Consider the following 57,238-nt stretch of genomic DNA (forward strand, 5'->3'; position numbering starts at 1 on the left):
GTCCACCGACGACAGCGAGGACCTGGCTTTGGGCTGTGCCTCCAACACCCAACCAAACACAACTTGCATTCCCATTAAATCTAGCACTGTGTCTAAAGCAAGCTCAGATTCATTTTCCATGCAAGGTTTGAAGCACAGTGTAGACAAGGTGTGAGGGCCAAATCCTGCTCTAATGCAGGTAAAATTCGCCATTATCTTTGGCCTGAGCACTTACCCTTGCATTATACTTTAAGGTAGGTAGCATGGGAGTTCTCCTGCTTCAAAGAGTTAATATAGGGGAGTTGACCGCCTACAGAGGAAAGTTTCTCGCTGAGCTTTCTGTTCATCTGCTCCATGTGCCTGGTGTTTTTCCTGGCTTGCCGGAGAGACCTCTTGACTTTCTTCACCCGATCTCGCAGCTGCTTGTTGCGCTTCTCCAGCGTTGCCACTTTCTGCTGAAGCTTCTTCACTCTGTCCTCCTCCTCAAAAAGTGCTTTCTGGACCGAGGAGCACATGAGCTGAGGGGACAATAGAAATGAAATAGCTCCAGGTGAGCTTTACACAAAAACTTGTTAAAAGAAGGGTTAATTCAGATGTTCTTTGAAACACCTCACCGCTCTTCCAAAATAGAATGCCACTTTGAAGTTCTTTTTTTATACCATTTTGAGTAAAATCCTCTTTTCCACTTTTGTTTTGACATGAGACCCAACACTATAGATCTTAATGGTACTACTAATTTGCAATTTTTTTAATGAACTGTTTTGACAGACCTGCCCAGCTCACTGAGGCTGCATTGAATTTATGGAGGAAGGCTGTCCTATTTCTGGCATGAAACTGGAGTTTGGACCAAGCAGTATTACTTTTGGAATACTCTAGATTGTATTTCCCATAGCAGCCCTTCAGAAACCCCAGATTTTGACATGAGCCTGCCTTCTGGTCTTTATGTTGACATGTGAAATAAGGACAGCACCTGCAAAACACAGAACCGGTTCGTTTTGCCTTTTCAATAACTGATTTGTCTTAAATATCTCATTATAAAGGCTTATTTCAGATGAAACCCTAAAGAGTAAAATCTCAGCAGTCTCTAGGAGCATTCAAGATCCCATAACTTCAACAGAACTGATTTGGGCATGGGGTCGCTGGATGAAAACTGCCCCTCCACTTATATGCACCACCAATTTAATGCAATATTGCCCCCAGTAAGGACATCAAGCTCTTGATGTTCACTTGTGCCTGCGGCCCTTAGTGTGGAGGGGTTTTGATAGATAAAGATCTGTTGCTGAATTAGTCAGGCTCAAAGGAATCTCAAGGCCGCTTCGAGAAGCTGAGAACAGAATCCGCTGTGAGAAAGAGGGGCATTCCACAATCACCAGGGTCCTGGCGTGGTGTGAATCATCGGACATATCATCAATGAGGCTCCAGCACATGGACAGCCCATGATACTCATTTAGCGAATCCATGCTTGGAGCGTGGACGCGTGTTTAGAATATAGTTGCATATATAAGGAGGCTTGTTTCTGTAATAAATGGCTTTAGCGTGATTTACATTGAATCGCATTGTTTGCTGAGCCCTTTATCGCTCCAACATCTTAGGAAAAAAAGCTTCAAAGGTGCTGCACCCAAGGCACCACTGGAAGAGCAGATCACTGGGAATTTTCAAATCCACTGGGTTGGGTGATGGTCCAAATGCAAAACATCTTTTGGACAATTGTTTTTCTTCTACTACCTCATCTAGGATGACCCAGAGGTTTATCTCATCTCAGCTCTAAGTGATTGCCATGTTTACAGTCTCTTATTCCTGTTTGCAGGTGCAGCAATAGGAATGGGATGAGAAACACCAGCTACCATGCGTACTGAGTATTTTCAATGCAAAGGAGTTGTATTCCTGACTCACAGTGTCACTTGAGATGTGATTCAGCTGCCTTCTCTTAAGCAGCTAAAAGTGAGACTCAGGTCTGGGCTCCCCTCATTCTTTTTTCTGTGTAATGTCTGCAGGAAGAGACACCATTCAGAGGATGGTCTCCACCTCCTAGGGCAGTGGGAGGAATCAACGTCTCAACACAAATCACTCGTTTCACTGACCTACAAAGGCATAAAGTTACATGTTTTCTACCTAAATAACATTTTCCAATCAGAAAAAGAGGTGCCTGGGGCTCAAGGGCAGCCCCACCATAAAGTTACTCATCTAGAGGAACCAGCATCAAAGGTCTTTCTGCCCTGAATGATGTGCCTCCTTCCTTTACCTCCTACGAAAAGCATCATGAGATATTTTATTGTGCAAGTGGGACTTTCAGCTGATTGCTGTGCTGGTGCAGGAAAGGCAGTGTCTTCTGCTGGATTTATCTCCTTTATACATCTAGATACTTTTTCATGTGTGTCAAGCACTCCTGGGGCCTAGACTGGCTTTCTCTGGCAGAACATTTGGAACAGACAGGGAATCTAAATAAACAAGTAAATCCTCACTGTGATGATGAAGGATTACATGTTTCTTTCCGTCTTTCTTTGTAGTATTTTCAACAACTGAAAGTAAGGGAAGGAGCCCGTTTTGATGAATAACAGTTAATTTGCTTTGGAAATCCTCAGCAGCCAAAAACCATGACCAGTCAACACAAACACAGCAACTGCTTCCAGGACCCATAAACTCTTGTTTCTTGTGCAAAAGCAATGAAGGGCTTTGCTAAAAGGCAAGTGCTTGCCACGGCCATCCTCTCACTAGGGCTCTTTTATAAATGCATACTGGGGAGACTGGGAGCTAACAGACAGAGGGCCAGAAATTGCACTGGAGAGGAGGGAATTTGGTTTTGACCACAGCTCATTCCAAGCACTATTTGGAAACAGCTAGCACATCTTGGCTTTTGTGTTTGCCAGAGCCTTGAAAAACTTCAAGCAGAACATTTCTTGAATTTAAGTCCCTGCAAAGGAGAGCACTGAGTTTGGAAAAAAAAACATTTGTTGAGAAGACAGGAGGTGGAAACTCTATTTCACAAGGGATTTCTTGCATTTTCCATTGATGCAGTGATAGGGATGGCATATGACAGAGCCCAATGCAGATAAACAAACAATGAATGCAGCTGAAGTGTGAGGCTGTGTGAACCCAATAGTGTCTCATCCATCTGGACTGGCTGGTGGGGGAATGGTAATGTCTGATGGCAGACATCAGGGATGGCATTAACCTCATCCCAGAGGCAATCCCAAACTTTCTGAGGTTGGTCCAGCTCTACAGAGCCACTCTGAAACTTCTCAAACACCAGCAAAAGGCTAGCCAGCTCATTTGCTTACGCTGTTCCTCTTCCAGGTCCTCACCCTCTACTCTGAAAACCATGGTTTAGTGCTTAAATCATCTGGAGATACCCAGAGAGATCACTGGAACAACATGGTTATAATAAACTGACTGAGGTACTGTCAGACATGCACAGCTTTGTTTACCAATGGGGTAGGTGATAGGAAGAGCCCAGCTTGATAACTGGCTGCCTGCCTGCAATTGCAAGACTACCAGCTGAAAAATAAACTCTTTGCTCCTTCTACGTGGGATAAAATAACAAGGTGGAGTCCTCACATTCTCACGGGCTGGTTACAAACAGCATTTTTCACCAGGCTCTGCAGTGGGGTTGATGTTTAAATGTGAGTTTAAATGTGATGTTTAAATGCTCTGCTACCCCTGTTACTGCTGGGGCTGTGGTTCACATGGGTGCAAATCAGTTATTTTTAAACTTGTGCTGAGAACTGTGTTAACTGCTACAACTCAGAGCTCAGCACAGCCTGCATAACTAACCCAGCTGATGAACAAATAGCTTAAGCAGCTCTCAGTCCATGTTGCTACTTGAATACTTATTTACAGCCAGGTGAGATATCTCTGCATTGTGCAGTTCTTCCTATGGAGAATATCTACAGACAAGAATTTCAGACCTCATTTCATCTGTGGACTCATGCATCCATAAATGTGCACAGTTTGTGCTGATGACCATCAAGATCAGACCTTAGTCCAAAGGCATTGCTAAAAGCTACAGAGAACTGGATTTTGTTTCTGTGAGTGGCCTGTGCTTCCATCCCCCATCACAGCTTGCCATGTCAGGTACACTATACAAGGTAGGGGCAATTAAATCTCCATCCAGCACAGTAATTCTTTGAGGAGCCAGTTCCACTTGGTGCCACTGAAGGAAAGGACAGGAAAGCATGGATAGCTGACAGTTATTCCCACAAGGTATGAACAGCACACAGTTAAGCACCAGCTCTGAAATGTGGCACTGAGCATGGTGTACATACCCATACACCTGGGACCAGGAAATGGCTCCTTAGAAAAACTTAGGTGTTATTTTTCTGCATTTCCCTCAAAAGTTACATTCTCTAGTGACCCACGGTTGAGAAGAGTTGTTTGTTCTGGACATCTCTGCCTGCATGTCTGCTTGTTCCACAGTTCTGTTAGCAAGACATCTTCAGCAGTGCTTAGACTTGAGTCTGGGGTAGTACCAGGAGATGTAACAAGAAAAGTAGCACACCAAAAGCCATATGGCTCCTTAGGACTTATCCCAGACAGCCTACAGCTATGAAGCTACAAATTACATATATTTCAGTATTTGTCTGAAACATTCTGTGACAAGTACACCCAGTTTTAAGTTTCACTGCATCTATATGGTTTACAAAATCTGTCCATCTGCCAAACAAATCAGCACTGTAACAAATCAAACTGATTTTCAGAGCGTCACATTACAGGCATATAAGCCCTTTACCCAATACCCTGAATTGACGTATGTATACATTTACTTGACTGGCAGACACACACATCTGCCTTCTATAGTCTTCATTTGAATGGGACAGTAGCTAGGAAATGCCCCATGGATAAAGGTGCATGATGGTGGTGTTCATCCACCACAAGTTGTCCATTAATGGCTGAAGTTAGCGTTACAGAGCTTAAGTCACTCAAAGCCCAGAGGTGGCAGCCAAGTCTTGCCCTTCATGTACCAAAGAGAAGTTGAGTTCTAGCTAGATCCTCATGCATGCTCCCAATGGGCAGCACCGCTAAAAAGCACAGGAGCCCCACTACATAAAAGTCTTTCATTTCAGGTCTCCTAAAAATACCTTTCACATCAGACAGAATTTTTTGACATTTAGATACAGGGTGTCATCAGGCAAGATGACTGTAGGAATGTTGTTAAATGTGTGGTAGTAAGACTTGATCTCTGCATGGTTTTAGAAGAACTGGGCATGGGTCACTTTGGTTTCTTGCCCTCAAATCTTCCTCCTGACCCACACTCCTAACTGGAGCCAGGATGCTCTCTCAGCATCGCAGACCCAGCATCACCACAGGACGACCTATCGGGAGTGTGTGGTGGAAGCAATGAGTCTAGAAACACAGCCCAAGTGTTGCAAGCTGGGCAGCTCATCTCCTCCACGCCGCATCGCAGTGAGCTCACCACATCTTCGCACCACTCTCCCCCTGCTAGAAATCCACCCCACAGAATATAATAACAACTCTCTGAATTTCCTTCACATTGACTTGCTGCTCTGTGCTTCACCGCTATTCAAGTTATACAAAACGTCTTAAACCAAAACCTTACGCAGCATGAAGTATTTACCTCCAGCTCTGTTTGTCTCAGCACAGCAATAATTCATGAAGTCGCTCTCAAGGGGCTCAGGAGCCAAACATAGCTCTTTATTTTTTTTTAACTCCACCAGGATTTATTTCTCCAACTGCTTCTGTGCTCTTAGCAAGTTGAAGAGCTCTGTGTCTTGGGGAAGCTGATAAGGACACAATACAGCTCATGCAGACAGTCCTCACCTCTCCCGGCCAGGGAGGTTCCCTTTGAGTCCTGCCTTGCCATAGCCACATTTCAGACTCTGAGCATCACTTTCTCCTGTTGTTCAGCCCTTTTTGGGCAGTCTGCGTGGGAGCGAGCGTGTTGGATGGAAAGATGGACGGTGCGGCAAAGGATAGCAGGAGGGGCCTGGCAGCAGAGAGTATTGGGTTTGGGATGGAGTCACTTAACCTCCAGTTACTCGGACCTTTCAGCCAAGACTAACACTCCTGCTGAAGTGTGGAAAAGCCCCTGTCAGCATTGTTAAGCCATCGTGGTGGGGCCATGACAGTGCTGGGTTAAACCACCTCTGCTTCAAGAGAACCACCAAATCTTGAAGAGATACTGAATTGGGGTCCTGAGGGAAGATCCAGCATCGCTGCCATTAAAAGAGACGAGCTGGGATTTCACCCTAGCATTTCATATGAATCACCAAGATACATAAGACCTGGATGGAGAAAGAAATTCTTGTGGCTGTTCTTATCTTACTTATCTTACCGAATGCTGGGTCAGGATTTTCCATGTGAGGTGTAAAGCTCGTGGCACAGTCTCAAGTTCATTAGAAATTAAATTAGAGATGGGGACTCCACTGGGGTGTGAAGTGCTGTCTGCAGGGAACCTGTGCCAGGCTACACCCACCCCGAGGTGTCTCGGCACTGTGAACGGTGCTTTTCTTCCCCATTTCAACCTGATCTGGGTGAAGATGTCCCTGCTCATTGCAGGGAGGTTGGACTAGATGAGCTTTGAAAGTCCCTTCCAACCCAAACTATTCTATGATTCTATGATACACTGCTCACTAAAAGCAGATTTTTCACTTTAAAATCCTATGACACAGCCAGTCAAGGCAATTGATCTCACCTTTCCCAATCGTCCTTGGAGAGGAATGGATACACCCAAGGGGAGACTTCTTATCTACCTTAGACACCTACCTCAGGTGGACCACTTCTGGGGACCCATCTCCATTGCCTAGATTGAGGTGGATCCCACTGCAAGTCCAATGAAGCTGTCATTACTGAATACTCGGGGCAGGCTGCTAGGGCAGCATACAGATAATTTTCTTAGAGTTTGGAGAAGCTTGCCCTGGAAATTGATCCAAATCCATGTCCATGGGCCATCAGGAGTCTTTAAAACCAGCCTTGTTAGTTCCAATAGGCATCAAACTGCTGCTTGGTGGAACACCACCCAAAGAACTGTTGGATGGCCTGTAAGGGCAGCTCTTGGACAGCATCTTGGCAGGTCTCTTGGGTGATACTTGGCCCTGAAGTCCCCCTGAGCAGCTGAAAAGGTCCATGTGCCTGGAAAATGTGAGCCCTGTTTACAAGCTGTGACGTAGGACCTGAGTGCCAGCAGCTCCACCAGCACACCGACTCGGCGGAGAGGATGGTTTATCCTCAGGGAAGAGTGTTTCTTCACAAGGAAAAATACTTGCAACCTATTTTTGTTTCCCCTGAACTTTTAAAAATAATGATCTTAAGATGAACAACAGATTATTTTTTTTCTTTTAAAGATACTTCCCTATGATTAAGTACTTTGAAAAAACAGACCTTCCTCTTTGGCAAGGTGTCTGAATTGCTGGTGGCTCTCATCTGCAGTGGGTGTTGCAGGCGCCCATTTCAAACCCCTGCCCTTTGCCTTCAAACTCACAGCCCTTACACCCCTGCTCCCACACTGGGGGTGGTTTTAGAGGACACAGGAGAATTAGGAGCCATTTGAGGGCTGGTGAAAAAACTCTACACACTGGTGGTACTTGGAGAGAGGTCCCTGTCCCCAAAACCATGCGTACAGCATGTGCTGGAGGCATTGCTTTCCCCAGGAACTTTGACACTTATGCCTGAGATGCTGCTAAGGGGAGGATGCAAAGATACCAGGTGACAGGCACACCCAGTCCCCTCTGCCAAGGTTGGGGATGGAGGTGGAAATGTGTCTCCACAGTATTTGGATTGGTCACTGCCAATACCCAGGAAGGGATCAACACCTTATTCCCTAAACTTGCACAGGGTAAAAAGGCAATGGTTTAATGAGAATAGAAACCACACTAATCAAGAAAGACAGGAAAGAGGGAAAAAATGGTGTAGGGTAAGAGCTAGGCTGCCTAACACAGGCACCTCGCTTCTGCCAAGTGAGCAGATAAGTCAGTCCTGACAGTAAATCCCTAAATTCTCTGCCCAGGCAGTGGGAGACAGAAGGTCTCCAGGAAGAGAAAAATAAATCAAGAGGGCAAGACCTCACCCTGGGGCATCTCCAAGTCCCTTTCCCCTCCTCTCTGACCACGCAGGCAGTGAGGGAAGCACACCAAGAGCTGCTTTCCCCGTCGCTCCGAGGCGGAGGAGTTCTGCTCTCCTCTTGTTTCCTTTGAAAACGTTCCTCCGAGTGGTTCGCCCAAGATGCCACAGGAATGTGGTGGTGGATCTGGGAGGGGAGTGGCAGCGAAGTCTCACGTCTAAGTGCTTTAGCAGGAGCAGCCGTCCTGTCCTCCTCCTCGCCCGGCTGCAGCCTTGGGCTCGCTGCTCAGCCCCAGACCTTGTGCTTTCTGCATTTCCAGGAGCTCCCCAGCCTTCAGCACTGCTCCTGGCTGGAGTTTGGGCTAAGCACACCCACCGAGATAGGTCAGGGCTGTAGGCAAGTGGAGGGTTTAGCCCCAAGGAACAGGCGGTGCCACCTCGACAGCCTCTTTTCTGAGACCCACGTCACCCACGTCACGTTCCATCTCCCTCCACCAAAAATACTCATAGAATTGTAGGATCACAGAATGTCAGGGATTAAAATGGACCTCAAAAGCTCATCCAGTCCAATCCCCCTGCCGGAGCAGGAACACCCAGATGAGGTTACACAGGAAGGTGTCCAGGCGGGTTTTGAATGTCTGCAGAGAAGGAGACTCCACAACCCCCCTGGGCAGCCTGTTCCAGGCTCTGTCGCTCTCACTGTGAAGAAGTTTCTTCTCATAATTAAGTGGAATGTCCTGTGTTCCAGTTTGTATCCATTGCCCCTTGTCCTATCATTGGTGGTCACCAAGAAGAGCCTGGCTCCATCCTCATGACACTCACCCTTTATATATTTATAAACATTAATGAGGTCACCCCTCATTCTTCTCCAAGCTCAAGAGCCCCAGCTCCCTCAGCCTTTCTTCACATGGGAGATGCTCCACTCCCTTCATCATGTGTAGGCAGTGAAATAAAGAACAAGGGCAGCACAGGTCTCCAGAGCAAAAACAGAGACAGGAGCCAGGACATAACTCCTGGCTCTCCACCCTTGTTATGGGGAACGTACAGAGCTCATAGACTTTGCAACACAGCTACTTGCAAGATAGAAAGTGCAAACACAACCCAAGGCAATGCAGAATCTGCTCTGGCTCCATGCCATGCATGGGTGGTGGATATTCCTGATAACAACTCTGTCGTGTTCCTGGGGAATACATGGTGCACGTATAGAAGCTGCTTACTTATAGGTAAGCGCCACTGAATGTTAAAGTGCATTACCGAGCTTAAAGGAAAATGTTTTGAGTAAGGAAAAATAAAATCTTTTCTCTGTTGCTAGAATCAATTTTAAGTGCTGAGAACAAATGTGGTTTTAATTCTACCTTACAAGACAGGCTGCTTCATAGATTTCTGCGTTTTTCTCTGCCTGAGTGCTGAAAATGACTGAGTTACTGCTTTCTCTATTTTCTTTTCGTTTCTGTCTCAGAGCTAGGGTTGCAGTTCAGCTGGGCTTCAAAAGTTTCTGTAAGTGGCTTTTTTTTTCCTATAACTTATACAGAAACTTTCCATTTCCACAGCTACCAAGCTTTCCAAAACTTGCTATCCAATTTGATTTTCAGCTCAGCTTTTTCCCCACCTAGTATTACTACTATCACAATAAAATTAATTAGAGCTGATATGCCTAAAACTACTTTGCCAATATACCTTAACTCAAGTGTATTGTTCTCTGACTGAAAGTTGCTGTGTGACCGCGTCTCCGTATGAACTTGTTTTACTTGGCTTGTATTTCAATAGGATTAGGTCACCATTCCCCGCACACAAACACACAGCAAATTAATTAAATACCAAGGAAGGGATAAAAACCAGCAAGACCCAGAAACAGAGTGTATTGTGTCCTTCCCTCTCATGATGGGAACACAGGGAAATAAGAAACTGCTGATCAGAGCAGCACAACATCTTACAATTTACTCCGATTTATTTAAATGTTGGTATTGATTTTTCAATGAGTCAACCTCTCCCCCATGTAGAGGTAGCTCCTAGAAACTTCATTTAATTTAATGATCCTGTTAAATAGGCAGGATACACCCTCTATCAGGGCAGCAGTGAGGGAAGCACAATATATTCAAATACACCATCCCCAGAAGCTGAGAACCAGCGTCAGCTTGTGAGGAAACATATTTATATTTACCAATATTAATTTGCGTTAGAACAAAATTAGTTTAAACCAGGGTTATACCTGGTTCAGATAAGTGTGGTTTACTTCAGTCTAATGTATTAAAACTCATAGGAGTTCCCTGGGGGTTCTAACATGGGCAATTGATGCTCTGGTGTGGCAGGGGTTGTACAGATGTCCACAAGCCGAGGTTTAGTTTAAACACACCTATTATGGGTACAAAGTAACAGGTAAGAGGTGTATGCTGTGGGAGGACGAGGGGCATGAAGTAACAGTGAAACAAGGTTGATTAAGAGCTTAATGAATTCAAAGCCTCCTGTGGTTACAGCAAAGCCAGACCTCTGTGTGCCCCTTGGCAGGTTCAGAGCACAAATGCTCAGTGCCTGTGGCCTCTCTGCTGAGAAGAGCAGGGAAGGACTTCAATCACCAAGCACATAAAATTACCTTTTATATTTTATATATTTTATATCTATATATATAATACATATAATATGAAAAAAACTTTGCTTCTCTGTCACGTCTAAGTAAAAATGGGGAAGGAGAGAAGCATTGTGGATGGGTATTTGCAAATGGCATTAAATGCTGCCTCTCAAGAAAGCACATTTAGGGACATTTAGGATAAGAGGAGTCCACATCTCCTCCCCAGCAGATATATCATACCTAGGGCAAGTTTTATGCACAGGAGGAGAACCTGTGCTGAGAAAGGCAAATGTTTAAAGTTAATGCAACATCTAGAGAAATCACGTTGCACTATAAATCCTTCTACTCTAGACGTCTTGACTTCATACTTCCCGTAAGCTGCTGCAGCCCAGCTGCCTTTACAAACAGATAGGATTTCCTTGGCTGCAGGCTCAGTTGGAAGCCCTGAGCGTGCTTTGCTGCTGGGCAAACTTCTGGATTGTGAAGAGCAAATGCAGGTGCCCTGGGGCAACTTGCCCTCCTCCAGTGCCGCTGGGAAGCCGAGGTGTCCACATCGGTCCTGAGCAACCATAGGAACTGTCAGAGCTGTTTTACTTTATTTATCAAGTTCACTTGGGTGGAAGAAAGCAGGAGGAGTAAAAAGGCCCATATTGAACCGGGATGGATGGGTCCCTTGGCATAGTCTTTGCACCACCTTGCTTGTGTATCTAACATTGGTTTTCTGGGCTCTTTCTACAGTCAATGGAGAGAAAGAAATTTCTCAGGAAGATGAATCAGATAAACTAATTTAGAGCAGGGAAGCAAGCACTAAACCGGAGCTGAGTAGTAAGGAAACAACTCTGACATGGTGCTTACGCACACAGCCAGAGATGCCCCTGCCATGGCAGGAGCAGGACAAGAGGCTCTAATGAAGCTGTTCCCTGTAAACAATGAGGGATCTGTGAAACTTGGAGAGAAATGACGGCAGTGGTATTGAAATCAGACAGGGGCTTGACAAAGGGCATCTGAATCTGCGCCCGAGTTGCTCTGGAAGCCTGGAGCAAACGGAAGACCTCAGCAAGAAGCTTGTTTGTTGTGCCCCATGCAAGAGGTAACCAAGCAAGTGGTGACAAAAGGGCACATGCAGAGCAGAGGAGCAGGCTCAACCCTCACCCACATGTGGAAATGCCACGGGTTGCCACAGCGGTGAAGTGGAAAAGCCTCGACGAGGTTGAAGAAGCGAAGACAAAGGGGACGGAAAAACAAACATCTGCGATCCGCAGGCGCTCTCTGGCTAACGTCAGCACGCCGAGAAGGGAACCGAGGAGGCAAAATGCCTGAGAGACTAATCAGCAGCTCTGAACAACAAGCTCCAAGCACTAACATCTGGCTGACGGGAGCTCACAGCTACTCACAGATATTCCCGTCCCACCGGGCAGCTCGGAGCAGCCTGTCCACAACTCCGGCCGCAGCGTGGGCTGTAAATCTCAAAAGAGCCTGGGACCACCCTGAGTGCGATACACAGGCAACAGGCTACTCTGAGCATGGCAAGGTTTGGCAAATAACCAGCCTTCAATGTGCAGAGACGTGGTATTTAAGGGACCACCCTCCTGCTTGCCTGTGCTTGAGTGGCCCTAAGCATTTGGGGCATTAATATATGTTTCCATAGGAGCCAAAAGCTGCTGTTTCATTCTAGTACAATCCATCAGATAGGGTCCTGTTTCTGAGACAGTATTTCAATTCTTAGTAGAAATTTCGGGTCAGGGAAATGCAGGCTCTTATTTGAAATCCATCATCATATGTAACAGGCAAGGCCTCTCCCTGCTGCTTTACTGCACTTTATATAGACAAAAAGCATCAGAAACTCCTATCACACGCTGCGCAACTTATTGTCTTATACAGGGAAAAGCTTTTCACACATGACTGGTTAAAATGCCCATGGAAAATAAGGTTTTAAGTTAAGCATGAGTCAGGTGTCCCCACACACACAAGCCTGGAGCCTTTTTTCCAGCCTGATTTCAGGAGCAGGAAGATCGTGGCCACAGCTGTGAATGTCCAGGGGCTGACAGATGCCCTGAGTTGAACCCTTCCCTGAAACCATCTAAATTACAGGGCACACACTCTGCTGCTGGTTAATGTTACGATGGTGGCTCTCGACTGTTTAATCCTAAGTTAATAACTGTGTTAGAGTGAGATAATTACACAGCAAGTGCCACATCACCACACACAAACACGCAGCGACACCTGGGAGCTGCAGTTCTATCACACACTCCTTTGTTTTCCAGCTCTTTTGTGAATAACTGCCCTGCGGTCTGTAAAATCTTGTAAAATCCTGCTGTCACGTGCACTTACTTGTAAAACCTGCCATTATTCCTGGCCAAATACTTACGGGCAGGTAGCAAATGTGTCCCTGTAAGTCTGTGTTATCATTTGTGTGTACGTGTGTGTATAAGGGCTTTAAATCTGATTGTGAAAGTAATTTCCTCTAACAGTCCAAAATTCTTCTGTGGATATTAATTTTGCTTCTCTCACATTCCTCGGACACAGACGTTATCTATACTTTCACCAGCTGTGTATTACATCACTTCAGCAACAGCAAGAGTCAGGATCGGGACAGTCCCACAGAGAAGATGATGTGAATTACCCCCAACCCCACTTGCGGTAATAGACACAGCACCCACACTAGGCACCATCCATACAACACCACAAGAATTGCCTAATACCACAGTAAAACCAAAAAAAACCAAAACCACCAAACAAACAAACCAACCCATTGTGAGGAAGCCAGGACCCGGGCTCCAGTCTAGTCCCTTAACTAAGACACTTTCCTTGTCTTTTGGCAATGGTAATTTTGGAAAGCAAATTCGCAATTATTTGGAGCTGCGTTATCTGAACAGCTTGTTCCCATTAAGCAACACGCACACTTCACACCTAATCCAAGAGGGCAGATAAAATGCATGTCCTAATCAGAGAAAATGAACTGGATGTCTCAACTACAGAGAGGGCAGCAATCAGTGAGGGGAAGAGCAGTCCCAGTGAGAACTGGTTTCTCTGCACTTCAATCCCCCACCTCCAAAAATGGGGATTACAGGACGTCTGTGATTTATGAAGTTTTCTGATTCGTTGTATTCCAAACCAGAAAGGTCTGTATTCAAAGCCCGGATAGTGTGGGGACAGAAGGAATAGGGGGGCCAGTACTTGTGGTGAGATACATCATGTACATGCAGAATGGCTTTTGTGCTTCTATGTGCAAATTCAGAGTATGAGCCCAGAAACCACATTTTTCCATGAATGGTACTGCTAGGCATTGCCTACCATTGTAGGCACTGTAGACCTTGTCTCCAGTGATCTGGAAATCCATTTTCCACTAAGGATCCTGGACAAATTGCTTGGCACTGGAGCCCATGACTGGTTGAGCTTTCAGTAATTAGAGGTTTAGTCAATAAAATATTGTAATATGAAAGCTGCATCTCTGAGTGTCAGAGAGCAAGAAGTATTTAAGTCCACATATCCAAGAAGGGGAAAATCCTGACTATGCGAACTCTTGGCTTAGGCAACTGAGCAATGTCCATGGGATTTGGATGTGTTCTGCCTCCTATTCAAGACAGGAGGAATTCTCAAAGCTGGGAGGATCACTCAAAATCATTAGACACTTTCGGAAATCTCCTCATGTATCTAAATGATTTACAAAGAGTTTAAGTTTTCTGTGAAGAGAAGGGTAATGTGGTTAAACGTGCTGCAATCCTGAACCCTTATTCCCTCAGATACTGAAGACAGGAGAATGAGGTCATGTAGTCAAAGCTTCAGTCTCAAAAGGCTTCAAGGCTTCAGTCTCAGAAGCTTATAACATTGGGAAAAGAGGAATGTCTGTGGCATTAAATAATGATTAGTTTCACTATATTTTTAATGCTTATTTCCAAATCCTGTTTGCCTTCAGGACAAGAACAGACCTGTTGGGCTCAATGAAAGTGGTGTGGCATTGCACAAGTGTCTGGTAGGTTGAAAAGGACTAAGAAATGGTGGACTGTTGTTTCGCCACCCACAAAAAACATCTTATTCTGGGAGCTGAAGGGTGTCTCAGCAGATAAAACATGGGCCATTTATTAGCTGGTTAAACAGAGTCATGTCATCATCTGTCATCAAGATGGGACAATGGTCATCTCTGCTCGGTGCACAATCTCTGACTTGGCAATGAGCATTGGAGAGGGCATTCATACCTGTGCTCAGCTCCAGATGTACTCAGTGGAAGATGCAGATAAGCAGGTGTTGTAGCCTTAAGACCAAAGGTTTCAAGCGTGACTGAAGGGACAACTTCCAGCAACCGCCCTCACTGGGTCACAGATTACAAATCCAACCATTCTTTAGGCACTGTCCACTAACAGGGACAAAATGGGTGTGAGCATTTGGGCAACAACATGCCAATGGTCACATCTCTTATTCTTGTGGACCTAAGGGTCAATAAACCAGTAGAAAAGCCAGCAGAAGAATGCACAAGGGAAGGAAATCTTTAGTCTCACTCTTCAGCTAGAACAGGAATTAATGGGAGTTTGAGCAAGTGTGGAAGAGCACAGCAAGAACAGGGCACTAAGCTCCTGGAGAGATTGGTAGAGACCCTTTCCTGCACGTATTTGAGGCATCTGTCCATCAACTAGATGTGATTTAGGGTTAATACACGTAAATTGCAACACAAGTTTATCTGGAAAGACTAGATGACCAATTGCTTTAATCTCATTCCCATTCAGACAGATCTCTCAGTTCTGCCTTGGTCTGTTTAATCCTGTTAATAAGTACATCCCTGTACTGGCAAACAGCATTTACGCTGCTCATAGCAGCTGGTGCTACTGAATGATAATCAAACTGGTGATCTGCACTGTTCCCTTGATATATTTGTGAGGCATTTCAAGTGAAGAAGCACAAAAAAAATCTTTAAAAAATGCATCATTTCAAGTGTTTTTCCTAGTATACACTCCCCACCCTAGAGATCCTGCCATTTGCTAACATTTCTGTATTTAATTCCTTCCTAAAATAACCTTTTTCCATTGAGAAATTTGCAAGTGTTTGGGAAGGGGAGGAGTTGTTTGCTGTTTTAGTGAAAGGAGAGAAACTAAATTATTTCCTGGCTGAAATTCATGTGTCAAGTTTTAGCTTGCAGCCAGATTTTTTTAGCAAAGTTATAAAATCTGAAAATAATTCCAACTTTCCTCCTCAGTGGAGTGATTTGTGAAGTAATTCTTGATATTTTCCAAAATAAAAGGAGACCCCACACCATGGAGCTTTTCAATGGAAGTTAGACCCATTCGTGTACAGAAGGAAAGGGCAGGAACATACATCACTCTAGGCAGAGCTGCCAGAAAGCAGGAACTTAACCCCAGCTTACTAAAAACTGGTGAACATGTTGATAGACCTATGTCTTTTAAATTATTCAGATGCAAACTGAGAGCAAGGCAAAGGTTGCACTTGAGAGTGAATAAAATGAAGTTGAGTTTTTCTTGAGGCATCAGGCTCTTTGGAAACTTGAGAACAAATGTCTTGATGTGATACCTTAAAGATGCTCCTGATCTGCTGAGGCTATTTAGTTTGGTGCTGGTCAGCTGGAAGGTGTTATGGTCATGTCTTCCAGCAAAAGGACACAGAAATCACTCACTGAGCCACGGGTAATGTTGTACTCCTCCATCCTTTCTGTTGCATTTGTTACATCAGAAAAATGCAGCAGTGATTGCCCAACCTGTACCTGGACAATAAAGTGGCTGGAACATCTTCCTGGGGACCAACTTGGAGGGAAAAGAGGCAGTGGAGATGAATAACCATGTGTTAGAAACCCACAGGGAGACTTGGGCACCCAAATCCCAAGGTCTTAAGGTGAGACTCACTGTGAAAAGGCTGAGCTATTGCCTACGTCCACATTAGCAAGTCAGTTGGAACAATAGGAACATTTCTGCACACTGAAGTTCTAGATGTGTTCAGGAGGGGTAAATATATTGGGAAAGGGGATCAGGTGTATGAAGGACCAGCCATGGATCCCTTGTGTTCCCACCAAGAGCTGGTGCACACATGGGTTCCTGGAGCAGCCTGGCTGCGTTTTTCCCCAGGAAGAATTTACTGGGTGTGCACCAAAAACTCTCTGTGAACCAAATCAACTAAGCTAAAGTATGTCTCTTACTCATCAGGCTTGTTCCCTATCATGAAGGAGATTGCACTGCTTTGACATGACTTCTTCACAAACCTAGGACGGCTGCTATTCCCACAGGTGTTTTCCCTGAGCACCATGGCTTGGGAATACTTCAGAAAACAGTCGCCGTCACAACCACCACACAGCCTGCAACACAACCAGTTTCACACTTGCCTCCCATCCCTCCTGATGGGCCAGCTCCATCTTCTCAAGGTCTCAGCACCGGGTTGACCAGGGGCCCTGGCAGCTCGGCTGTGGACAGGAGGTGGTGATGAATGTGTGATGAGTCGTCAGGATTGTGTAATCCAAATTGTGTAATCCAATTGTGTATCAACAAAATTGTAGCTCAGAAATAGCAGCTGGCGGTTCCCCAAAGAGCCATCTACCACTGGAACTCACTACATTCCACTCCCTGAAGTTTCACTTGGAAGTTTGAGCAAAGAGGAGGGCTGGCTTGGCTCTAAAATAACCCTCCTGTTTCCCTCTTCTTAACACACTGCAAATCCTTACTGGTGCTGACATCCACACTCTCTCAAACTCCCACATTTTTTAAGAACAGTTGGACCAACAAGTGCTGGGACAACGCGAGGCCTGTGAAGCCACCTTGGCTGTGTTTTAATGCCTTCTGGAAAGATCCTAATGCAAGACAAACATTTATGATATGTTTGCATTTGTAACTAAACGCTGGCTACACTTGAGCTTGGCTCTAATGAGCTCTTCCCAAAATACCACACATGAAATGCAGGCAAAGAGACAGTGAAAGTGGTTTCAGAGTTATGTGTGAAGGCAGGCAGATATCTAGAAGTAAGAAGAAGTGAGTAGATATGAGGATCCCCATATTGCCTCCCAGTTCTGCTAACGACTGTCCACACCTTAAAGCCAGCTAAAAATCATTTTAATACACCAGTTGCGAAGTGAGTCCCTCAGACACAACCAGAACATGATTTTCAGGTATACCACGAGGTTAGAGCTGGACTGAGTTCAGTAAAAGCCGCAAGTGTTCAGATCTACTAAAAAAATGCCAAGAAATTGAGTTTGCCCAAATCTTTTGCTATGTGTGAGGGGATGGGGACTGACATATCAGAGGAGATGCTCTACTGTAAACTCAAGGTAATGAGTCTAAGACTTGCTTACATGACCAGGTAGCAATTTGGAAAAATGAAAAGTAATGCAGTAGCAGCTAAAGAAACTGCCATTTGTCCAACAGCCACATGTCAGCTTACACGTGCCTTTTGAAGTCAGTGGTGTCATTGTTGGGTAGGTGTAAACTCATGTCTTAGGTCACTAATTTGAATACTTAAATTTAGCGAAGACTATTGAAAATGCATGCCACATCCTTCACTACACCTTTGATCTGAAGGTTTAATTATTCAAAAGCCTTTTCAGACAATTAGAATAAAGCTGATGCATATATAACAAGAAACAAGAAAATTATAGGGAAAATCTAACATAAACACCAGTTGATTCAATTGCTGGCCTGAGCCCTAAAGTTCAGGCTCCTCCTTGAGTCTGCAGAGAGCCTTTTGCCTCTTTGGCCAACCCCAAACCCAAGTCTACTCCAGACAGAGGTGAAAGAAGAGTTCACAAAGCAATGTTTCACCTCTACCACTTGTCAAAGCAGACCAATGCCCTAAACTAATAAAGCCACTTTCATCCAAAAAATTCTGAAAGTGGCTTCAGATTTCAAACCTGTTTATGACTTTAATTTTGCACATATGGCTCATAGTTCATGAAGTGTACAGAAAACTACATAGAAGGGAGGGATCCTGTAATAAACACATCACCTGAAAAGATAGTCAAGTATCTTCTAGTATCAAGTGCCCTCTATGTTGCATCGCAAAGGTTATATGCAGTTATATCTAATCAGTTCTGAGTTGAGTTTTGAATCTTGGATGGTGACACAGCAGATGCAGATGTGTCTTGCCTGGGCTTTAAAAATCATGGTTAAGAAATAATAAAGTTACAGTAATGACCATGGCAAAGAATGTCCATAGCAACTGCACAGGGCCACTCCTCAGTCTTCATCCTGCATGTGTGTTATGCACTAAACCACTATAGGCATTACAGCCCATAGATAATTCACACACAGCATCTGTAGAAATTCGAAGGAAGATGACACAGTTTTCCCAGTTCTGACGAGATATTATCAATTCACTGTTACAGATTTTCCTTGTCTTCGAAGGCAATGAGTTGTTGCAGAGCACTTTTGCTCCTTGTAGTCAGCAGAGTCAGAAGCTTCCTGAAGGCTACCTCAAAAATCACTCTCCCTGTTTTCATCAAGACCAAAAAAAACCCTGTAGCAGCCATGAGAAGACGTTATTCCCTTTCAACAGCAGCCAGACACCTCCGAGCGCAGAGTTGAATGGACAGGACCAGCGTGAAGCGTCCCCGCGTCCCCGTGCTGCTGGCCCCAGTCTCCTTCCTGCTGCTTTTTTAAACCTCACCGTGTCAGCTGAGTTGAACCAGTTTTCTGGACCTCTTCCCATTTCCTTAATACTTCAGCAAACAGCACTAGGAGTGCGAAAGGGCTCAGTGCACATTTTTAAAGGAATCCAGGCCTGACGAGCACTGCTTGGCTGTCACTGCCATGACGGGGACATATCAGCCCTTGCATTCCCCCTGTTTTTAAAGCTATTCTACAGTGTGTTTTCTTGCATTTGATGGGGAACTTTAAAAGGCTCCTTTTCTGAAGCGATTTTAGAAGGCAGCCTCCATACAGCAATGTGTTTTCTCACCCTGACTCTTGAGCTATAGTCGAGCTTGGTAAAATGGTGCCCTGGACAACTTCTGACCTTGATTTCAGGGCTGCTTCTTGTTCACTCCCGTGGCTGAGATTTCCTTGTAATCATGGCTGTACAATGTGTCCTATAGCCCATGGGAGAAAATTCCCTGAGGATGGGCTTTGGGGCAAGGACACTGAATTCTCTGTTGCATCACATATATCCCCAAAAAACACATTTTCTGTTAGCCAAACTAGAAAATAACATGCAGAAGGTGCAGGCCTAGTATAGGGCAACAAGGGTAACAAAAATCAGTTCTGTCTAAAACAGATTAGATCTGACTTACTGTAGAAAATGTACACTGATCAAATGACCTCAGCAGGTGCATATCTTTCTAGAAAAAAGATCCAACCCATTTTTCAGTGATGGAGAGTCCATAATGACCACTGGCAAACAGAAGATGAACGATATGAAATGAATACTTCAATTTAAAAAAAACACTGTATTTAGTTTGGGTCGTATGGATGTATTTTGCTACCAGTTTCCAGTTGCAGGTCACAAAAAGAAAAGATTTAAGGCAGAACAGTTCTGGTTTGATTTCCGAGCCAGGAAATCCTCGCTGTAATTGCAGTCTCACAGGTAAACCACGCTTTTCTCAGCCCTCCCACCCATACCACATCCAGGTGTTTAAGGAGGTGCGACTTTCCTCTCCAGAGAAACACAGTGGCCTCTAGCAATTGCTAATTAGCACTTTGCTGATCAACAAAGTGCCAAAGAGCCTTTGCTTCTGTATGCCCGCTAACTCTGTAACCCATAATTACATTTTTGTCAGGCTGCCAAAGGTCCTCACACACACCTGCGTGCTGCCCACAAGGTTGTTACGAAGAGATTTATAATAATTAATTGTAACATTCCTATCACAAATCTCCCCACCCACTTCCAGCAGCAGCATGTAAGTCCAACCATGGGCATGTCTGATTTCCCCTCCTTATTAACCAGGTTCACAGCATTAGAATAAAGTCAGTTAAGACCGTCTTCTGTTTACATCCTTTGAAGCTCTGATTCATCTTTTTTCCTGACATCTTAATTTAATTCAAGGTGAGCAATCATGCTTTCTTTTCTTCTTCTTCTATTTTCCCCTGGTTATTTGTTCACGCCTTCCTGACTAGTCTAGACAGCCCTACCACTTATGATTTTCCTGAGGTGGATGCTTTCCAAACTGCACGGCTCTACTCCCGTATAACGTGGGCCAAGCTTCACAAAACCAAACCTTTTCCCACGGATCACCATTTCCCTGGCTAGTAACTGACTTCCAGAACTGAAGAGGTGGGAACTGAAGGCTGTGCAAGACATGCGTAATCTCCAGGACCCTTCCCAATTTCCAAAGGCATCTACTGTCCAAGCAGTATCCCACCAAACTGCTTCCCTCACGCTGATATTCTGACCCCCTCCTTACTTTGTGCTCGCCCTGGGTGCCTCCCAAGCTACAAACACGGATGAGCCCTTGCTGGTCTTCATGCTGGACATCTTTGATAAAGAAAAAAGCGCCACTGAAATTTTCCTTCTCCCTAATTTGCTTCTAATCTGTTTTGCTTCCCCCCCCTCCCACCCCGTGTTCTGTTTTCACATCCTTCTCAGTTTTCTCTTTCTCTTGCAGGTTGCTGGCACCACTGACATCCATCTGCACTTAATCTTTTTGGGGTTAAGTCTTACACACAAATATTTGCTTTCCCTGTTGGCACTTCCAGCAGTCTAGGCAAAGCTTCGGAATTTCCCTGTGGCAATAGCAGTGGGAGGTCCCAGACAGTCAGGGAAGGGGCTTTACTCCCTCTTTTCTCATGGACTTGCATTGCGGAGCATTTGTGGTAGCTGATTCCCATCCAGGACAAGACAGAAACAACCTCCTTTGAGGCTCAGACATCAAGCACAGTCTGTAACTTTGAGTTCTGTGCTATGAGAGGATATAGAATAGAGGTCTACACAATCACAGGTGCTGTGGAGGGAGTAAATAGAGACCTACAGCATCTTCAAGCAGAAGAACAGGGAGTATTAGATTATATAGTATCAGATTATATAGTAGGAACCCGGTTCAAGACACTCAAAAATTGGTGATTCTAAAGAGGAGGCTGGACAGCTGGACAGCTTCATGTAAGATAAATCACGGAAAGTCACCAGATATATAGAAAGAACTAAATAAACAGAAATTACTTCACCACAGAGAGTCCTTCACTTGAAAATAAGAGGCTGGGAGAGCATCAGCAGGAGCCACCATATATCATTACCCTCTTCTTACACTGCACTCTGGATACCTGATTTAGATATTTGTTGGTATACTGTGAGTCTTAGGGGGGCAAGGGGGAACATGGCAGTGTTTTATTGTGTGTGAAAAACAAAACAAAACAAAACATAATAAAACCAAAATGAAACAAAACAAACTAGTGCAACTGGTTCATTTCAGCTCTTTCTCAGCCAAGCAGGTGGCAAGGACCATTTCAGCTCTGAAATTCACCTTTTCCTGGTTCTCCCCTGGGTCACCACTGACCAGGTACAGACAGCAGATGTAGGCAACTTGATTTTCACGTCTTGCTTGTTCTTCTCGATTCACAGACTTCGTGTCCTTACTCCTTGCCATCAATGGGAAAGAGTTTATTGCCGGTTTTAGAAGGTAAGGATGGGACAGGTGCTGGAAGGGAGCTCGCACTTCTTGGGAGATGCAGTGGGGACAACCACTTGCACAACACAACAGGGCCTGTGAAAATCCCTTACAGGTCACTAAAGTCACTTGGTTAACACTAGAGCAGAATTCATCCCTCTGCCTTCCTAACAAACTCACTTTGTCAACTGCTTGGAAACTGGCTTTGCTTGGCTCAAGGATATTAAATGAAGTCTCACACATCTCACCTTGATGGAAGCTTTTGAGAATGATTTTAAGAAAATTGGTTTCTTACTCTAACCTTCTGTTGTATTTCCACTTCTAAATATTTGTGTGTGGAACGCCAGAAACCATGAATCATCTTGATTTACTAACAGCGCACCAGTTCACTGCTTGCAACTATGTCTGAACATGTCATCCCAGAAAATCAAAACAGCCATAAATGAGGGCTTGAATGGACACTTTCATCTCTGGAAGGTCCTACTTGGCTCCCCCTTGAAATTAGGCAGATGAAGGGGGAGTGGCCATGACAAAACAGTTATCAAAAGCCTCCCCAGCTCACCTACAGCAGCATTTTTTTGTTATCAGTAAACTATATCGCTGTTCCCATGACAGATGAGAGCATAGCCTGCCAAGTGGATAACTTGGTTTCCAACACAGGAGAGGAGAAATTCCAGGAACAGAGGTGGGGTAACAGACACTGGAACAGGCTGCCCAGGGAGGTTGTGGAGTCTCCTTCTCTGCAGACATTCAAACCCGCCTGGACACCTTCCTGTGTAACCTCATCTGGGTGTTCCTGCTCCGCAGGGGGATTGGTCTGGATGAGCTTTCGAGGTCCCTTCCAATCCCTGACATTCTGTGATTCTGTGGTGAACCGCTGCTGATTTCCCAGCTCTGAAATCTCAGCCACCAAACTGCTCATCAGGTTTTTCTGGCATCTCTTGGGAAAGGACACTTCACCTCTCCATGTCCCTCTGCCCAGGTTAACAGTGGTTAAATATTTACCTGAACTCCTGGGAATTTCTGAAGGCCTGTACTGTGCTGGGGAGGGGTACTGATAAAATCTGACCTTTGGTGGATGAGGCTGGTCTCCTCTGGATCCCATTATCCTTGGCAAGAGCAGGAGCCCCTCCAAAAAAAAAGCACTGAGAAGAGATGCCTGTTTGAGGGTATGGGGGAACCTACTCCACTGCTAAACATGGAGATCCAAGAGCAAGCGCCTGTGCAGGACTCCAGCCCATGAATTTGGTATCACAGCTTTCCTTTGTGGCCCTCAGCAGAGGAAAAGTGATGCTGAAGCACCCTATAAATTCTTGGCACTGTCTTGGTGGTTTCTCAGTAAGTTCTCTTATGCAATGCTTCCAATTCACTTTGGATTTCACTTGGTGAAGTTCCTGAAGGTTAAGGTCATCACCTAACAGGTATGATACCACACCAGGTAAAAATGTGCTTTCTCTACCTCACTGGCATTCCAGGCCCAAGTTCCTCTTCACTAGAACAGCACTTAAATCCATAAAAAACCAAAACTCTCCATAAATACTGTGATTTTTTTTTTTTTTTTGCGTGATTACTCTGATTCTTCAAGCCAAGTCCATTCAAAACCTTTTTGAAATGAGCAGAAAATCATACTTTTTATAGAACTTTGTTCCACTTCATATACTCTGTGTCTGGATCAAACCTAGGCTAGATACACAACTCTAAGGAGATGATCCAGTTGCCCAAGTGAAGGTGTCTACCCTTATTCCAGGTGGTTCCCTGTAGATGATTTAGAGTTTTCCACAAGTCCTGTGATGTATCTCCCAGCCCTGAACAGAGGTCTTGACCAGCCTAGGGCATTTCAAATGGCATAAGGATCCTATGGTTAGGTAACCAAATCCTCTAAGTAGGCAACACAAAGCACAATATATTTAAACGTTCAATGGATTTCTTCACTTGAATATAGTTTCATTTCCATTTCAAACTTTAAAAATCAAACCAGAACGTATCTCACACTTCTTTTGTAGCCCCAACTTGTATTCTCCACTTTTTCATCAGAAGACCACTATTTTTGCATCAATTAAGGGCTTCTGATATTGAAGCACCTATCAAAAGAACTCCTGTACTCCACTGTGTTGTTGGCTGCAGCACTTCAGAGCCTTGTGTGCAATGAAATTCAGTCTGTCCTCACATTTTGGGAACAATGCTGAAGTAGAAAAGCTCCCTTACTTCTTTCAACTACCACTTAAAAAAACCCAACCAAGAAGCCAATCCCAAACCAGAATATTTATACTGAAAATGCGTGGAAAAATATGCTCAGAGTGTATACTTAGAGATCAAATAGGAAAAGCCCTAAAATCAATATTGAAGTAATTCGAAGAGCCCCGTGTAAAAAGGTTGTCTTACATGATGGTTCCAACAATGTTGCCTGAATTAGAAAGCTTATTCCAGTTGTTACTGCAAGCTTTGGAGTCTAAGGCTTTCTACAGTCAGAGATATTGTTCCCTTTTCATAGACTATTGATAACATATGTGTCCTTCCTTTTTTCTTTTATTTTCTTAACATCATTTCAAAAAATACTTTTAGTTTAATTTACACATTTTGCACCATTTCCTAAATCAGTCTGTAATTGACCACAAGCATTTAAAAAAAAGGGTGGCCAGCAGTTTTGGAATTTCAAAACACAAGGAATTACTTTAAAGTAATTTAGAATATTGGATTTAAATCCACAAAATAAAAATCTATGTCTTACGTGCATTCAGCAAATCTTATCCAAAAGGCTTTATAAGCTAGAAGATAAAGACTCCAAAATGCATCATAAACTCCAGCCAAATCCAAGCCACCTGCTCCACACAGCAATAGATATGGAAGGAGGACCCCATGCAGGATGTGGTCCTTGTTCCAAGCTCTGGACTTTTCCAGAATTCACAAAATCTAAGCCCAGAATTGCTACATCCAGGAAAAGCAGACAGTGAGACAGACCCATGGTCATGGTCAAGGTGTTGTAGCATATATGGTCCAACACCATGTCAGTCCCTTTTAGGCACTAATAAGTCCATAAGGGGCCAAGGCCGGGCCACAATGTGAGCTCGAATGAGCTCTGTTTCTACAACATTAATATATTGACTTCACCCAGAAGGCAAGCAGAATCTGAAACTAGTTATTTGCATGACTACCCTCATCACTGGGTGCAACACAGGAGCTCTTTCAGCTCATATATTGTGTTGGGAATGGATTTCCAAATCATTGTGCTCCTCTAGAAAAGTGAGGAATAACCTAATGTCACTGACACTGCAAGCACAACTCAGGTCATGGGAAGAACCCATCTCGATATTTGAACTGACCCTTCATCATGTTTTATGTATCACAAGATGCACATTCACTAACCTGTCATTTCAGCAGCAATTGATGCCTGGAGAAAGCATCAGAGCTGCAAAGTAGAGGACACAATGCTGGTATCACGTAGCTCTGTTTTCTCAGGCATTTCTGTAAGCAGCGTTTCTGTTGGCAGTCCTCATATTTAAAAGGCAATTCTTGCAATTAGATAAAATGAAGGGTGGTTCAGCTGCCCGCCCTGTGACACCTAGTGCCACCTGAAATGCTCATGTGGGCTCCAGCTGCCATTGGAGAAGGTGATGTTTCAGTGATGAACAGCAGGTTTTCTGCTGTTCCTGGTCTTGTGCTATATCTCTCAGATGCCCCATGGCATCTCAAATGGCAACAGGCAGTTGAATTGAGTCCAGAAGCCTCCTAGAATCCATTCAGGATAGCTTATTAAGCCAGGTAATAGACAGCCCTACCAGAGGGGATGCGATACTGGACCTGTTGGTCACCAACTCAAGTGAGCTCATTGATGATGTCAAGAATGGAGGCAGGCTGGGCTGCAGTGATCATACACTCATAGAGTTCACAGTCCTGATGGCTATGGGTCAGCCAAAGAATCTCCATTTCAAAACATAGGAAATGCTGTAAATACCATAGCGAATGCAATTACCAAAGTGTGATAAACACGCTTCTCCCTTTTCAGACATTTCTGACAATAAGCAGGAACCAGAGGTCAATCCTGAAGTCCAGACATAGAACAGGCAGGGATGCCTCCAGTCTGGGATTTTGGTTTTAGCCCTTCTCTGTCCTGATGCTGTGATGGAAGAAGCCTGTTCCTTCACATCAACATCTGTAATGTGTTTCTGGAGCAACGACTGTCCGTAAGGAGTGAGATGAGTTCCAGCAGCTCCAGAGTGCCACTGACTTGGAAGTGCCAAGACATTTCCCAGCAGTATTTCAGCTGTTGCTTGAAATTGGTTAAATATAGGAGAGACTTGTCACTGGATGTGGTTTAGAGCCATTTTTATTGCAGTGGGAAAGATCTGAGCATAAAATATTATTTCCAGGATACATTTAATCTACAGTTCCGCACCTTTGGGAAAAGAACCAAGAATCACATTTGTTCCCCTGCTCTTTGAAATAGAGGCTTAAGAAAACACAGGCTTAATTAGGATTTCAAGGGACAGATCATGAAGTGTTCACTGAACTCAGACAAAACACGCCTGAGCCTAAAACAATGTAAAAGGGCAAAAACCCAGTCACTGATCGTAGTAACAACCCTTCCCTGGGGTCTTCTTAAAACTATTCGTTTCCAATCCACAGGCTTTGCCCAACATCAGCATTCATGTCCAGCATGACTGTCGCTATCTTAAAGGCCCGGGTAACTTTTAAGTGATTTTTAGAAACATTCATCTTCAGGTTTTCTTTTCGAATGCAGCTGATGGAGGTTGGTTGTGGATGCTACCTGGAACCTCCAGTGGGTGATCTAAACCCGCTTCAGAGGGAGCAAGTCACTACTGTCACCACAAATGTCCAGTGTGAGGAATAAGAAGTGGACAGGGACAGAGTGCTCTGAAACCCTATGTAGACCCTCTCAGAGTCATGTCATGACCTGTCCAATGGATCTTCCTCCAGAGGTGGGCAGCAAAGGAGAATGTCTTCTTCTGACTAAGAGACCCACCGCAACCTCCCAGCTTGACCCAGGCCTTGTAAACAGTGAAGAATTCACCACGTCAGTTAGCTACACATTTTAATGAATTATTTCATTTCCTATTTCCATGAGGTTTAAAAACTTTTCTCTCATTTACATACGTTATTTTTTCTTTGTCTCTTACAAATACCTCCCCAACAGAGGTACTTACAGACCATGAATAAACCGCCTGTTTCGTTCCTATAGATAAGCCACATACACAAGAGATTTTCACTTTAAAGCATGTTTTATAGCCCGTTAATAAAATCTCTCCCACCCATCTGATACCTCAGAGCTCTTTTAAAGCATGGGCTGGCATCTGGCAGAGGTTGTCCATGGCCGCTGTGGCCAGGGCCCTTCCTCATTAACCATCCTCTTCCCCAACTCAAGATGATGCTTTTAAGGTGGAAAAAAAGCTTTCCTGCTTTACAATGAAATGGACGATTTCAAGTGGATATGGCTGCGGTGTTTATGGTTCAAAGGTTTTGAAACAGGACTTCTTTCCCCATGTAATGGAAATGGGGACTTAGAGGATTTGAATTTCTGTTCCTATCCTCAGCCAATGTCAGTACAAGTTGTTCCTCCATTTTGACTTTCCTTCCTTTCTCCCTCCAACTACCATCCAGTTATGCAACTAACTGAATTTTTTCCACAATAAAAAATTTAATCAAAACCATCCAGAAGAACATAATTGTGTTCAGACCCTGTCTAAAGGCACTAGAAAGACAAAAAGCAAGCCAGACAAATAAACATGCTCTGAAATGGGTTTATAGTGAAGACAGATGGAGGTGATAAACTCATTGTATTTTGAGGCAATGAAGAGGATACATGTTACTGTTCACCTGGAGAAAGGAAACCAGGCTTCATACCACCAACGTGCTTTGGTTTGAACAAAGAATCAAACCCCAGTTGCTCACGTATCACTCATCTGAACATACCTTACTCAAAGTACGGCACTGCCTGTGCAACAAGGCTGGAAGATACGGAGGGCAAAGTGGAAGGGCGCAGGATTTAGACAAACAAGTTTACAGACAGAAAAAGTGCTCAGGGAGTTGTTTCTAATCCCAGCAAGGATAAATGCTTGGTCAAAGAGAATTGCCTCCACTGGACTGGGATACAGAGCCAAACACACCTGCCTCACTTTTACCACCTACAGAATGGGAATAACTCTCCTGCTACTCCTGCATGGTGGTGAAAATGAGCCAGTTGAGGATCACAGTATGTCCGTACTAGCCTGCATTTTTGTCCCACATCTTGTCTCAATACAAAATGCTGCCCTGACGTTCCCTCTTGCAGTAGACAGCACTTCTGCTGGTCCCCCATTGAGCTAGGAAACGCAAAAACACTGCAGAACAAGTCCATTAAGTGCTTTCAAATCTCAGGAAATATCTTTTTGCTTGCCTGCTCTTAACTGTTTTGGGCAGAAATTCAGACCTAGCTTTCTAGCCCTATTATTTCCCCTTTGCATTTTACACTGTCATGGAAACTTGCTTCTCCCTCAGTATATTTTTCCCTACCACCATTCATTTTAAAGATAACCGGACTAAGAGTTGTAGCAGAATTCTTAAAAAATAAAAAAAGAAAAGAAATAAAAAAGCAAATTGGAGCAGCAAAATGAGGTAGTCACTCAGTCACTCACTCAGCTGCCAGAGGCACCTGCAATGATTTGAGCAGCAACCAGCTGCAGTTGGTCACACTGAAACCTCATACTCCCAGTCTCCCGAACCCGGACGCTCTGGTTTGTCACTTTGCATTAACTGCTGCAAGGGGCTGCGTGTTTCCAGGGCCGGTGGCGAAGCCAAGAGTGGCACCGAACGGCTGCTCCTGGCCAAGCACAATGGGACAAGGACACTTCTCCGGGGGAATGTGGAAAGGCACTTGGCTGGCAGAGGCAGGATGGGCTTTAAAAGGCTCCGTCTGCAGCTTCCATTAGGGATTCGAACTACCTCTGCCTCAGAGCCAATTTGGCTTGCTGTTTGCGAAAATAAACATCAAAATGCATGGGCTGGGAGAAAATATGTCCCAAATTGAAAGATCTCATCTCCCTTCAAGCCGCAACGGCTGATCCGGTTATGGGCAGCATTACAGGTGTCCCGTCTGCCAGCTGTCGGCTGGATTTTGGTGGCTGCTGATTATAATAAACGTTTGGCTCCATCTTTTTCTATATCTATCTCGCAGGTGGGTCAGGAGAGAGAGAGAAGTGGAAAGACAAGACTTTTCCCTGGATTCAAGGTTGACTGAAGCCAGCAACTAAACCAAAGACCAGCTCTGCCCACACTGCCTGTAGAAGCAGCTTGTGCATCAAGGACAGACCCTGGCCCAGGACTCTTGGTCCAGGTGATTCACTCTTCGCAACTGATGGACAACGTGAAGCACAGATTTACACACACAAAAAATCCCACACATCTACAGACTCACAGATTTGCAGAGGGGGTTGGATGGCTTCCATAACTGGGCTGAACGACATAGAATTCGGGGACTTCCCTCATCCATTTTGGCTGCTCTTGTCTCAGCAGACTTGCCTGAAACTCACTCTGAATGCATTCCCCCAAATGGCCAGCCCAGACCAAAGTCTAGGAGAATTCAAGCAGGTCAAGAGCCAGATGCACTAGGTCGGTGTTTTGCTTCTCCCTCGTGTTCCCAACCCTGCCAAAAATCTTGAAATAGTCCCAGTGGAACACCTTTCTGTGAGGACAGGCTGGGAGGGTTGGGGTGTTCAGCCTGGAGAAGAGAAGGCTCCGGGGAGACCTTATTGCAGCCTTTCAGTGCTTAAAAGGGGCCTATGAGAAAGATGGGGACAGACTTTTTAGCAGAGGGGTGATGGTTTTAAACTAAAAGAGGGGAGATTCAGGCTGGACATGAGGAAGAAATATGTTACACTGAGGGTGCAAAGCTGTCCCAGGTTGCCCAGAGAGGTGGTGGATGCCCCATCCCTGGAGACATCCCAGGCCAGGCTGGACGGGGCTCTGAACAACCTGATCTGGGTGAAGATGTCCCTGCTCATGGCAGGGGTGGCACTGGATGAGCTTTGAAGGTCCCTTCCAACCCAAACCATTCTATGATTCTTATAAGCCAGATGGCGAGCCAAATAGGTGTTCAGGGGCCAGGTCGCAACCCGCTCACCACCAAGTTCATGTACAGCAGCAGATAGTTTCATGCCACAAAATCCAGAATGATTCAGTGCATTTAGCAATACTTCTTTAAAGTGTGGCTCTGGATAATTAAAAGCAGCCTGGAGCCATGTGAGTCTTCATTCATTGCCAGTTCCTAGAAGGACTGCCGTTTCGCCCTGTGGAGCAGCCAGCCGTGTACATGCACACACATACCCACAGCTGTCTAGGCATTTCCTTGCCCGGCAGGCTGGAAAACAGATATTTTTAAGGATAGCATGTATTTAGATGTGCCTTAGAAACAGGCAGAGAGAGCTGTGTGCTGGAGTTGTCTGCATCACTTGAGAGGGGACAAGTCGGTCCAGACACATTCACCAGAAGCTGGGACACAAATCTTGGACTCCCTTCACCTCATGCTGCACACGTGTTGGTACCAGGAGGCCACAAATTTGGGGCTTCATCTTGGCAGCTCCCCACCAGTCACAGCTGCCAGTGGGGACATGAGTTCTGGTGGGTGGGGAAAAACTCCTTGTTCAACCCCAAATTCAGACTGTTCACAACCGACATCAAATTCAAGGCTCCCATGCTACTTCAGGTCAACCCTCCTGCATAGTACATGACAGTCAGACAACATGCCTCCCAATACAGAAATAAAGTGCCTCTAAGAGACACCCTAAAAATAGAGACATTTTCCCATTTCCCTCCTGGGAAGTGCTCAAAACACCTTCTGGGTGCTATAAATATAAGAAAGACCATATGTAATGGCAACATCCCATGGATAAGACTATTTTGAATTGATCAGTGATCTTTTATTCTGTATTTTAGTAGCCTGTGTGCATGTGGGAAGACAGAAAAACTGGGAGATGCCAATCAGATCTCTCAAAGTCCCTACCACAGGCTGGATGGGAAGATCTGGAAATGAGTCAATGCCATTTCTATGCCAAAAGTCTTTTGCGGATGTTACCCAAAGATATCAGCTATCTCGTGGTCTCCCCTCATCCCAGACACTTGTCAGCAGTTCTTAATTTCATCTAATATGGCTTACATGTATTCAAATTAAACACAGATTATAGGGAGCCTGTGGGTGGGTTTCTGGGAGGAAAACAAAAATGCTGTAAATCACTATTAAAACTACCCAGAAGTGATTATTCTCAATGCTATTAGGCTAATGGGGCAACAGCTCCTCTAACAAATGACAGGGCAAGAAACCAAATATACAACAAGGTTTTCAAACCTCTAGATATTGGACCTTACGTTCATCTATTTCAAGGTCTTTTTGCCTTGTCTTTCCCACAAAGCAGTGGTTTGAACTGAGAATATTTTCTATGTCCCTAGTGCCTTAGGACCAGAGAAAGGAGGATCTTTTGTATGGCTTATGCCAGAAGCAAATACAAAAGGTCAGTACATGGGAATTAACAAAAATTGTCTTAACCAAGCCAGCTGCTCTCTGTTCTTTTCCAGACCAGTCTTTCCTCTAAAACTGCTGCCTTTGGACTTCACAACCAGTGTTTCCCAGTTCTGCAGTTGCTCTCCCAGTACTTAAAGCAGAGAAGGAACTCCTCAGAAGTTCTTAACTTTTAAAAGATAAAAACCAAATAGCTTTTTCATTTCATCTCAGCGAATACCACAGATGAAATTTCAGGTGAAATCCATTACAGTTATTATGTTTTTTTCCTAGTGGTCAGGCTTTGCACAATATATGTAGTGGAGTCACCTTCAGCATCACCAATGTCCACCTCAGCCACAGCAGGACAAGCTCTGGTCCCTGCATCCAAGGCAGCTCAGGCTCTGCAAAGATGCCACAGGCATCTCTCCAGCAGGTACTCATCCATGCTTTCTAGACCTTGTACTATTTAATCACTGTCTAGACTAAAACTGAGAGAGGTCAGAAAAATTATAGGCATTTCCCCAACTTTTCTTCTTCTTTTCTCCTCTCCAGGAACATGTTACCTGGAAAAATGGAGCAAAACAGATCCCACAGCAAATGCTAGGCAAGCCCTTCTCAGGTAGTCCAAACAGTTTTTGTGTAAGATGCTTTTTTGTTGTGATTTAAGTTCTCATGGTCCTGTGAGATGTTGCTGAACACGAGCCGCTACCATCACAGAATCACAGAATGTCAGGGAGTGGAAGGGACCTCAAAAGCTCATCCAGTCCAATCCCCCTGCGGAGCAGGAACACCCAGATGAGGTTACACAGGAAGGTGTCCAGGCGGGTTTGAATGTCTCCAGAGTAGGAGACTCCACAACCCCCCTGGGCAGCCTGTTCCAGTGTCTGTCACCCTCACTGAGAAGAAGTTTCTTCTCAAATTTAAGTGGAACCTTTTGTGTTCCAGTTTGAACACATTGCCTCTTGTCCTATCATTGGTTGTCACCGAGAAGAGCCTGGCTCCATCCTCCTGACACTCACCCTTTATATATTTATAAACATTAATAAGGTCACCCCTCAGTCTCCTCTTGTCCAGCTCCAGAGCCCCAGCTCCCTCAGCCTTTCCTCACACGGGAGATGCTCCACTCCCTTCAGCATCTTTGTTGCCCTGCGCTGGACCCTCTCCAGCAGTTCCCTGTCCTGCTGGAACTGAGGGGCCCAGAACTGGACACAATATTCCAGGTGTGGTCTCCCCAGGGCAGAGTAGAGGGGCAGGAGAACCTCTCTGACCTACTGACCACCCCCTTCTAATACACTCCAGGATGCCATTGGCCTTCCTGGCCACAAGGGCACAGTGCTGGCTCATGGTCATCCACCCAGCTGAGACCATCAGGGAAGAGACAGGCTGGGGTCACCGCTGAAAAATTGTGCTGGTGCCTACAGGTGGGTTCAGGGAATGATCTGACCCAGTGGCTCCCAGTTCATGCACACACCCATTGCTAAAATACAAACAGCTCTGAAACTATTTCCTCTGCTTCCGCAGAGGAAGAATGCCATTTAACTTCATTTTCACTTTGCATAATAATGGAAAGGCCATTTATATAATTACATTGCTTTTCTTATCTGCTTTTCTTTTCAGCTGCTCCAAAGCCTTGCAGGTGTTGCAATCAGGTCATCATGTTGTTACAGCAGCCAAAGTAGAGGAGCCAGGTCCAAAGATGCCAAAGCAGATACTTGTAGACTGCCCTGCTAACCCACCTGCTGACCTTGCTTTTTATTTGGGACACTGATTACTCTCATAAAAGCTTTATTATCACTGAGATCAATCTCTGGAGGCCTCTCAGAAGGTAAGTCTGTCCATGTAAATCAGTTGAAGTAACTGTGTTTGTGGCTCTGATGCTTGAGAGGAGGAGAAGCAATGCAGGGAGAGAGGCTTAATAAAAGATATAATCTCCCCAAGAAATCTCTCCAGGCTTCATTGAAATTATTGGACTCCTTAAATTCCACGGGGTTTATCATAGCACTAGTGCTCTCGCAGCTGCCCACGCTGCTGTTAATTCCATCATTATGATGCACCTGGGGTCATTTTGCAACTCTCCTGTGTGGAATAAACAAAGCGGAGAGGGAGGAAGGTGCCCTGTAAAGTGGCCCCATGTCGTGAGCACCTCCACAGCTCACAGCCAGCTGAAACAGAGGCCAAAAGACAACATTTCCTTATCAACCTGTTGACAAAACCAGGAGCTAAACCCCCTCTGAATAATAATGACAAGCGTTGCTTAACACTTCTATGGACCTTATTATCACCGGACCAGAATCACTTTGCTCTAATCCTTTGTGTGCAGACAAGGCAACAAGATCTTACTGAAGAGATGGCACCACCCTGCAGAAGGTCAAGTCAGGAGGAGGAATTACAGCCTCTAGATTTGCACTGAATTAGTAAAACTCTGCAGGGGAGCAAGATTTCAATCCCAACCCACTGCATCACGCCCAGGTTTAGCAGCGAGCACTGCGAGAGGGGGGAAACCACAGGGATGATTCCCACCTCCCAGCTTGAGAAAGCAGAAGTCAACCCCCTGGGTGCAGAAAAGTGTCATTTAGCCCTCAGCCAAAAGGAAAGTTTGCCATGAGAAAAGAGGCACTGGCACATCAAGTTGCTTTCTGGGACTTGGGGATTCTCCCATTCCCCCTCTCCATCCCTGGAGGAGGATGCTGGCTGCACCACCAAATACTCATCCCTTTCTCCTCCCCAAAAAGTCCAACCCCTTGGGCTGCTTTTGAGCAAGAAAAGGTCACAAGGCTGCTCCCTAAAAGTATCAATAATGAAACACCGGTACCGTTGGCTGCACCGGAGAATACCTGAGAAGCATGCAGGGGTTTGTGAGCAATTTTAGGGGCACTAGGGGATACAGGGGGCAAAGGAAATGGGATGTCTGTGGTGGTTTCCCAAGGCAAGGTGACCCCGAGGTGCCAGCCCAGGACAGGCTGTCAGACTTTACAAACACTTTGATACATCTGTGGGTCTTCCCTCGGGGGGTCAGCATGAGAACTGGGTAAAAACACGGAGCTTTTAAGAATTTTAATTAGGTTTTTATTGCTTCTTAATCGTTCTTTTCTTTAATAAAAGCACCTTATTAAAAGAAACAGCTGTGACTGCAAGATTCCTTGGATAGGTGAATACTGCATTTCTCCCAAGGGCAGAGGGTGGGAAGAATCAACTAAAACTGTAACTAGGAAAGGGAAAAGGCGTTTCTGTGTTGTTATCTCCACCAGCATCAGCTCTGGGACCGGGCCAAACCTGGGACCCAGGTACCAGCAACATGCTGCAAGAAGGGGCCCCTCGCTCTGTGAGATATTGCAGCTACTCGTTACAAACCCAGCTCCAACCCCAAGCCTGTTGGGAACTCGGGGATTTAGCAAACCGCTGCAACCACAAGCTGGAGTAAAGCAGGAGGTCTGCAAACATCACTATGGGGCTGTGAGAAAAGTCAGGATGGAGCCCAATTAATTACTGCCTCTGCAGATGTGGAAGCCAAGATGCAACTGCCTAAAGAAACGACAGCTGGAGCTACTGTTATTCTCCAGAGTGGCCAGAACAAGCACCTGAATTAATTTATGAGGCTGTGGAATTATTGGGAAACCATGGAAGCAGTGTTTGACCCTCAGCCAAGACAACAAGGGACTTAAAAATGCAGCTGGAATTAGCTTCCAGCGACAGCAGTAGGCCCAGGGTAAGGAAGCATTATCCCCAATGAGATATGCCTTGGGTCTGGCCTCCTTTCGCCACGTGCCATGGGGCTTTCTGAAAACTAAAAGGGTTTTCCCATGATGGAAAAGGCAGGTTGTGCATGCCAGTGCATGGAGAAGTTGCTGCACATCTATTTGCTCTTTTTTGCATCATCAGACACATTTACTGAGCAGAGGAAAAGGAGCCGTCAGGGTTTTCCTTGTTTCACCCATTGGGTCAGGCCAGATGAGGCTGTCTGCATGCAAGGAGCACTGCAGAGAGAACAGGGTGAACAGGAGGACAACATGGAACAAGTTGCTCAGAGTGGTGGTGGATGCCCCATCCCTGGAGACATCCCAGGCCAGGCTGGACGGGGCTCTGAGCAACCTGATCTGGGTGAAGATGTCCCTGCTCATGGCAGGGGTGGCACTGGATGAGCTTTGAAGGTCCCTTCCAACCCTAGTTATTCTATGCTTCTATGTGAGTGGTCATTTTGGGGTCCCCTGCTCCACAGCCAGCCCAGGCATACCCCACTGAAGGGACCTCTTGCTGGGAGCAGCATCACATGAAGCAAATGACTTTTACTCATCGCAGGTTTCTCTTATCTTCTGGCTGAGCACCCTAGAGCTACAAACATGAATTATTCATTGCAACTGCACATGTTTCCAGCACCAAATTCTCCCTTAAAAGGTCCATCCCCAGAAATATATCAAGAGTAGGGCACAGGGCCACTAGCAAATACTGGGATTTAAAAAGTCTTTCGGTGTACAGGATCCAACTGTAAACATATTTCATCACTCCTTTATTCCAAACCTACTTGGGCATGCTGCTTTTTGGCAGAGCCATCTCTCCCATCTGACTGCACAAAACATCTGTGATGGATTTTAACTACCAATTCATGTCAACACGCAGCAGCTAGTGAGACCTCTGACTCCTCACTGCAGTGTGACCCACACCAAAAGACCCTTTCCTCTCTGAGTTCTTTACAGAATCACAGAATGGTTGGGGATGGAAGGGACCTCTGGAGATCATCCAGTCCAACCCACCTGCTAAAGCAGGTTCACCAGAGCAGATCACACAGGAATGTGTCCAGGTGGGTTTGAATGTCTCCAGAGAAGGAGACTCCACAACCTCTCTGGGCAGCCTGGTACAGGGGTCTGGCACCTCAAAGCAAAGAAGTTTCTCCTCATATTCAGATGGAACCTCCTGTGCTTTAGCCTGTGCCCATTGCCCCTCATCCTATCATTGGGCACCACCGAGAAGAGTCTGGTCTCATCCTCTTGACACTCACCCTTGAGATATTTATAAGCATAAATAAGGTCCCCTGTCAGCCTTCTCTTTTCCAGGCTGATCAGACCCAGCTTGACACCTCAGGCTCCCAAAGAGCCTCTTTCCCAAAAAGCTTCAAGAATAATTCTCCAAGTAATGCTCACTTTCTGTGCCATGAAGCCAGCACACACCACAGGTTTCAGCTCAGCACCCACCATGGGACAGCTCGACCGAGCACATTTGCAAATTAAAATTGTTCGCACTGTGATGGGACACAACAAGACACACTGGAAGCTGAGGAAGTCACCATCGGATGTGACAAGGCAAAGAGAGGAGCAAAACACTAAAGAGAGCTGTACCTTGAACATGAGTACATGCATTGGGAAGAGCTGGAGAACAAATTCCCAATACCATGGCAGCCAGAAACACCATCCCCTTCCCAGGCTGGGACATGCAGGCGCTGGGCTGGTCAAACACAGATGCAGGAGCTGAATGGGAGCACAGTCAGCCCGAGCTATTTTTAAATGGTTCAGAGGAAGCTTTTTACTTTTCATTACAAGGAGGAGACAAAGTGTCCGTCAGCCGCCACTGAATTTATTCACTCGACGGGTGGGTGTTCAAGTATGTAAAGCCCCTGGCCCCTGTCTGTGCCACCAACAGCTCTAATCCCCTGAATCTGCCCACAGCTGCGCTGGGTCAAAGAGCACAACAGCTGAAATGCACTTTTGATATAGATGCTTTCAGTTGCCCCAACTTAGCCTGGGGCTTTCTGCCTTGTGATTCCCGTTAAAGCTAACCGGTGAGATTCACTGGTGGCATCAAGGAGCATCAACACATCAAGGTCCCCTACTTGTAGCTCAGCACAGCTAAATCAGTAGTGCAGGGGCACCACAAGCAGATGCTGGGAGTTGGACATGGTGGTCCCTCAATGACACTTTGCTCCCTCGGAGCAAAAATCTGTGGATTTGGCAGCGACAGTGCATTTACTTGCCAAATACATTGCCTGAGGCTCTGGGAAGCTGGCGGGGAGGAGGCAGGGCTGGGATCGGGGGTCTCCGCCTCTCCCTTCTTCCCCAGCCATGGTTCCGGCTCTGTGATCTAATTGTAAGATACTTTATTTTCTCTTAAATATCAATTCCTCCTGCTATCGCTAAGTATATATTTAAAGGTCACCATTCCCCACTCCCTCCCCAGAATATCAGCAGTGGGAAAACGCTGGCTCCCGGGGCACCCCAAGGAACAGGTTGTGTCACTGGCCAGATGGCCACGCAGCAACTCAAACTTTGGACACTGGCCATCGGCCAGCTGGTGAAGGGAAAGGGCTCAGCCAGCTACCAAGGTCCCTCCATCCCAAACAAACCACTTGCGCATCTGCTGCTGTACATTAATATTGTGCCTTGGACCAATGCACAGAAGATGCAAGTCATGACATGCCTTGTCCATCCTGACCTAAAGAGAAGCTTAAAATGTTCTCAGCTACCAGTGGAAACCACTAGGCTCATAAAACAAGGGTTGGCACTAAAACAGCTCTCCAAGTTCTGCTTTTGCAAATGCAAATGCACATGCAGAACATGCACACACATAACCACAGGTTGCTCCTCACTGCCAAGGAAGTATTTATTAAAATCCTGCATTTATTATACACACTGCAGCCCCATAAAGGGGTTCAGAAGCCACTAACAACAGGCATCATTGGACTTTCCATACTAAAAAGGTACTTTCTTAAGGGAGGTTTGCCTAGAGGGTAAGCTACTTGCTGTGGCCTCCCTTGAGAGGAGAAAGAGGCATTTCATTCAGCCTGTTCAGAAGTAGGTGCCAGCATCGCTCAGACAAACTGTGCCCTCAAGAGTCTGTTTTTCCCCAGCTGCTACAAAGAGACCCTAGGGCAATTAGTTCAGAAGTTGTATGGAGTTCGGCAAGAATAATCCCTCACAGTCTGTCATAGTCCAGGCACTGCTTTCACTATATGAGATGAACACAGAAGTAAAAAAGCAAAGCTCTGCTCCTGAACATTTCAGTTGAAGTTAAAAGTATGGGGTTTAGAAATAGAAAACTCAGGGATGACCTGGGTGGAGCAGAGCAGGATGGCAAGTAATACTGGTTTTCAACCTATTGCTCACGAACCGGTTGATACCAAGCTTTGATGAAGTCCATGAGAAACTAAAGAGCTAACACAGAAGTCAGCTTTAAAAAACAGAGCTTAACATCTCCCCACCAATGTGTTACTTTGACAGTGATACCACCAAAGGACCAGGAAAATCAGGGACCTGCTGCTCTGCATGATATATATGTTTGTAAATGACATGGGAACGCCTGTGCTCACTTAGAAAACAAGCACTGGAGAGCAAATAAATCCCTTACCCTGTTGTCCTCTTGAATCTCCCAGTCACTGGAGAAGCTCAACACATGCTGCGCCTGCGAGCAGTTAGAGAACTGGAAAAGGCTGGCAAACATCCTTCTGTTCTCCTGGGTATCCGGGAAAATCGCCTCCTGGAAGTTGACTCCGTGCGGCAGGAGGATGTAGTTCTCATCCATTCTGAAACACAAATAGCATGGCAGCCCGTGGTGAGGCTGGACGACACTTTCTCTCCTGCAGAAGTCACCCATCATTCTTCAGCCTGGCTCAACAAGTGTCACCAAAGTCACACAGACTTTTAGCTGGCATGTGGCTTTCAGCTCTCCTGGCCCTTAGTTGCCAAGGTGGCAATTGCCACCATGAAGAACTGGACCAGGGAACAGCAGTAAGGACCTAACAGGCTCCCACCACCCTGCAGACATCAATGAACCCCCATGAATGAGTCAAATCTGTATTTTGGCCCATGGTTCCTACAGAATTTTCATCTCTTTGCCCTTAATCCCAGAGTTTAAGTACTCCTTTAGCAGTCAATAAATAACCTGTGTAAAACATGTTTAAAGATATTGCCAAAGACTGAGCACTAGACAGCATCAAATTGTGTTTTGTTACGCACCCAGTGTAAGAATATACCAAGTATTTCGAAACAAGCCACTGAGTAGTATTTCACAAACACTCTAGGATGGGAAGGTCACAGTGATGGCTGTGTTCCCATATTGTGGTTTATTTTCTTATTCTTTCGATGAGCCCAAAGTCAGGATTTGTCTGGATCTCCCGGGTCCCAGACAAATCCTGACTTTGGGCTCATAGAAAGCTATCGGGTGAGTATTTGGGGACAGGCTTTAAACTCCCATGCCAAACTTTGGCAAACAGGCGCTGGCCCCTCTCCAGCGCCGTGACTGTCCCACCCTAAAAACAAAAGCAGTAGCACCCAGGAGCTACTCAACAGCAGCTCCCCGTACATCTGCAACTCTGGAATATTATGGCTTTGGGTTTGTTTTGGTTTGGTTTATTTTTTCTCGGTGAGTGTACGCGCAAAGGAGAAGGCGCTGCGGGGCGAGCGGCAGCGGGACGGGGCGAGCGGCAGCGGGACGGGGCGAGCGGCAGCGGGACGGGGCGAGCGGCAGCGGGAAGGGGCGAACCCTCCCGGGCAGGAGCGGAGCCCCGGCCGCGGAGGTGCCCCGGGGGCCAGGATGCCAACCCCACCCCCCTAGACTCCCCCATCCCGGGACTCACCGGAGGAAGAAGAAATAATTGTAGCCCTGCATGACGGTGTGCGAGTGGCAGGAGAAGTACCCGAGGCCGGTGAGGTTGAGGCGGGAGCCGGCGGGCACCTCCAACATGCTGCCCCACGCCTGGTCGCACAGCAGCTCGATCTCGGCCGAGTAAAAGAGCCCCCCGTCCTCATGCTGGAGGCCGGCGGGGTGGCCCCTGTGCCAGGGCAGGTAGTTGTATGCGCCGTACGGGTCGGGGTGCAGCGCCAGCACCCGCGCGTACACGATGATCGCCGCCAGCTCGGCCCGGCAGCCCTCGCTGAGCGGCCGCCACTCCGCCGGCAGCTGGCAGCCCCCCGCGCCGGCCGCCCGCCCCCCCAGCCCCAGCCCCAAGCCCAGCACCAGCAGCGGCAGCAGCCGCGGAGGAGGCGGCATCGCGGGCGGCTCCGCGGCCGGGCCAGGGGAGCGCCGAGGCGGGCAGGGGAGCGGGGTTACGGGGGGCTGGAGGAGGAGCGGGGGGCACGGCCTGGGGTCGCTGCCCCGGAGGCTGCGGGGGTTGTGGGGGGAAGGGGGAGAGGTGCGAAAGGGCCGGGGGTGGATGGGGCAGGGAGGCGGCGAGGCGGAGATGCGAAGGGGCAGGGAAGAGAAAGGGAGGGGGTTCAAAGAGCCCGGGGAGGGGGGAAGAGGAAGGTGCAAGGAGGCAGACACCCAGAGGGCTGAGATCCAAGCGGGCAGGGCTGCGAAGGGGGAAAGATGTAAAGGGTCGAGGGGCAGGGGGTGCACACGGGCAGAGGTGCGGGGAGCAGAGATGCGAAGGGGAGGGATGGGAAAAGGCAGAGATGCGAAGGGGGCAGAGAGGCAAAGGGGAGGGCTGTAAATGCGAGAGGTGCAAAGGGGGAGGTGAAAAGGGAGGGATACAAAGGGGAGGGATGCAAAGGCAGAGTTGCAAAGAGGAGGGTTGCAAAGGGAAGAGGTGGACGGGACAGAGAGTGCAAAGAGGCAAGATGTAAAAGAGCAGAAATGCGAAGGGCAGCACACTCCGGGGTGGGGGCAGCTGCTGCACCCAGGGCTTTGGGAGGTGAAGGGCTGGCTTGTAGGATGCTGGAAGGGCAAATGGTCCCAGTGGAGCAGGGGTCTGTGCACAGATCCTGATGGGAAAGAAGAGCCTGGGAAACAGAAGATGTGTGTGTGGGGACGCTTGAAACCCTGGTCACCCACTTCATCCACTTAAGATGGAGACGGAGAAAAACTTGCAAGTGGAGGAGAGCAGCTCTTCCTAGCAGCCTGCAACCGTTTTTCAAAATGCAGCTGGTGAGCAAGGTAAAAATAAAATGCCAGATCTCAATAGATTTTCATTTCACACTGTTTCCTCCTAGAATTCCTGAGGCGACTTCAGGCTTATCCAGCTTTTTGGCAGATGGCTCAGGGACTGACCCTTCTCGCCACATACAAACTGCTGTGGAGCTTCTCCTGAGGATCCCCAGGGGCACAGCACCACACTCAGCCCAAAATAACCTTTTACTGTTTCAGTATTCTCCTTTTCCCACATCTGATCTCACTGGGGATAACAGAGTCAGGAATGGGCATGGGACTCTTAAAATCTTTTGTTAGAATATGAATATGGAGACATGGTCCCAGTTAAATCTCTCCCTAAATGTGATGGTCACTGAAAATTTGGCAGTGTGTCCTGTCTGTCTCCATCTACCTCTCCAGTCCTCTACAAGGACTAGGAGCTCTTGGGAGCAGAAGGTGCCTTTTTGTCCCGTGTTCATGCTGTGTCCGGTATAGGGGGTCCTCGTGCACGACTGGTGTTCAAAATAATGGGCAAAATAATGAATAATCAGTTAAATAATGCTGAGCCAAGTTCATGACAGTGAGACAAGACTTCTTCTGTGACAAGTGTCTCCCTCTGGAACAGTTTCATCAGACTCAGCTGTGTGTAGAAAATGAGCTGAAGACTTTAACAAAGGTCATATTCATATTTCATGATGACATGGTCCTACAACGTATTTCACCATAGCTTTATGCAAGAACAGCAAAGTTGGTTCTTGGTAAAATAGAAACATATTTTGATTTCTTTTTCTAACAAAAACTCCAGAATGATAGATAGAGCTTTTCTAACTTTTTTTTTTTTTTTTAACAATCTGTTTCTTGAAGATTAACAAACTGATTCAATTCACAGTTTTAATGAAAAAAGCTTAGAAGACAATCCTGAAAATATTTTTTTAAGAAAATATCATCAGGAAATCCCAACAGACCAACAAGCTCAAGATTTCTTTTAATGTTAACCTTCAGGAAAAACTGCTTTTGTTTTGGAAACTGAAAGGACTAAACTGTGGTAGAGACGGTTTCAGAGCCTCATTCAGTAGTTTTTAAATACACAAGAACTAAGGAGAAAAACACAGAATCAAGGCTGATGTTGACTTCAGACAAAGCTGGGGCAGTCTGCAGGTATTTTGTACATTCTAATGTACATGGAGGCCTTGGAATGAGCCTCAGGTTTCTGTTGAGAAATGGTGCTTCAAGATGTCAGCAAAAACATGAGGGTCATGTGAAGAGAAGTGTTGCAAGTGATGGGAGAGATGTTCAGCCCGCCCAAGGTGGTCTCTCCATGTCTCTCCATGGTCTCTCCATGTGGTACAACCAGCATCAGAGCCTGGCGGCTTCAGCAACATGAATCTCAGTATTGGATATGGGCAGCAAAATACATATGTTATTACTCCAACATTGCTTCTGAGTAGATAGAGCCCCAAGAACCTGAGGAGACATTTGTAACCGTAGCTTGGATGGTTTTGTTCTGGGAGCCAAATTCTTAACTTGTATGAAACGCAATTGCTGTTTCTTCTGTGTATACAGATGAGATTGATATCTTCTGGGTAGAGGAGCCTCATATTTAAGCTTCATTTCTGTTTACTGTGTGTTGCAAGTGAGTAATGGCCAACTGTCATCAAACCATGTTGGAAATATCTAATCTAAGCTGTGATCTGTTCTGCTATTCCTCACATTTCAGTTAACCACCACATCACAGCTGGGAGAGAGGACAGGGTGAGAAAAGGAGGGACATGGGCAGCTCAGACCCAAAATACGAATGTGTCCTCCCTTAATGCTACTCTTAATAGTCTAAACTAAACTGCTTATATTTGGCCAGAGTGTTTGAATCACTGAGCCACCTCAGAAAACACAACAGCATTTGCTGGCATCTGCTGGCTCTTGCTAATGCTCTCCAACTTTCTTTTTGGTGATGATTACCGGAGTGTGGAAGCAAGTAATTAACGCTCTTTGGAATTTCTTTATCATCCTGCAGAGTGGTCGTGTTGGTGTTTGGAGGATACAGCAGGAGCCCATGGATCTGACTTCAGAGCTGAAGGAGCCAAAAGTAGGACTTGGTCATAACTCTGGAGCAGATGCAGTAGGTACTGAAGTCTGCACATAAAAATAAAATTATCACACACTTAAAAGTGCTTGGTTTCGTTTTTCTCTTCCATTTGTGTTTGCTGGTGCTGTGCCCAGTGCTGTTGTAAGGCCTTGAGTGGGCTCATCGTCTCCCATGCCCTCTGTGAGATGTCCTCAGCCAAGACCTCTCCTTGTCAGGAGGGCCTCCAGAGTTTCGTCAGCCTGTAACCTTCAGATCCTGACAAATTGGTCCCTTGGGTTATTTGCTGCTTGAGTTCATTAGCAACTTTCAGTATTTTAGTAAAGAATTAGAACCACCTAAATTTAGATCACAGTGAATAAAGTGATTTTGCTCTTAAATTTCTCTCCGCAGAAGCACCGTCAATTTTCTTCTCTTTTCCTTCATTTCCAAGGTAGTGAAAAGTAGCAGGAGGACCTGGACCCCTTCCAGGAGTCCTTTCTCTTCCAGCTCTGGATAACAAGGAATTAGTGACGGGGAGTGAGGGTTTAGAACCTCTCCCTGGAGACTGCATCCTTCAGATCTGTGTTTGCTGTTTCTCTGCAGGGATCCACTGGCTGATCCGAGACGTTCTTCAGTGCAGCGTGAATACTTTAGGGCTGCACACTCAGCATGGGTCTGTCGAGTGCTGTAGCCAAAATCAGCTAATCAGAGGAGCATCAATAGAGCAAATTACCACTCAGGCTGTGCTTTCACCCACTCAGGCATGTGCCACAGTTATTCATTTGCTTCCTCTGCTTAGATGGTCTTGTAGACTTTGAGCCAGGCTTGTGTTTTCCCAGGCAGGAGCTCTGCCTTTTCTTCCACACATCTGTATAGATATTTAAACCAAAGGTTTTTCCCTCTGGGCTGTGTCATTTTCTTCACTGTTGCTGTGGCAATGCAGGTGATTTAAGCCTTTTAATAAAACATAGATCTGCTCTCTCTCTCTCTTTGCCTTTAAAGTATGTACAGAGTTGAGCGTTAGTCCAGGTATCAAACAAGAGAGTATGGTGCTCGGGGTCTGGCTGTCTTTCTGATAGGTGTAGGTGATCCGAAACTTCAGCCCAGCTGTCTTTTATTTATGTATCTGCAGTGATTCCTTTGTAGTCCAGGGTAAAAAATATCAAACCCAGATTTCTTTCCCCCTGCCCACACCTCTTTAAACTGGGCAACCTACAAAGATGAATATTTGGCAGCATTAGTGTCCCCACAGGAACAGATCCTTTGTTACCTTCTCTCTATGCTTCTCTAATTTGAGTAATGCTTCTTGTAGTTTGACATTTGGTCCATAATATTTAACTATTTTTGTACCAATCTCTGGGCTGGGTGATTCCTATTAAAAAAAAAAAAAAAAAATCCTGGCCAAAATTCCCTGTATTTCTTTATGTTTCTTTGCTTCGAAGAGTAATCATGGCCATGAAGAAACAGGATCTGTCTTTGGGGATCAGCTGGGAACACATTGCTGTCTCAAAGAGTTTGCAAAGATTTACTTTATGTGCAGCATGGAAAAGACTTTCTGTAATACCATTTAGAATTTGAATGGAAAAGTTATTAGAAGCATCAAAGAGTTGGTATGGATGGAGATCTTCGCCTGCACCTTCATTGTATCTTTCTGACCCTTCTTGGCCCCTTTGGCCTTTACCCTCCTTCTCCCAGATGTGGCCTTTTCTATCATTTACACAACCAAGATGCCATGCAGGCTCTTTGTTCTCATGTTTTGAGTCCTGCAGCATCTTTTCCTTGGCCCACCACTGTCCACCCAGCTTAGAATCATAGAACCATAAAACCATTTTGGTTGGAAGAGACCTTCAAGATCATCAAGTCCAACCATAACCTAACTCTGTCACTAAACCATATCCCTAAGAACTTCATCTGTACAACTTTTAAACACCTCCAGGGGTGGTGACTCCACCACTGCCCTGGGCAGCCTGTTCCAATGCCTGACAACCCCTTCCAATAAGAAATTTTTCCTAATATCCAATTTGAACCTCCCCTGGCACAACTTGAGGCCATTTCCTCTTGTCCTATCTCTTGCTACTTGGGAGAAGAGACCAACCCCCTCCATGCTCCAAGCTCCTTTCAGGCAGTTCAGAGATCAGAAGGTCTCCCCTCAGCTCCTGTTCTCCAGCTGAACCCCCCAGGTCCCTCAGCCGCTCCCATCACACTTGTGCTCCAGACCCTTCCCCAACTCTGTTTCCTTCTCTGAACTCGCTCCAGCACCTCAAGGGCTTTCTTGTAGTGACCTGTTGCTACACACACTGTTTTTCTAGACCATCACTGCTGATGGTGTTCACCACCCATCTTTTCCCTGGGCTTCCTTGGCTACCAGCATCCACCCCTTGCTTGATGCCAGGCTCTTGCAGAAGAGCTCTGAGGCAAGGACCTCCTCAGCTCTGCATTTCTGCAGCATCTGGTTCATAAGCCAGGACTGCAGGTCCAATAATAAGAATAGCAACAACGTGCAAGCTGATTTCAGCCCAAGTCAGTGGACGCCAGAGCTTGCTGCGCTCAGAAGTCTGTTCATAAATCAACGTGAAATGCGCTGTCTGAGCGTTGCTCCCAGTAGACACACATCTGCATAACACATACCACTGACACAACTGGCGATGGGAAAAATATCTAAACATATCATTCCCACAGCTGCGGAGGAATGAATAAAGATGTCGAATTCCTCTGTCCCTGGGGTGAACTCTGGTCCAGGTAAATTCACTTCTTATAAATCAGAGATTTTAAAGGCAGAGGGACCATTACAAAAGTTTAATCTGACCATACTGGTTAGAAGATGTCACCCAGCGATTCCTGTGTCAAGACCATAATTGATTTTAAAAGAAGACAGCAGAAGAAAGATATCCAACCCTCACTTTAAAATCTCAGATGGTGGAGAAGTAAACTCATGCCTTGGTGAGTTGTTCCAATGCTAAAATCTTGTGCTTTTACCTATTCTAGATTTGTCTATCTTCAGCTTCCAGCCATGGGATCCTGTTGTGCTGTTGCATGCTACTTGAAAAATACAAACAAACAAACAACTAACCTATTATTATAAATCTTCACACATTTTTGGCATATATAATCCACTAATTAAGCACTCCCTTGAATAAACTGAATACAATTTATTTTACTCAGTGGCAGGTTGACCAGACTATCAGTTACTGCTGTAGCTTGATTGACCCATCCCCAGATTTTCCAAATCCTTTCTCCTGCAGAGGTCAGAGATGAACACTGGATTGTATAGACTGGTCTACAAAGAGTCAGGAAGAGGGTAGCACCACCACTCCTCTTTGGTTTTCTGCTCCTTCAACCAAGAACCACCTTTATTCTGCCAGCCAGCATTACACAAGGATGGTCACTCCTGAAGAAAAATTGTATTGGCCAAGTACAGTTTGCATTTCAATCCTCGCTCAGTCAAGTGAAGTTGATATTGTAGGACTTCAGTTTCTTGTCTGGAAATAAGAAGATGGAGATGCGAAATGTTTTGTCTTTGCTCTAATAGCTCAAGTTTTCTGGATTTATATCCTGCCCCTCTTATGTTTTCAAAGAGTTGAATCTGTTTCAATTTTTGAGTCACAGCTGGAGGTAACATGTTTTACACTGTCTTTGTCTAAAGATAATTTAGTGCTGCTAAATGGTACCAGATTGCCAGGGCTGACTTCTTTCTGTGCACTCGGCAGAACTGAGGAAGGGATTGCCTTTCCAAAGGGCCAAGTTGCTCCCAAACCCAAGCCTGTTCAGTGATGCGCAGGTAGATCCAGCACAGGCAGGTCACCAGAGACAACATCTCTCCCTGTGCAGCCTTCCAGTCTGAATAAACACCTCACCTTTCCTTCATCACTCAAAAACCACCATCTGACCTCAGAGGATCTTCTGTAGAGCCCATATGGTAGTGAGAATCGTGATTCTCATGCTATTACTGACTGAGCAGGGACAGGCTTGTGTGTCCAGGAGGTTGTGTGGCCCTGGCTTGGGATAGTCCCATGCAGACGAAGTTCTCTTCTTGCAGTTTGCCTGGATAAAGCAACAAAAAAAGGAGAAAAGCATCTTTTAATGAGAGACTTTGGCACCATGTATAGTTAATGCAATTGAACTCACACTCTGCTCAGTTTTCACAACTAAGTTCTTATGCTGATGAGTTAATTCCCTTTGATGTCCCTTCTGTCATTCTTCTGTTTTCACCGACTCTAAAATAACCCAACTGTCCGTCTTGCTTATGGAATTACTGAACTTTTAAGAGAACACAAAGTGCTCTCACATGAGGATTTGGGATTAAACCTCTCTTGTTTATGTTAAACATAACAACTTAATTCTTGAACTGCCGGAGGGCAAATGAGTCTCCACAATCTCCACAACCTGCTTTCAAGCCCTACAGCAAAGGTCAGTGTGATTTGTTTCTCATTACAGATGTTCTTTCCGGTAAAGTTGTCTCATGGTATATGACAGTTCTCTTACAAAACACCTTTATGCAATTTAAAGTGGTTTTACTTACAATAGTTTCCATTGTAAAGCGAATATATGCTTTATTTTCAGCACATTTCTCTTCTCTCAAGTTGCACTAATCAGTGGAGTACCTGACTTTTTGCCAGAGATGTGGTAAAGAACACAACTGCCTGCCATCCATGTCTGATCCAACACCCCAGGAGCTCTGGATTTGGAGAGGGGAATCCCACTGAATTGGGCAGTTTCCTGAACCTGGTTTGACTCCAGCCCTCTGGCTCTGAGGGTATGCATATCTTGTGCACAGATGTGCATGCACATCTGGAGGGGGCAAGGCAGCACAGATTACTGAATGGTAGATTACTGTAACTACTACAGGGGTGACAGTCATAGTGTCACAGAATAATGTGTGTTGGAAGGGACCTTCAAAGCTCATCCAGTGCCGCCCCTGTCATGAGCAGGGACATCTTCACCTAGATCAGGTTGCTCAGAGCCCCGTCCAGCCTGGCCTGGGATGTGTCCAGGGATGGTTCATCCACAACCTCTCTGGGCAACCTGGGACAATGTTTCACCACCCTCAGTGTAAAAAAATTGTTCCTCACATCTATCCTGAATCTCCTCTCCTTTAGTTTAAAATCATTAACCCTTCCTCCTGCACCTCATGAAGACCCACAAATGAAAGGAATAGGAAATAACATAAAGGATGAGGCAGGCAGGGATGCAGAGCCTAAGAGAAAGCTAGAAACAGTGGGGAAAAGGCAAAGAAATGAGCGGAAAAGCAGGAAAATAGGACAGGAGGGAAAGAGCAGTGAGGGGAGCAGCTGGTCAAAGAAAATTTTAGGCAAAGAAGGAGCAAATGAAGGAATTAAGAACTTAACTTACTGAGCATGATATGGTAAAGCTGTAGAAATAGGGACAAGAAAGGAAAAATAGATAAACAAGAGTCTTGGGCCTTTTTTTTTTTTATGTGGCCACTGCTTGCAGGTGTCTGGTATAAAAACCATCAGAGACACCTGTGTTTCCCCACAGGACCTGTCAGCCCTTCTGTAAAATCAGCTGTGCTCAGCACTCACACTGGCCAGCTTGTATTGCCTCTTGTCCTGCAGAAACCCAGGCTCAGCTTGAGTTTCATACCGTGTCCCTCAGCTGGTCCCTGTGCTCCTGACCTGCATGTAGCTACAGTGCTGCCATCCTTCCTGGACAGGGCTCTGAGCAACCTGATCTGGGTGAAGATGTCTCTGCTCATGGCAGGAGTGGCACTGGATGAGCTTTGAGAGTCCCTTCCAACCCAAACTAGTCTATGATTCAATGATTCCTCCGCCTGCCTTCCCCACCATGGCCCTGCCATCACCCTCCTTTTGTCTCAAGAGCATCCTCACATTTACTTCTGTTTCCAGGCCATTTAAGTGAAGTACCAAGAGAAGGAGAGGGGTGGGATTTCTCATTTGAAGTGGCTTTATAAGCTGTGATCCAGATAGTGCAGGGTCATGGCCTTCCCGTCAATGTCCAGCAACACTCACATGAGATGCACCCCCTCCCCACAAACCACCTAGTCCTCTACCAGCAGGCAGCAAGTTTCTCTCTTTATCTGCTACTGACTGGGCATAGAATTATAGAATCATATTAATAGAATCATTTTGGTTGGAAGAGACCTTCAAGATCACCAAGTCCAACCAAGACCCTCACACTGGCACTAAACCATGTCCCTAAGAACCTTGTCTACACATCTTTTAAACACCTCCAGGGCTGGCGACTCAACCACTGCCCTGGGCAGCCTGTTCCAATGCCTGACGACCCTTTCCATGAATAAATTTTGTATAATAACCAACCTAAACCTCCATCAAACCATCTAGACAAACCTCATAACATGCCTCAATTACCTGCTCCATTACCATACGGACTCTGCATTTTTCTGTGTCTTGAGAAGGTTTTGTTCTTCTCTGGTATGCTTTTTTGAATAGGACTTTCCGGGTCTTCGACGCAGATACTGTGTTCACAGAGCAGCTGACATGAAAGCACATCCCCCCTGCCATCGTGCAGGAGGTTTATTTGGATTTTAGAAATTGCCTTCTGCAAAGGATAAAAAAACTACAGCTATCCCAGTGAGTTAACACAAGCACATGGCCAAGGTGGTGAAATGAGGTCTGATCCAGCTCTCCCACCAGAGGTTGCTCCCTCCTCTCACGGCAATCAGCTGGCTCACTGCTGAGCAAAACTGTCCTCCTGACCCAGGGGAATTTCTTCCCCCAGGATCTGGGTTAGCAATGCCACCAATGTTAATGAGGGTTTCACTTGGACGCTGATGAGTATGTGTTGGTCATCTACTCCTGCTCCCAGCCTCCTTGGCAAGGAGATGCTCCCACACACCATCAGCATTGCCAAGGAGGGAGCATCTCTACATCTGAACCTGCCTTGGCTAAGTGAAACTCATCCTGCAACTTGCTGGTAGCCCCTTAGGAGAGGCTGACTGCTCTGCCGCCGCACAACAGATCATGCATTTGCAACACACGCAGCAGCCAGCGCAAGGTCATATGTCAAGGCCAGGACAGCTGTTCCCCTGCCACCGCATCAGGGGTTGGTGACATATGTACAAGGCAGGTGGTGTTGGAGCCAGTGAAGGCTACAAAATCCAGCAGCAGCAGCCTGAGCAAATGCTTTGTTGGATTATATTGCCTGCTAGCAAAGCTGCCTGGCTCCTCCTTGGACTGCATTAGCTGTTCAGGCTGAAACATCACATTTTGTTTATCTTGGGTAGATTTCTGTGGAAAATATTGCAATGGTTACTTGACCAGAGAAGGCTAAAGAGCAATGTTTTGTTTTGCTTGTGTTGAAGACTGTGTTCCTGTGAGTGGGGGCAAGATCTTCATATCTGGCAGAAAAGTGGGGTTGGAGAAAGGGATTGACTGGAAGGATAAGATCTGGGGACCAAAAAAGTCAAGCATGGTAGGTGACACAGGTACCAGCTTCTTACTGCATAAAGGGATTGGGAATTCACATCCATTAACATGTTTGTGGTACTCGGTGTGGTGACAAGCATCGCAGGAAAACCTGTATAGGTGTAAATGGTTCTGCCTCTCAAGTTCTACCTTTCAAATCCTTATCAATTCAAGGACAGAGGATTTCAGGACATTTGCACACTGAGCAGTGAAGACAAAACATAACTTCTCTATAGAAGGGTACAGCCCAAGCTGCCTCTCAGGGCTCACCGCCCTGAACACAGAGGCTTAGGACACAGTAAACGTTCTTGTGCTACTGAACATTTACCATTACTCATTTGTGTCTGTCTGCATGTAGCATTTGTGGAGACACCAGGAAAGACCGTCCCTGCTGTTCTCATCTCCAGTGCAATAGTTAGAGAAGGGCTGCCTTCTGCTAAAAAGCCTGCTTGCTGGAGCTGGGCAACCTCTTGCAGGTCTGAAGCACTTAGGAGAAGCTTCCACAATGTAGATGACCCAAAGAACTTGTCCTCACTATTTGAAAGGCCATCCCATTCCAGGAGTTACTGGGAATAAGAGTACAAAGCCACTTGCAGCCCCTCCATCCTCGTGCTGTGAGTTCGCTGCTGAGTTTCAGCTCCGAGCCTTGTACACTGCACAGGTGACAACATCACCATAGGGGGAAGGAAAATATCTCTCTCACAGAGATGCATGTTAGTCTCCAGTTCTGATTAAATATAGTCCAGCTGCTAGGAACAGCTGTGAAATATCTTTTTTCTTTACCTTTTTCAAGTGTGCTGCATTCCTCCTCTTCACCATCCCCTGGCGAAGGGGTGAAGGAGAGTGTCGGATAAAAGCCTTGCTCCAGGGCAAGAAAAGATCCAAACTGCAGCTTTGCGTAAATCTGTCACTTTGATTCCCCTGAGAACAACTGCAAACTTGAAAAAGAGCACAGTGAAGCAAGCACAGGTGTTAACTCCTCTTTTTTTAATTGGTAAAAAAAAAATTGCTGTGAACAGCCCCCCCCGAACACTCTTTCTTTCACTCAGCTTTAAGCTTTATTACCTCTTACAATCCTATCTCTGTGTCAAGAAAAATCTTATTTCTAAACTAGAAAGGAAATGGGGAAATTGCCCTGTATCAATATCTGCTACAAAATTCACATTAACCACTCTTTGCTGCTTCTGCTGTTTTACTCTCTCCCTAGAACAATTTGTGAGGGGGGTTTTGCTCTCTCTCTCACTGTTAAACACTAATGCATCAGAGATTTGCTGGGTTTGGCTCAGGGGTGGGAGGGCAGGCTCTGAGGAGGCTCAGTGATGTCTTTCACCTCAGGGTCAGCTTTGTATCCTGCACTACATTTGGCTCTTTTACTCAAAACAAAGAAACACTGTTGTTACAAACACTTTTCTCCTCAATCCAAGCACTTTCAACCCCAAACACTCCAGCAACGAGTGCCCAGACTGTGCTCTGATGAGCGGAGGCGGCCACGGGGGTTCATCTTTGATGGGCTCCAACATGGTGATGCCCTGGTTGCACCCCAGGAGGACCTGCTCGACAAGATGGGTGGAAGGAAGGAGAAACACCCACATCAGGGGTGTGTGGTGGGGTCTCCCAAACCAGTGGGGATGGCACAGGCCCCTTTGCCCTCTCTGGGGCTCCTCTCACCCCCGGCCACCACACGCAGAGCCCCGCTGGCCGCAGCCCAGCTCCACAGCCCTACCTTTGTCCCTTCTTCTTTCATGCTCTCATTAAGCAGAAGGGGTTTTCATTAAGGCTCCATTGTAAAGGAGGAAATTGCTTTTGCCACTGCAGTTCCAAGGGCTGTACATTTCTCAGGCAATTAGACTTTTATCAGGCTCTATGCTGCAGAGATAAGGTTTGCTGAATATGTGTTTGTGGACACAGATACGAATTGACACAGACATACAGCTTAAATAACATAAGGGAAATGCTTTCAGGTCTTTCTTTTCTTTTCTCTTTCTTCTTCTTTTCTTTTCTTTTCTTTTTTTTCTTTTCTTTTCTTTTCTTTTCTTTTCTTTTCTTTTCTTTTCTTTTCTTTTCTTTTCTTTTTTCTTTTCTTTTCTTTTCTTTTCTTTTCTTCTCTTTTCTTCTCTTTTCTTCTCTTCTCTTTTCTTCTCTTTTCTTTTCTCTTTTCTTTTATTTTCTTCTTTTCTTTCTTCTCTCTTCTCTTCTCTTCTCTTCTCTTCTCTTCTCTTCTCTTCTCTTCTCTTCTCTTTCTCTCTCCTCCCTTCCCTTCCCTTCCCTTCCCTTCCCTTCCCTTCCCTTCCCTTCCCTTCCCTTCCCTTCCCTTCCCTTCCCTTCCCTTCCCTTCCCTTCCCTTCTCTTCCTTTTCTCCTTTCCCAGTTCACAGATGAAACTACATTTGCAGTAACTAGACTGAAAATATTTCAGCCTGCATTGCTTGTCACTAGCGGCAGTGTTTAAACCTGGCAAGCTGCTCTCTCCATCAGTGACGGGCTTGGTGACCACTTCTCTCCCGTGACCGTCTTGGGAGCACAACCTGATAGAATTGCACCAGATCACTCACCACCCTCTCACATTGATCCACCCTAGGACTCATGGTGCTGAGCCATGACACCTGGCTCTTGTTTGGACATTGAGAGAAGCTGCCCACACCAGGGTATCTCTAATTCTACTCAGCTATCATCTGAGACTATACAGAAAACTTCTTAGAGAATCACAGAGAATCAGAGAATCATAGAACGTCCTGAGTTGGAAGGGACCCACAAGGATCATCAAATCCAACTCCTGTCCCTGCATATGACAACCCCACAGTTCACACCATGTGTCTGAGGGCGTTATCCAGTTGCTTCTTGCGTATTTTCAGGCTTGAGGCCATGACCACCTCCCTGGGGAGCCTGTTCCAGTGCTCCAGCACGCTCTAGGAGAAGAACCTCTTCCTGACGTCCAACCTGAACCACCCCAACACATCTTCCTGACATTCCCTGTCACTGGTCACCAGAGAGAAGAGCTCAGCACCTGCCCCTCCGCCTCCCCTTGTGAGGAAAGAACGATTCACTCCCCAAGGCAGGTTTGCATTTCAGTGCTGCTTGTAGCCAAATTAATAATAAGGTTTGGCCAAGTTCTGCATAGGTTGGAACCTGACTTTTGGCTTAGCTTCTGCCTGAGAAAGAGCAAGATTTTGGCATTCCTTTCAGCAGCTTTGCTTCTGGGGCTGTTGCTCCCGTTCCAGCAAACAAGCCATGGGTGGCTCTCCTCCAGAGTGAGCATACCTGTGGGTTTTGTGAGTTGTGGCAGAAGGGTGACATGGGGTTGGATTTAAGTAGGTGAAGAGTCAGAATTTGTGAGAGTTTTGCAGCCTATGCAATTAATTCTTAATGACAGAGGTAGCATCAATGTCACCACTGCAGCACATGGCTGTGCCTGGGGACATGCACAAGGTAATGCACAGCTCTGCCCATTGAGGGGTGGATCATACTGAATCATACCAAGAGTCGTGCTGGATTGTGCTTGGAGTTTATCCTTTCAATAATCCAACGGCCCTCACTGATACCAATGGGAGGGTGAAACTGGTGTTTTGAATGTGATTCGGGTTGGCTGTTAAAACCCAACATTATCTGACATCACCTCTCTTATATTCTCCCTTTGACATCCAAAAAAGTTACTATGGACAAGTGCTATCATGTAGATGTGATGAACATATTATATGATTAACACTCCACAGTACAGATGAGAGTTCAGGTCTCTCTTCAGCAGAAGATCTTTTTCTACCCAATATCCAGAAGTGCTAGAAGAGAACTTCCCCAGAGGAGCCCTTGGTTCTTCAAATCACTTGGTTCATCTCTCCTTAAAAGCATTTGAAAAAGTGATGAGTCCTGTATGAATTAGAAATTGCAGAAGGTTTTCTGAAAGGTAATAGAAATACACTGAAGACAGTAAAACTAAGCTGGCCCAGCAGGTAGAGACTTGGACTTGGGACACTGGAGTGTAATTCCCTTTTCTGTCACTGCCTTCCTGGTGAGTCACTGAAAGCCAAATACTTAAAAATATGAGTGTTAGTCCCATTTGTAAAGTAAGGATAACACCATTTTCATCAATCACAGTGGTGTGGTGAGGCAGAGATCCTGGAGTATCACAATACTACAGCAATGGGGATTACACGAATAAAGCTCACGTTGTAGGAGAGACTGCTAGCAAAGAATTTATAACTAGCAAATCAAGGAAAAGAAATACAGCAGTGAAATGTTCAGAATTGCTAACTGTGTGTTTAAAGGTTTGGGAAAATGCCTAGAGCTATGAGTAGGTGCCAGAGAAATCAATTATGATAATAAAACTTCTGGGAAGAGGTGGAAATGCTGGACTGATCAAATCATGTGTAATTATGAGGAATATTTTCTGTCTTCTTGGTAACACGGAGCTGCAAGGAATGTGTGTGTTGCCTCCAGAAATGTTAGGGGCCAGGATGTCATTCTTTCAGAAACAAAACAGACGAGAACTGAAAGGGAAAAAGGGGGGAAAAGAAAACAAGAAAAAGGAAGAGAGAGAAAATAGAGGCCAAACCAAACAAATGCCTCACAGGTCACGGTGCAGCAGCCAGAGCTTTGAAAAGCAGCCAGGGGAAATTCCCTGAGAAGCCTCCTTCTGCTCAGGTAGGAATTCCTCACTCCTTACCTTTGTTTGGATCAGCTGAATCATGTTATATGGCCTTATTTTCCCCTCCAGCCGTACACCTTTAGTCTGCACACATCCGAGTGGATTACCAGGGATAAACAAGCCTCTACTCTTGTGTTCTTTTCTCCCGCCCTCATGTTCATGGTTGGAGCTTCTTTTCCAACGCAGTGGCCTCTGACAGAGCCACATTGAAGGGCAGTGGGCAGAGCCCATGAGGCCATCAATGCTCGCTGCAGCAGACAGCCACGCAATTGCTCCTTTACTGATGTATTTAAAGGCAACGATTGACAAACTGCTGCTCATTGCAAAAAAATATGCATAAAACCCCAGTCCCGACAGCAAGTCGGCAGCACAATTACCTAAACTCTGTAGGAACTCCAGGTCACTGGTGGCTGTTCAAGGCTGTGCTGTTTCAAGATAAATTAATTGCCTCCTGGCTTTCCCCTGGCTCTGCAAGGATTTTCCTGGGTTCATCCACACAGAAAGCCAATGGGGAAAGATGGGACTGAGAGAGGAGAAACAGATGGGCCCTGTCTAGCAAAGCTTCATTTTCGTTGGCTCTGAACATCACGATCTCTTCATGCTGCAGGCAATTGAAAAGAAACAATAACAAAAAATATAATAAACCCACATTGCAAGGCATCAGAATGAAAGGCTTTAATCTTGCTTTGCTGTTTGGGAGAAAGGCTGGCAATGCCACCCTGCTAAAGGCAGCATTAGCTGAGCTTCTCCGAGTCTCACCCTTACAGGCTTCATCCAAACTGCAAGTTGGGTCCGCAACTGCAGCCTCTGTTGTCCCTTAAAAGTGTTGATAGACAGTAGCAGGATGCCCACAAACACCAGTACGGGTTTTCTTGACTCTTATCCCTCATAGAAATGGAATGTAATTCTTATTCCTTATAGAAACAGCATGTGATTCTCTGTGGAATAATTGCTTTGGTCTATCACATGGCTTGTCCTCAGCACAGCAACCAAAAGCCCTGATGTGGTGGGTGTTCAGCATCATCCCAGAGCACTGTCCTGGTGGGTGCTTCCATCCCTCAGCAACATTTAAACACCTTTAAATCAGGCTGGCTGCCTCCTCACACTACTTAGGATTCAGAACACTCTTCCTGGATGCTCTGCAGAAGGATCCCTGGAGATCCCACGGAAGAAAGGAAATCTTTACATTGTATTTTGTGTCTGTTGGCTCCGCAGTGATGCTATCATGTATCTCCTGGATTGCTGACATCTTGGCATTAATTCTGATCAGATTTCTTCGCCAGCTCTATCCTTGTGTCTCAGATATGATTTATTCCTTTACTGACAGGTCCATCAATAGACAGTCTGCCCCATTAAAACAAGACTACCCCACAGAGAAGCCCCTTCTTCTCAATATTTATAAGCCAGTTTGATCTAGAGATTACAAAAGCGAGTACTTTCAAAGAACACACCATGTGGGCAACTTCCATTTATAATCTGCAAAAGCCACCAGGGTGCATGACAATCTGATGTGCCATCCTACTGCATATCTTCCTGACACCTGACTGGGATTAGGAGACCCTGTCCCTTAACCACAGTGTAATTTTACCAGGGGTATTAAAAGCTCATTGCAGCTTTTTCCAGAGATGGCATCATTTCAGTGAGGGGATGCTGTGGAGCACCATATTCCAGTGGGGTTCATAACCTGCATTGCAAGAGTATCCAAATGCCCTTCAGAAATGCCACCAGCAGTGTGTTT

General features: G+C 45.8%; 1 protein-coding gene across 1 annotated transcript; it reads right to left on the reverse strand.

The window, feature by feature from the left end:
- Positions 1 to 221: 221 nt before the first annotated feature.
- Positions 222 to 40,539, reverse strand: CCDC3 (coiled-coil domain containing 3; the record flags this gene model as incomplete). The annotated part of the gene is made up of 3 exons (XM_080349681.1): positions 222 to 497; positions 38,899 to 39,073; positions 40,127 to 40,539. 3 exons carry the CDS (start codon positions 40,537 to 40,539, stop codon positions 222 to 224), a joined length of 864 nt encoding a protein of 287 aa, XP_080205807.1.
- Positions 40,540 to 57,238: the final 16,699 nt, after the last annotated feature.

The sequence above is a fragment of the Nesoenas mayeri genome, assembly GCF_963082525.1.
Source record: "Nesoenas mayeri genome assembly, chromosome: 1".
Lineage (NCBI taxonomy): Eukaryota > Metazoa > Chordata > Aves > Columbiformes > Columbidae > Nesoenas > Nesoenas mayeri.